Source organism: Rana temporaria, chromosome 4 (assembly GCF_905171775.1).
Source record: "Rana temporaria chromosome 4, aRanTem1.1, whole genome shotgun sequence".
Taxonomy (NCBI): Eukaryota; Metazoa; Chordata; class Amphibia; order Anura; family Ranidae; genus Rana; species Rana temporaria.
In genome coordinates, this window is record NC_053492.1 from 31,653,394 (window position 1) to 31,725,482 (window position 72,089).

The 72,089-nt window shown below is 45.6% G+C and overlaps 1 protein-coding gene across 1 annotated transcript; it reads left to right on the plus strand.

The window, feature by feature from the left end:
- Positions 1-24,960: 24,960 nt before the first annotated feature.
- On the plus strand, positions 24,961-52,137 carry LOC120936085 (alpha-1,4-N-acetylglucosaminyltransferase-like). Its single transcript, XM_040348195.1, has 2 exons — positions 24,961-25,521; positions 51,462-52,137. Exons 1-2 carry the CDS (start codon positions 25,108-25,110, stop codon positions 52,047-52,049), a joined length of 1,002 nt encoding a protein of 333 aa, XP_040204129.1. The 5' UTR covers positions 24,961-25,107; the 3' UTR covers positions 52,050-52,137.
- Positions 52,138-72,089: the final 19,952 nt, after the last annotated feature.

The following is a 72,089-nucleotide window of genomic DNA, read 5'->3' on the forward strand; positions in this document are numbered from 1 at the left end:
CCAAAGGGATGCCAAAGTCTTCACATATCTCAAAAAACAATTTCAGGTTGTCCATACATTCCTCCAATTCTTGAGCTCCTAAAATTAAGAAATCATCTAGATAATGTAAAATGTATGGAGATCCTGAAATCCCTTTCCAAACCCATTCGACGAAGCTGGCAAATGCCTCAAAATATTTACAAGAAAGGGAACACCCCATCGGTAGGCATTTATCGAAATAGTATTTTTGATCAAAATAAATGTCCAGTGAGTTGAAACAGCTCGGGTGAATAGGCAACAATCTAAAAGCTGATTTGACATCTGTTTTGGCTAATAGAGCATTTGGGCCCAATTTTCTCACTAGTATTATTGCCTCTTCAAACGACGCGTACTCCACTGAACAGATTTCATCTGGAATTTGATCGTTGAGGGACTTGCCTTCCGGAAACGATAAATGGTGGATTACTCTGTATTTGTTAGGTTATTTTTTTGGTATAATACCCAATGGGGAGATTCGAAAGTTCAAAAATGGCGGGGCTTCAAACGGTCCCGCTATTCTTTGAGCTTTGATTTCACTGTCAATTTTCTTTTGCACAATATTTTTTAACTCCTTAACCGAATTCATATTTTTTACAATTGTACAACCTTGTCTATTAAAGGCCGGCAATTGAAAACCCTCAATGAAACCACTAAGTAGCATGGCTGCTGTCTGTTGATCTGGATATCTGTGAAGCCAAGGTCGCATGCATTGGATATTCACTGGCGATGGTGCCTTTAAGAAAGGGCTCCTTACCTTGATTCTGATTTGCAGCCATTTTCTTAAAGCATTTTTCCACTGAATGTGGGCCCGAGCAGAAAGCACATTCATGCCTGTACCTACAATTAGCCGCCCACTTGCACTGCGTATCGTTAAATGCAAAGCAAATACCTTTTTTATAAAATGTGACCTTACTATTTGCTAAAGGCAATTGGCGTGCTACCGGAAGCCTCTGTGGCAGCAATAGATTCAACCAAAGGCTGATATCCTTGCTACCCCAGGGCAGATTTTTGTGTACTGCCAATTTTTGTCTGAATTGTTCATCATAGACGAACCACCCATATCCGCTGAAATTTTTGTACGCTTCTAATATAATATCTATGTGATGAAACAATCCCATGCTACGCTCTGGGTGCTTCTCACATACTATGCTTGCATATATGCAAAAGGGCTGGAGCCAATTATTCAAATTCTTAGCAACCGGCCTTTTCCTATCATCCACATCAGCCTTCTTCTTCTCTATTTTGAGGAACTCTTTGCTTGAAGGAAGCAATGAAAGCAAATCGACAAATTCCTCCTTCCAAATTTTTTCTTTCATAGCCATCGTCAAGTGAAAACCTAGCGGAGAAGACTGACATGACATGCTTTCTTTTAAACATATTTCAGGTACATTTCTACTCTCATTTAGCACTCTATTGTCAGTCATTAGTGTATTATCAATAGTACTAATCAAGCCTGAACCATGTTTTTCTTGTACATTCCATACACTAGCCACACTGTCTTTCTTTGTATTCTCTTGAATAACAGATAACCTATTGACTCGAGTATAAGCCTAGGGTGTCCATCTGCATGCCTCACTGTGTCCATGGGAGTCTATGGAAGGGGTGCCCAGCTTTGAAAAATTGGTGCTCCCCAGCCGTAGGTCCCCCAGACAACAAACAAACAGGCTAGCTGTAATATTGATTTATGCAAGGCAGTTAACATGTCTTTCTGATCGAACTCACCTTGCATATTTGCTGTCTGTGAAGGGCTGACACCATTGCCTGCTGTGCTCCAACCCAACTCTGACTGTGACACTCCACTGGGCACCTCACTATTGCAGCTACTGATTGCCCCTTTATTGAGTGCTGTGAGCTGCCTAGGTGACTGTCTTACACCTGATGCAGCTGATCTCTTGCCTGTCTTCGCCATGCTCTGTCCTGCACCAGCTTGTGTCTCCTTCTTTCCGCCTTTGAAGGTGTATTCCCCTTCTTCGCCACCGGAGGGCTAATTGGCAGCCGAGCTTTTCCTTTCCTCTTTCCTCGTCCTGCAGTGATGACACCGTCAGCCTCCGCCTCTTGACCCAGCTGCTCCGGAACATGAAAGGAGAAGAAACCATCTTCACTGCCGCACACAGCGCTGCTATGACGGGCGACGCTGCTCCCGCTGCACTCTCCTCCTTCACCGCTTGCTTCAGGGGCCATTTCTTCCTCCTCCCGTTTGTGTGGTAAGTCGAGACACTTGCACAGCCATTCCACACCTCCTCCTGTCTCTGCTTTCTCTATCAGCTGATGAAGCAGTGTCTTCATGTCACCTCTGGAGTCCTCCTCATAAAAGTTTTGCTCCATATTCAGACAGAGCTCCGCCGCTGATGACCTCCTGAGGTAACTGGCAGGTCTCCTCAGGCAGAACCCCCTCTATATATAGGTTCTCCTCAGGCTTCCAGATGTGTCTGCAGCTGGTTTCAAGGGTCCCCTTCTCTCACCTGTTTCTAGGTACCCTGACCTACTTGCAATGTGTCCCTGACCTCTCTAAAGGGGAGCCTTGAAACTTCTTCCTGCTGCCCCTGTCCCATTAGAAAAGGGGGGCCGGGGAATTTGAAACCCCCTTACCCCTTTTCCCTCACATTCATACCAAACGCAGTGGCTAGAATTGGCGGGAATCCAAGTCGGATTCCCGTCGCTTCTATGATAGCTTTTTCCCATCGCGGCGAGCCGGCTCGGCGCTGGCTCCCGCGAATTTGGCTCGAACGGCCCGTAACGTTTGTATTTCGACAAACAGTCAAACATACGATGTACGAGTCGAACATGGGTTCAACTCGAACACAAAGCTCATCCCTAATCCATCAATTCATAACCACATTAAACGAGGCACAATTTCGGAGAAAACAATGACAGTGTTAGGAGAAGCAGCCTTCAATTCTTTAATTGAAGATCGTATTTTAAACATCAGATCTAATGTCTTTAATTTACCGATATCGTTGCCTCTCAAGTGTATGAGTAGAATATCTGGAAATGACCATTTATAAACCAATTCTCCCAACACCAACATTAACTCCTCCCAGACCATCCCTCTCCTGCCAAACCAATGAATTTAAAACAAATTTAGATTCAAATTCAAATTTTCTCCATAAATCCTGTTCGCAGCTCTCTTATTTGCCCAAAACACAAATGCCCGATTATCCATACCATCTTTCGGGTACCTGAAATTTAAAACTGAACATTAGGTCTCACATAAGACATGTACGCATTCGATTTCCATCTTCCAATTTCCTTTATCTTATTTTTATCTAAGCCCAGTCTGGCTGCCTCAGATGCAGCCCCAATTCTAAACGAATGGCAAGACAATCGCAGATTTTCAAGCTTGAGAGCCCGCAGGCATTTTTCCAGTATCCTACTGAATTGGAATCTTGTCAATGGATTATTATTCTCATGAACAAACAATAAATCATGGCCAACTGGACGAGCGATCAGATAATTATGCAACAAACGAACTGGACAAATTTCTGGATCGCCACTCTGATAGAGACTAATCCATGAACCTTTGCCCAATTGATCGGTTTTCGAACGACGCAGTAAAATGCGAACGCGATTTTCTTCTTGGTTCACCGATTCGAATTGGAGGCCATTGAATGCTTTTTTGTTATTTGGGATTAACTCCGAAATTCTTAAAGCTGCGAAAAAACAAACCGAAAACGCCGCTTTAAACAATTTGGCTTCATATTCCGAGAAGCAAATTCGCTTGGAGACTAAACAAAGTTTTTTTTAAATTTCAGGCGAAATTGACTGTCTGGTATCCACTGAAAGGTTTGTTCTTTTGTAACCTTTCAGTGCCCGACTCACTGAGAAAAAAATAAAAAGTGAAACCAAACCCTTTAGCTTTAGAAAAAATGACACCCCACACAGTATCTTATTAATGTGTGACCAAGAGAATTCTTTCTCCATTAAGTTATTGAGAAACGACAGAGCCATGTCCTTATTCACGGAGGACCAAGAGACTTTTTGTGCGTTAAAATAAGCTATCCATGAAAACCATGCTGAGGAGTAGCTCATCCAAGTTTTTGGAGCCAACGACTGCTTTATATTCTCGTAGATTAAACCAGGCTCCAAAGGCTGTGCGGACATACCATACCTATCTTGTCCGCCTCTGGTAACAGCTTGAAAAATTGCGACATCTGAAATCGAGAAAGAGCATCTGCTACAATGTTATCCTTACCTGCAATATATTTTGCTGTTAGCCAAATATTTAGCAACAGGCATTGTGACACCAAATACCGTAACAATTTATTAACCGGAGGTGATTTTGAAGCCAGGCAATTTACAGCGAAAATCACCCCTCTATTATCAGTGCTGACCAGCAGGCGATGGTCACGAAAATGCTCTCCCCATATTTCTATTGCCACAATAATAGGGAATAGTTCTATAAAGACACTATTTTTCAAAAAACCTGTGGTTTTCCATCTTACCGGCCATTTTTCTGCACACCAATGATGGCCCCAAATTGCAGCAAAGCCTACTGAACCTGCAGAATCCGTTGCCAAATGGAACTCCTCTACTGACACAAAGTCATGCTGCAACATGGTGCGACCGTTAAAGTGAGACAAGAACTGTATCCACACTATCATGTCCTCCTTCATATCTGTAGTCAAGCGAACATGAGAATAAGGACTTTTCAGACCTGCTATAGCAAAGTACAGCCGCCTTGAGAATATTCTCCCTACCGGTAATACTCTGGTTGCAAATGCCAGAAACCCTAGCAATTTCTGCATTTGTTTCAATGTAACCTTTTTACGCAGCAAAATTATTAGCAATTCAGAAATTGCATTTAATTTTTCTCTTGGCAGCCTAAATTCCATCCTGACTGTGTCAATTGTAATGCCTAAAAATTCTAGGCAATTAACTGGAAAAACTGTCTTTTCTTTCACCAAAGGGATGCCAAAGTCTTCACATATCTCAAAAAACAATTTCAGGTTGTCCATACATTCCTCCGATTCTTGAGCTCCTAAAATTAAGAAATCATCTAGATAATGTAAAATGTATGGAGATCCTGAAATCCCTTTCCAAACCCATTCGACGAAGCTGGCAAATGCCTCAAAATATTTACAAGAAAGGGAACACCCCATCGGTAGGCATTTATCGAAATAGTATTTTTGATCAAAATAAATGTCCAGTGAGTTGAAACAGCTCGGGTGAATAGGCAACAATCTAAAAGCTGATTTGACATCTGTTTTGGCTAATAGAGCATTTGGGCCCAATTTTCTCACTAGTATTATTGCCTCTTCAAACGACGCGTACTCCACTGAACAGATTTCATCTGGAATTTGATCGTTGAGGGACTTGCCTTCCGGAAACGATAAATGGTGGATTACTCTGTATTTGTTAGGTTATTTTTTTGGTATAATACCCAATGGGGAGATTCGAAAGTTCAAAAATGGCGGGGCTTCAAACGGTCCCGCTATTCTTTGAGCTTTGATTTCACTGTCAATTTTCTTTTGCACAATATATTTTAACTCCTTAACCGAATTCATATTTTTTACAATTGTACAACCTTGTCTATTAAAGGCCGGCAATTGAAAACCCTCAATGAAACCACTAAGTAGCATGGCTGCTGTCTGTTGATCTGGATATCTGTGAAGCCAAGGTTGCATGCTTTGGATATTCACTGGCGATGGTGCCTTTAAGAAAGGGCTCCTTACCTTGATTCTGATTTGCAGCCATTTTCTTAAAGCATTTTTCCACTGAATGTGGGCCCGAGCAGAAAGCACATTCATGCCTGTACCCACAATTAGCCGCCCACTTGCACTGCGTATCGTTAAACGCAAAGCAAATACCTTTTTTATAAAATGTGACCGTACTATTTGCTAAAGGCAATTGGCGTGCTACCGGAAGCCTCTGTGGCAGCAATAGATTCAACCAAAGGCTGATATCCTTGCTACCCCAGGGCAGATTTTTGTGTACTGCCAATTTTTGTCTGAATTGTTCATCATAGACGAACCACCCATATCCGCTGAAATTTTTGTACGTTTCTAATATAATATCTATGTGATGAAACAATCCCATGCTACGCTCTGGGTGCTTCTCACATACTATGCTTGCATATATGCAAAAGGCCTGGAGCCAATTATTCAAATTCTTAGCAACCGGCCTTTCCTATCATCCACATCAGCCTTCTCCTTCTCTATTTTGAGGAACTCTTTGCTTGAAGGAAGCAATGAAAGCAAATGGACAAATTCCTCCTTCCAAATGTTTTCTTTCATAGCCATCGTCAAGTGAAAACCTAGCGGAGAAGACTGACATGGCATGCTTTCTTTTAAACATATTTCAGGTACATTTCTACTCTCATTTAGCACTCTATTGTCAGTCATTAGTGTATTATGCCAATTGCAGTTTAGGAGTTAACCACTAGGGGGCGCTGTAGGGGTTAAGTGTGGCCTCATATGTGTTTCTAACTGTAGGGGGCAGGGCTGGACGTGTGATGTCATTGATCGTCTTTCCCTATATCAGGGAACAGACGATCAATGACACTGCCACTGTAAAGAACGGGGAAGGTTTGTTTACACTCACCTCTCCCCGTTCTTTAGCTCCGGTGACCGATCGCGGGACACCGGCGGCGATCGGGTCTGCGGGTCCCGCAACCGCGGTCACTGAGCTTTGGACTGGGTCGCGTGCCCGTGCCGACGTATATGTGCAGGAGGCTGTCCTCAAGTGCTTAATAGGTATTTCTCCATAAGTTCACCCCCCACAGTTATTAACTTTTGTATCACTTGACCCTCCCTTTTAGATTGCAAGCTCTAACAAGCAGGGCCCTCTGATTCCTCCTGTATTGAATTGTATTGTAACTGTACTTTCTGCCCTCATGTTGTAAAGTGCTGTGCAAACTGTTGGTGATATATAAATCCTGTATAATATTAATTTTTTTGTAAATAAATGTAGTCACCACATCCATTATAGGGCTGGTAAGCTGCAATACATTTATTTTTTGTTGGGTGTAGATATAACTCAGGAACAAACATACTGCTGTGATGCTCCCGCTTCTTGTTCTGCTGCAATAAGCATTCACCCAAACATTTCTCATGCTTATCTTTAATAAATGTGCACATTGGATTTTATATAATATAATTCTGTTTTTCTTGTAGCTCAACCACAGTATTCCACGGTCATGCAGAAAAAAACTAAAAATATGCACTATGTTCATTATGGCAGTGACTTTAGCCTATGTTAGCAGGTCCTCTTTTAAATATAGAATTGGTCTAATTTCGGATCTCCTCCTTTCCAAGTACTTTGTAATCTGGAACAACGCCAATTCGTTCGGTGCTTCCACCATTCTAAGAGAAGGAAATGGAATCTTATTTATGGAGACCACGGACAGAATGAATCCACCATCCCTGGTACTTTGTGCCATTGAATCAGCCGCACGAGTCTACCCTGACCGACCGGTGGTCTTCTTCATGAAAGGACTGGAGAATATTACCAGCGAGGAAGATGAAAAGAGAGCAAAACAACAATTTCCAACCCTGTCGTCTTATAGCAATGTGTATCTCTTCCCTCTGAGAATGGATCAGTTATTTAATAACACACCACTTAAGCCGTGGTTTGATAAGGTATGTTAGAGACGGTTTGGAGTACCTCTGGGGAAAGCAAACGCAGTAAAAAAATATGGGTACATGCAGATGGGAAGCTCAATAACATGGGGCAACTGTTGCAAATTATGATAAAATTCTCAGCTGTATTAAAGAGGAACTGAACTCTAAAATATGTGACTAAAAGGTCATATGAGGGCAAGTCACCAATACAGGGGGCTAGTCACCAGTATTGTCTGTGGTATCCCAGTAACTGACTTACTATGCTTTGTTCAGCACTATGTGGAGGCAGCCATCTTGGTAGAGGCAAGGCTTTGCTTTCTCAAAGTGAACAGTACAACCGTGACCTTAGTAAATCTCCCTCCAAATCTAGTAAGACTAGAAATCAGATGTAGCAGTGCTTAGATTTCACACATACAGTGACTTGAAAAAGTATTCATACCCCTTAACATTTTCCACATTTTGTCATATCGCAAGCAAAAACGTAAATGTATTTTATTGGGATATTATGTGATAGACCAACACAAAGTGGCTCATCATTGTGGATTGCAAGGAAAATTATAAATGGTTTTCATTATTTTTTTTAAATAAATATGTGAAAAGTGTGGCGTGCATATGTATTCAGCCCCCTTTACTCTGATACCTCTAACTAAAATCTACTAATTAGTGTAGCACTACCCCCGAAGGAGCCGCTGGTTAGTTTTGAGCAGCATGTCACCTCTATCTTCTCGCCGTCCAGGGTAGTAGACGAGAGTTGAAAATGCTCAATCTCCACACTTTACACCTCTTTTTTAAGGCCCCGTACACACGACCAAGTTTCTCGGCAGAATTCAGCCAGAAACTCGATCGGAGCCGTATTCTGCCGAGAAACCCGGTCATGTGTACACCGACGAGGATCTTGTCGGGCCAAATAGAGAACATGTTCTCTATTTCCTCGTTAGTCAATGAGGAAACTTGGCTCGCCGAGATCCTTGTCGGCTTCACAAGGAACTCGACGAGCAAAACTATGTGTTTTGCTCGTCGAGTTTCTAGGACGTGTGTACGGGGCCTAAGATTTATTTGCAGAATTTGGTAAAGAAGGAAGAAGTGGTTGAAGGGGTGGGAGGGTAAACAGGTAGATAGGTTCAGTTGCATTATTTCAATAAGGAAACACTCCTGCTTCCAGCAAACTGTCATGGACGACCTTCCAGTGTCAGGAGAATCCGTTCCCGGCACGTGCGCGTTGGTGCGCGTCTGCCCGCGCATGCGCGCGTCGGTACGCGCTTGCGCGCATGCGCACGTGTCAGTGGCGCATGTACGGGTGCGCGCGCACGTTGACAGTGTTTGGCGCCAAGACTCCCTATATAAACAGTCTGATCCCTCACCAGCTTGCTGTCCTGTCTACAGCGTTTCCCTGGAGAACCTGCATCTGTTGTTTCCTGATTACCTGACCCGGCTTCCACTGACCTCTCTTGTTTGCAACCCGCTTCTGACCCCGGCTACTACATCTGACCTCCGCACCTGCTTAACCATTGGCTCTGTCTTTGCCCGCCTGTTATACCGACCCGGCCTGAACCTTGACTACCCCTTTGGACTTTGCTCTGGCTCTTTGATCTGCTCATCTGTGTTGACCCGGCTTGCCTGACCTGCTTAATTCCTGTTCCACAAGTGCCACTCTGTTGCTCCAGCCTGCTGCAAGCATCCTGCCAGGACCTCAGTGCTTCATCCTGCTTCCGCTTCCAGCGACTACCCAGTCAACTACTAGGCACTTGTGCCCCTCTGTACACTTGACCCCCTGTCTGCTCTACCAGGGGCTCCTGAGTCAGAGGCTTACGAGAGGCCGCTACCTGCACATCGGGCTCCCATCACCAGGTACGTGAGAGTACAGGACAGCCATGTCCGAGCCCACGCAGGGAGCGTCTCCCATGGAGGACTTATGTCGTCACCTGGATGGCCTCACGACCGCTGTAAGAACTCTGCAAGAAGGATATGCCCGCCTGGAAGGGCGCATTCAGACTCTGTCCGCAGCAGCAGCGGCCGCATCTGGAACCTCCACGGGCCCCTCAGTCGTGATGCTACCGCCTGAGCCCAGAGTCCCCACCCCAGAAAGATTTTATGGGGACCGAACCAAGTACAGAGCTTTTCGTAATGCTTGTGAGCTCTTTTTCGCCCTGCAACCCAGGACCTTTTTACTCGAATCCACAAAAGTAGGATTCGTTATCTCAGTGCTATCAGGTGAACCTCAGACTTGGGCCCATCGCCTTTTGGAACGTAAGGAGGATTTCCTCGAGTCACTGACTACCTTCTTCCAAGCAATGGACCTCATTTATGAAGATACCCAGCTGGCGGCAACCGCAGAAGCGGCATTGAGTACACTACAACAGGGGCGCAGGGCAGTAGAAGACTACGTGGCAGAGTTCAGACAGTGGAGCTCCGATACCAATTGGAATGATGCTGCCCTGCGTCACCAGTTCCGTATGGGCCTATCGGAACCTTTAAAGGATGAACTAGCCCGAGTTGGCATCCCTGCCACGCTTGAAGCACTCATTCTTTTGTCCGTACAGATCGATAGGCGATTAAGGGAACGCCGAGCTGAACGCACGTCCAACACGCATCCCAGCGCATCTGCACGCCCAGTTTGGATGATGCCACGTGTACCCCGTTCCCCTTACCCAGCTCCTCCCAACCCTGTACCAGCCTCCACCGATACTTCGGAACCAATGCAGCTAGGCCTGCTCCGCCCATCTCTGACCCCGGAAGAGCGTCAGCGGCGGCGGACTAACAACCTGTGTCTGTATTGCGGAGAATCAGGCCACTATGTGAGGACTTGCTCGGCCAAGATTCGTAAGTGCTCAACCCTCTCATCTGCCTTTTCTCCCACATTACGTAACATTGACACTCATCTGGCTATTTCCATCTCTTTACAGCTCCCAGGAAGGAACGTCCAGGTCCCCGCAATTATTGACTCTGGTGCCTGTAGCGGCTTCATGGACGCTTCTTTTGCCTCCCAACATGGCATTTCGCTGCGACCCAGACGCCAGAAACTTTCCGTCCATTTAGCCGATGGATCTACCATCAGATCCGGCCCTGTTACACAAGAAACTATGCCTCTCTACGCTCTCATCTCCAATAACCACTGGGAGTTACTTTGCCTGGATATCATCGAGTCCCCAATGTTCCCTATCATTCTGGGCATGCCCTGGCTGAGGGCTTATAACCCACAGATTGATTGGGATTCTGGGAAGATCCATTTCCCTTCTTCTTATTGCCGCCAGCATTGCCTTCAAGAACCTGCCGTCAACTCATCCCCCCTATTATGTCTGGAAAACGAAGCCGAAAACCGTCTATTAGTCCCAGAGGCCTACCACAGTTTTTTGGACGTTTTCAGTAAAAAGGGCGCTGAAACCCTACCACCACATAGGTCTTACGACTGCCCAATTGAGCTCCTTCCAGGGGCGGAGATCCCTTTCGGTAGGATCTTCCCTCTGACCGAATTGGAACTGGTTGCCTTAAAGTCTTATATAGACGAAAATTTAGAAAGAGGCTTCATACGTCCTTCCACATCTCCTTCTGGAGCAGGAATATTCTTTGTAGAGAAGAAGGACCATTCCCTACGCCCCTGCGTAGACTACCGGGACTTAAATAAAATTACAATCAAGAATAGGTACCCTCTTCCGCTGGTCCCCGAATTATTTCAGAGACTTGGAGCTGCTACCATCTTCACTAAACTTGATCTCCGCGGGGCCTCTATATATAGGTTCTCCTCAGGCTTCCAGATGTGTCTGCAGCTGGTTTCAAGGGTCCCCTTCTCTCACCTGTTTCTAGGTACCCTGACCTACTTGCAATGTGTCCCTGACCTCTCTAAAGGGGAGCCTTGAAACTTCTTCCTGCTGCCCCTGTCCCATTAGAAAAGGGGGGCCGGGGAATTTGAAACCCCCTTACCCCTTTTCCCTCACATTCATACCAAACGCAGTGGCTAGAATTGGCGGGAATCCAAGTCGGATTCCCGTCGCTTCTATGATAGCTTTTTCCCATCGCGGCGAGCCGGCTCGGCGCTGGCTCCCGCGAATTTGGCTCGAACGGCCCGTAACGTTTGTATTTCGACAAACAGTCAAACATACGATGTACGAGTCGAACATGGGTTCAACTCGAACACAAAGCTCATCCCTAATCCATCAATTCATAACCACATTAAACGAGGCACAATTTCGGAGAAAACAATGACAGTGTTAGGAGAAGCAGCCTTCAATTCTTTAATTGAAGATCGTATTTTAAACATCAGATCTAATGTCTTTAATTTACCGATATCGTTGCCTCTCAAGTGTATGAGTAGAATATCTGGAAATGACCATTTATAAACCAATTCTCCCAACACCAACATTAACTCCTCCCAGACCATCCCTCTCCTGCCAAACCAATGAATTTAAAACAAATTTAGATTCAAATTCAAATTTTCTCCATAAATCCTGTTCGCAGCTCTCTTATTTGCCCAAAACACAAATGCCCGATTATCCATACCATCTTTCGGGTACCTGAAATTTAAAACTGAACATTAGGTCTCACATAAGACATGTACGCATTCGATTTCCATCTTCCAATTTCCTTTATCTTATTTTTATCTAAGCCCAGTCTGGCTGCCTCAGATGCAGCCCCAATTCTAAACGAATGGCAAGACAATCGCAGATTTTCAAGCTTGAGAGCCCGCAGGCATTTTTCCAGTATCCTACTGAATTGGAATCTTGTCAATGGATTATTATTCTCATGAACAAACAATAAATCATGGCCAACTGGACGAGCGATCAGATAATTATGCAACAAACGAACTGGACAAATTTCTGGATCGCCACTCTGATAGAGACTAATCCATGAACCTTTGCCCAATTGATCGGTTTTCGAACGACGCAGTAAAATGCGAACGCGATTTTCTTCTTGGTTCACCGATTCGAATTGGAGGCCATTGAATGCTTTTTTGTTATTTGGGATTAACTCCGAAATTCTTAAAGCTGCGAAAAAACAAACCGAAAACGCCGCTTTAAACAATTTGGCTTCATATTCCGAGAAGCAAATTCGCTTGGAGACTAAACAAAGTTTTTTTTAAATTTCAGGCGAAATTGACTGTCTGGTATCCACTGAAAGGTTTGTTCTTTTGTAACCTTTCAGTGCCCGACTCACTGAGAAAAAAATAAAAAGTGAAACCAAACCCTTTAGCTTTAGAAAAAATGACACCCCACACAGTATCTTATTAATGTGTGACCAAGAGAATTCTTTCTCCATTAAGTTATTGAGAAACGACAGAGCCATGTCCTTATTCACGGAGGACCAAGAGACTTTTTGTGCGTTAAAATAAGCTATCCATGAAAACCATGCTGAGGAGTAGCTCATCCAAGTTTTTGGAGCCAACGACTGCTTTATATTCTCGTAGATTAAACCAGGCTCCAAAGGCTGTGCGGACATACCATACCTATCTTGTCCGCCTCTGGTAACAGCTTGAAAAATTGCGACATCTGAAATCGAGAAAGAGCATCTGCTACAATGTTATCCTTACCTGCAATATATTTTGCTGTTAGCCAAATATTTAGCAACAGGCATTGTGACACCAAATACCGTAACAATTTATTAACCGGAGGTGATTTTGAAGCCAGGCAATTTACAGCGAAAATCACCCCTCTATTATCAGTGCTGACCAGCAGGCGATGGTCACGAAAATGCTCTCCCCATATTTCTATTGCCACAATAATAGGGAATAGTTCTATAAAGACACTATTTTTCAAAAAACCTGTGGTTTTCCATCTTACCGGCCATTTTTCTGCACACCAATGATGGCCCCAAATTGCAGCAAAGCCTACTGAACCTGCAGAATCCGTTGCCAAATGGAACTCCTCTACTGACACAAAGTCATGCTGCAACATGGTGCGACCGTTAAAGTGAGACAAGAACTGTATCCACACTATCATGTCCTCCTTCATATCTGTAGTCAAGCGAACATGAGAATAAGGACTTTTCAGACCTGCTATAGCAAAGTACAGCCGCCTTGAGAATATTCTCCCTACCGGTAATACTCTGGTTGCAAATGCCAGAAACCCTAGCAATTTCTGCATTTGTTTCAATGTAACCTTTTTACGCAGCAAAATTATTAGCAATTCAGAAATTGCATTTAATTTTTCTCTTGGCAGCCTAAATTCCATCCTGACTGTGTCAATTGTAATGCCTAAAAATTCTAGGCAATTAACTGGAAAAACTGTCTTTTCTTTCACCAAAGGGATGCCAAAGTCTTCACATATCTCAAAAAACAATTTCAGGTTGTCCATACATTCCTCCGATTCTTGAGCTCCTAAAATTAAGAAATCATCTAGATAATGTAAAATGTATGGAGATCCTGAAATCCCTTTCCAAACCCATTCGACGAAGCTGGCAAATGCCTCAAAATATTTACAAGAAAGGGAACACCCCATCGGTAGGCATTTATCGAAATAGTATTTTTGATCAAAATAAATGTCCAGTGAGTTGAAACAGCTCGGGTGAATAGGCAACAATCTAAAAGCTGATTTGACATCTGTTTTGGCTAATAGAGCATTTGGGCCCAATTTTCTCACTAGTATTATTGCCTCTTCAAACGACGCGTACTCCACTGAACAGATTTCATCTGGAATTTGATCGTTGAGGGACTTGCCTTCCGGAAACGATAAATGGTGGATTACTCTGTATTTGTTAGGTTATTTTTTTGGTATAATACCCAATGGGGAGATTCGAAAGTTCAAAAATGGCGGGGCTTCAAACGGTCCCGCTATTCTTTGAGCTTTGATTTCACTGTCAATTTTCTTTTGCACAATATATTTTAACTCCTTAACCGAATTCATATTTTTTACAATTGTACAACCTTGTCTATTAAAGGCCGGCAATTGAAAACCCTCAATGAAACCACTAAGTAGCATGGCTGCTGTCTGTTGATCTGGATATCTGTGAAGCCAAGGTTGCATGCTTTGGATATTCACTGGCGATGGTGCCTTTAAGAAAGGGCTCCTTACCTTGATTCTGATTTGCAGCCATTTTCTTAAAGCATTTTTCCACTGAATGTGGGCCCGAGCAGAAAGCACATTCATGCCTGTACCCACAATTAGCCGCCCACTTGCACTGCGTATCGTTAAACGCAAAGCAAATACCTTTTTTATAAAATGTGACCGTACTATTTGCTAAAGGCAATTGGCGTGCTACCGGAAGCCTCTGTGGCAGCAATAGATTCAACCAAAGGCTGATATCCTTGCTACCCCAGGGCAGATTTTTGTGTACTGCCAATTTTTGTCTGAATTGTTCATCATAGACGAACCACCCATATCCGCTGAAATTTTTGTACGTTTCTAATATAATATCTATGTGATGAAACAATCCCATGCTACGCTCTGGGTGCTTCTCACATACTATGCTTGCATATATGCAAAAGGCCTGGAGCCAATTATTCAAATTCTTAGCAACCGGCCTTTTCCTATCATCCACATCAGCCTTCTCCTTCTCTATTTTGAGGAACTCTTTGCTTGAAGGAAGCAATGAAAGCAAATGGACAAATTCCTCCTTCCAAATGTTTTCTTTCATAGCCATCGTCAAGTGAAAACCTAGCGGAGAAGACTGACATGGCATGCTTTCTTTTAAACATATTTCAGGTACATTTCTACTCTCATTTAGCACTCTATTGTCAGTCATTAGTGTATTATGCCAATTGCAGTTTAGGAGTTAACCACTAGGGGGCGCTGTAGGGGTTAAGTGTGGCCTCATATGTGTTTCTAACTGTAGGGGGCAGGGCTGGACGTGTGATGTCATTGATCGTCTTTCCCTATATCAGGGAACAGACGATCAATGACACTGCCACTGTAAAGAACGGGGAAGGTTTGTTTACACTCACCTCTCCCCGTTCTTTAGCTCCGGTGACCGATCGCGGGACACCGGCGGCGATCGGGTCTGCGGGTCCCGCAACCGCGGTCACTGAGCTTTGGACTGGGTCGCGTGCCCGTGCGACCCACGGCTGGGCTCTTAAAGGCGACCTACATACACGTGCCTGTGCCCAGCCGTGCCATTCTGCCGACGTATATGTGCAGGAGGCTGTCCTCAAGTGCTTAATAGGTATTTCTCCATAAGTTCACCCCCCACAGTTATTAACTTTTGTATCACTTGACCCTCCCTTTTAGATTGCAAGCTCTAACAAGCAGGGCCCTCTGATTCCTCCTGTATTGAATTGTATTGTAACTGTACTTTCTGCCCTCATGTTGTAAAGTGCTGTGCAAACTGTTGGTGATATATAAATCCTGTATAATATTAATTTTTTGGTAAATAAATGTAGTCACCACATCCATTATAGGGCTGGTAAGCTGCAATACATTTATTTTTTGTTGGGTGTAGATATAACTCAGGAACAAACATACTGCTGTGATGCTCCCGCTTCTTGTTCTGCTGCAATAAGCATTCACCCAAACATTTCTCATGCTTATCTTTAATAAATGTGCACATTGGATTTTATATAATATAATTCTGTTTTTCTTGTAGCTCAACCACAGTATTCCACGGTCATGCAGAAAAAAACTAAAAATATGCACTATGTTCATTATGGCAGTGACTTTAGCCTATGTTAGCAGGTCCTCTTTTAAATATAGAATTGGTCTAATTTCGGATCTCCTCCTTTCCAAGTACTTTGTAATCTGGAACAACGCCAATTCGTTCGGTGCTTCCACCATTCTAAGAGAAGGAAATGGAATCTTATTTATGGAGACCACGGACAGAATGAATCCACCATCCCTGGTACTTTGTGCCATTGAATCAGCCGCACGAGTCTACCCTGACCGACCGGTGGTCTTCTTCATGAAAGGACTGGAGAATATTACCAGCGAGGAAGATGAAAAGAGAGCAAAACAACAATTTCCAACCCTGTCGTCTTATAGCAATGTGTATCTCTTCCCTCTGAGAATGGATCAGTTATTTAATAACACACCACTTAAGCCGTGGTTTGATAAGGTATGTTAGAGACGGTTTGGAGTACCTCTGGGGAAAGCAAACGCAGTAAAAAAATATGGGTACATGCAGATGGGAAGCTCAATAACATGGGGCAACTGTTGCAAATTATGATAAAATTCTCAGCTGTATTAAAGAGGAACTGAACTCTAAAATATGTGACTAAAAGGTCATATGAGGGCAAGTCACCAATACAGGGGGCTAGTCACCAGTATTGTCTGTGGTATCCCAGTAACTGACTTACTATGCTTTGTTCAGCACTATGTGGAGGCAGCCATCTTGGTAGAGGCAAGGCTTTGCTTTCTCAAAGTGAACAGTACAACCGTGACCTTAGTAAATCTCCCTCCAAATCTAGTAAGACTAGAAATCAGATGTAGCAGTGCTTAGATTTCACACATACAGTGACTTGAAAAAGTATTCATACCCCTTAACATTTTCCACATTTTGTCATATCGCAAGCAAAAACGTAAATGTATTTTATTGGGATATTATGTGATAGACCAACACAAAGTGGCTCATCATTGTGGATTGCAAGGAAAATTATAAATGGTTTTCATTATTTTTTTTAAATAAATATGTGAAAAGTGTGGCGTGCATATGTATTCAGCCCCCTTTACTCTGATACCTCTAACTAAAATCTACTAATTAGTGTAGCACTACCCCCGAAGGAGCCGCTGGTTAGTTTTGAGCAGCATGTCACCTCTATCTTCTCGCCGTCCAGGGTAGTAGACGAGAGTTGAAAATGCTCAATCTCCACACTTTACACCTCTTTTTTAAGGCCCCGTACACACGACCGAGTTTCTCGGCAGAATTCAGCCAGAAACTCGATCGGAGCCGTATTCTGCCGAGAAACCCGGTCATGTGTACACTTTTGGCCGAGGAAACCGACGAGGATCTTGTCGGGCCAAATAGAGAACATGTTCTCTATTTCCTCGTTAGTCAATGAGGAAACTTGGCTCGCCGAGATCCTTGTCGGCTTCACAAGGAACTCGACGAGCAAAACTATGTGTTTTGCTCGTCGAGTTTCTAGGACGTGTGTACGGGGCCTAAGATTTATTTGCAGAATTTGGTAAAGAAGGAAGAAGTGGTTGAAGGGGTGGGAGGGTAAACAGGTAGATAGGTTCAGTTGCATTATTTCAATAAGGAAACACTCCTGCTTCCAGCAAACTGTCATGGACGACCTTCCAGTGTCAGGAGAATCCGTTCCCGGCACGTGCGCGTTGGTGCGCGTCTGCCCGCGCATGCGCGCGTCGGTACGCGCTTGCGCGCATGCGCACGTGTCAGTGGCGCATGTACGGGTGCGCGCGCACGTTGACAGTGTTTGGCGCCAAGACTCCCTATATAAACAGTCTGATCCCTCACCAGCTTGCTGTCCTGTCTACAGCGTTTCCCTGGAGAACCTGCATCTGTTGTTTCCTGATTACCTGACCCGGCTTCCACTGACCTCTCTTGTTTGCAACCCGCTTCTGACCCCGGCTACTACATCTGACCTCCGCACCTGCTTAACCATTGGCTCTGTCTTTGCCCGCCTGTTATACCGACCCGGCCTGAACCTTGACTACCCCTTTGGACTTTGCTCTGGCTCTTTGATCTGCTCATCTGTGTTGACCCGGCTTGCCTGACCTGCTTAATTCCTGTTCCACAAGTGCCACTCTGTTGCTCCAGCCTGCTGCAAGCATCCTGCCAGGACCTCAGTGCTTCATCCTGCTTCCGCTTCCAGCGACTACCCAGTCAACTACTAGGCACTTGTGCCCCTCTGTACACTTGACCCCCTGTCTGCTCTACCAGGGGCTCCTGAGTCAGAGGCTTACGAGAGGCCGCTACCTGCACATCGGGCTCCCATCACCAGGTACGTGAGAGTACAGGACAGCCATGTCCGAGCCCACGCAGGGAGCGTCTCCCATGGAGGACTTATGTCGTCACCTGGATGGCCTCACGACCGCTGTAAGAACTCTGCAAGAAGGATATGCCCGCCTGGAAGGGCGCATTCAGACTCTGTCCGCAGCAGCAGCGGCCGCATCTGGAACCTCCACGGGCCCCTCAGTCGTGATGCTACCGCCTGAGCCCAGAGTCCCCACCCCAGAAAGATTTTATGGGGACCGAACCAAGTACAGAGCTTTTCGTAATGCTTGTGAGCTCTTTTTCGCCCTGCAACCCAGGACCTTTTTACTCGAATCCACAAAAGTAGGATTCGTTATCTCAGTGCTATCAGGTGAACCTCAGACTTGGGCCCATCGCCTTTTGGAACGTAAGGAGGATTTCCTCGAGTCACTGACTACCTTCTTCCAAGCAATGGACCTCATTTATGAAGATACCCAGCTGGCGGCAACCGCAGAAGCGGCATTGAGTACACTACAACAGGGGCGCAGGGCAGTAGAAGACTACGTGGCAGAGTTCAGACAGTGGAGCTCCGATACCAATTGGAATGATGCTGCCCTGCGTCACCAGTTCCGTATGGGCCTATCGGAACCTTTAAAGGATGAACTAGCCCGAGTTGGCATCCCTGCCACGCTTGAAGCACTCATTCTTTTGTCCGTACAGATCGATAGGCGATTAAGGGAACGCCGAGCTGAACGCACGTCCAACACGCATCCCAGCGCATCTGCACGCCCAGTTTGGATGATGCCACGTGTACCCCGTTCCCCTTACCCAGCTCCTCCCAACCCTGTACCAGCCTCCACCGATACTTCGGAACCAATGCAGCTAGGCCTGCTCCGCCCATCTCTGACCCCGGAAGAGCGTCAGCGGCGGCGGACTAACAACCTGTGTCTGTATTGCGGAGAATCAGGCCACTATGTGAGGACTTGCTCGGCCAAGATTCGTAAGTGCTCAACCCTCTCATCTGCCTTTTCTCCCACATTACGTAACATTGACACTCATCTGGCTATTTCCATCTCTTTACAGCTCCCAGGAAGGAACGTCCAGGTCCCCGCAATTATTGACTCTGGTGCCTGTAGCGGCTTCATGGACGCTTCTTTTGCCTCCCAACATGGCATTTCGCTGCGACCCAGACGCCAGAAACTTTCCGTCCATTTAGCCGATGGATCTACCATCAGATCCGGCCCTGTTACACAAGAAACTATGCCTCTCTACGCTCTCATCTCCAATAACCACTGGGAGTTACTTTGCCTGGATATCATCGAGTCCCCAATGTTCCCTATCATTCTGGGCATGCCCTGGCTGAGGGCTTATAACCCACAGATTGATTGGGATTCTGGGAAGATCCATTTCCCTTCTTCTTATTGCCGCCAGCATTGCCTTCAAGAACCTGCCGTCAACTCATCCCCCCTATTATGTCTGGAAAACGAAGCCGAAAACCGTCTATTAGTCCCAGAGGCCTACCACAGTTTTTTGGACGTTTTCAGTAAAAAGGGCGCTGAAACCCTACCACCACATAGGTCTTACGACTGCCCAATTGAGCTCCTTCCAGGGGCGGAGATCCCTTTCGGTAGGATCTTCCCTCTGACCGAATTGGAACTGGTTGCCTTAAAGTCTTATATAGACGAAAATTTAGAAAGAGGCTTCATACGTCCTTCCACATCTCCTTCTGGAGCAGGAATATTCTTTGTAGAGAAGAAGGACCATTCCCTACGCCCCTGCGTAGACTACCGGGACTTAAATAAAATTACAATCAAGAATAGGTACCCTCTTCCGCTGGTCCCCGAATTATTTCAGAGACTTGGAGCTGCTACCATCTTCACTAAACTTGATCTCCGCGGGGCCTCTATATATAGGTTCTCCTCAGGCTTCCAGATGTGTCTGCAGCTGGTTTCAAGGGTCCCCTTCTCTCACCTGTTTCTAGGTACCCTGACCTACTTGCAATGTGTCCCTGACCTCTCTAAAGGGGAGCCTTGAAACTTCTTCCTGCTGCCCCTGTCCCATTAGAAAAGGGGGGCCGGGGAATTTGAAACCCCCTTACCCCTTTTCCCTCACATTCATACCAAACGCAGTGGCTAGAATTGGCGGGAATCCAAGTCGGATTCCCGTCGCTTCTATGATAGCTTTTTCCCATCGCGGCGAGCCGGCTCGGCGCTGGCTCCCGCGAATTTGGCTCGAACGGCCCGTAACGTTTGTATTTCGACAAACAGTCAAACATACGATGTACGAGTCGAACATGGGTTCAACTCGAACACAAAGCTCATCCCTAATCCATCAATTCATAACCACATTAAACGAGGCACAATTTCGGAGAAAACAATGACAGTGTTAGGAGAAGCAGCCTTCAATTCTTTAATTGAAGATCGTATTTTAAACATCAGATCTAATGTCTTTAATTTACCGATATCGTTGCCTCTCAAGTGTATGAGTAGAATATCTGGAAATGACCATTTATAAACCAATTCTCCCAACACCAACATTAACTCCTCCCAGACCATCCCTCTCCTGCCAAACCAATGAATTTAAAACAAATTTAGATTCAAATTCAAATTTTCTCCATAAATCCTGTTCGCAGCTCTCTTATTTGCCCAAAACACAAATGCCCGATTATCCATACCATCTTTCGGGTACCTGAAATTTAAAACTGAACATTAGGTCTCACATAAGACATGTACGCATTCGATTTCCATCTTCCAATTTCCTTTATCTTATTTTTATCTAAGCCCAGTCTGGCTGCCTCAGATGCAGCCCCAATTCTAAACGAATGGCAAGACAATCGCAGATTTTCAAGCTTGAGAGCCCGCAGGCATTTTTCCAGTATCCTACTGAATTGGAATCTTGTCAATGGATTATTATTCTCATGAACAAACAATAAATCATGGCCAACTGGACGAGCGATCAGATAATTATGCAACAAACGAACTGGACAAATTTCTGGATCGCCACTCTGATAGAGACTAATCCATGAACCTTTGCCCAATTGATCGGTTTTCGAACGACGCAGTAAAATGCGAACGCGATTTTCTTCTTGGTTCACCGATTCGAATTGGAGGCCATTGAATGCTTTTTTGTTATTTGGGATTAACTCCGAAATTCTTAAAGCTGCGAAAAAACAAACCGAAAACGCCGCTTTAAACAATTTGGCTTCATATTCCGAGAAGCAAATTCGCTTGGAGACTAAACAAAGTTTTTTTTAAATTTCAGGCGAAATTGACTGTCTGGTATCCACTGAAAGGTTTGTTCTTTTGTAACCTTTCAGTGCCCGACTCACTGAGAAAAAAATAAAAAGTGAAACCAAACCCTTTAGCTTTAGAAAAAATGACACCCCACACAGTATCTTATTAATGTGTGACCAAGAGAATTCTTTCTCCATTAAGTTATTGAGAAACGACAGAGCCATGTCCTTATTCACGGAGGACCAAGAGACTTTTTGTGCGTTAAAATAAGCTATCCATGAAAACCATGCTGAGGAGTAGCTCATCCAAGTTTTTGGAGCCAACGACTGCTTTATATTCTCGTAGATTAAACCAGGCTCCAAAGGCTGTGCGGACATACCATACCTATCTTGTCCGCCTCTGGTAACAGCTTGAAAAATTGCGACATCTGAAATCGAGAAAGAGCATCTGCTACAATGTTATCCTTACCTGCAATATATTTTGCTGTTAGCCAAATATTTAGCAACAGGCATTGTGACACCAAATACCGTAACAATTTATTAACCGGAGGTGATTTTGAAGCCAGGCAATTTACAGCGAAAATCACCCCTCTATTATCAGTGCTGACCAGCAGGCGATGGTCACGAAAATGCTCTCCCCATATTTCTATTGCCACAATAATAGGGAATAGTTCTATAAAGACACTATTTTTCAAAAAACCTGTGGTTTTCCATCTTACCGGCCATTTTTCTGCACACCAATGATGGCCCCAAATTGCAGCAAAGCCTACTGAACCTGCAGAATCCGTTGCCAAATGGAACTCCTCTACTGACACAAAGTCATGCTGCAACATGGTGCGACCGTTAAAGTGAGACAAGAACTGTATCCACACTATCATGTCCTCCTTCATATCTGTAGTCAAGCGAACATGAGAATAAGGACTTTTCAGACCTGCTATAGCAAAGTACAGCCGCCTTGAGAATATTCTCCCTACCGGTAATACTCTGGTTGCAAATGCCAGAAACCCTAGCAATTTCTGCATTTGTTTCAATGTAACCTTTTTACGCAGCAAAATTATTAGCAATTCAGAAATTGCATTTAATTTTTCTCTTGGCAGCCTAAATTCCATCCTGACTGTGTCAATTGTAATGCCTAAAAATTCTAGGCAATTAACTGGAAAAACTGTCTTTTCTTTCACCAAAGGGATGCCAAAGTCTTCACATATCTCAAAAAACAATTTCAGGTTGTCCATACATTCCTCCGATTCTTGAGCTCCTAAAATTAAGAAATCATCTAGATAATGTAAAATGTATGGAGATCCTGAAATCCCTTTCCAAACCCATTCGACGAAGCTGGCAAATGCCTCAAAATATTTACAAGAAAGGGAACACCCCATCGGTAGGCATTTATCGAAATAGTATTTTTGATCAAAATAAATGTCCAGTGAGTTGAAACAGCTCGGGTGAATAGGCAACAATCTAAAAGCTGATTTGACATCTGTTTTGGCTAATAGAGCATTTGGGCCCAATTTTCTCACTAGTATTATTGCCTCTTCAAACGACGCGTACTCCACTGAACAGATTTCATCTGGAATTTGATCGTTGAGGGACTTGCCTTCCGGAAACGATAAATGGTGGATTACTCTGTATTTGTTAGGTTATTTTTTTGGTATAATACCCAATGGGGAGATTCGAAAGTTCAAAAATGGCGGGGCTTCAAACGGTCCCGCTATTCTTTGAGCTTTGATTTCACTGTCAATTTTCTTTTGCACAATATATTTTAACTCCTTAACCGAATTCATATTTTTTACAATTGTACAACCTTGTCTATTAAAGGCCGGCAATTGAAAACCCTCAATGAAACCACTAAGTAGCATGGCTGCTGTCTGTTGATCTGGATATCTGTGAAGCCAAGGTTGCATGCTTTGGATATTCACTGGCGATGGTGCCTTTAAGAAAGGGCTCCTTACCTTGATTCTGATTTGCAGCCATTTTCTTAAAGCATTTTTCCACTGAATGTGGGCCCGAGCAGAAAGCACATTCATGCCTGTACCCACAATTAGCCGCCCACTTGCACTGCGTATCGTTAAACGCAAAGCAAATACCTTTTTTATAAAATGTGACCGTACTATTTGCTAAAGGCAATTGGCGTGCTACCGGAAGCCTCTGTGGCAGCAATAGATTCAACCAAAGGCTGATATCCTTGCTACCCCAGGGCAGATTTTTGTGTACTGCCAATTTTTGTCTGAATTGTTCATCATAGACGAACCACCCATATCCGCTGAAATTTTTGTACGTTTCTAATATAATATCTATGTGATGAAACAATCCCATGCTACGCTCTGGGTGCTTCTCACATACTATGCTTGCATATATGCAAAAGGCCTGGAGCCAATTATTCAAATTCTTAGCAACCGGCCTTTTCCTATCATCCACATCAGCCTTCTCCTTCTCTATTTTGAGGAACTCTTTGCTTGAAGGAAGCAATGAAAGCAAATGGACAAATTCCTCCTTCCAAATGTTTTCTTTCATAGCCATCGTCAAGTGAAAACCTAGCGGAGAAGACTGACATGGCATGCTTTCTTTTAAACATATTTCAGGTACATTTCTACTCTCATTTAGCACTCTATTGTCAGTCATTAGTGTATTATGCCAATTGCAGTTTAGGAGTTAACCACTAGGGGGCGCTGTAGGGGTTAAGTGTGGCCTCATATGTGTTTCTAACTGTAGGGGGCAGGGCTGGACGTGTGATGTCATTGATCGTCTTTCCCTATATCAGGGAACAGACGATCAATGACACTGCCACTGTAAAGAACGGGGAAGGTTTGTTTACACTCACCTCTCCCCGTTCTTTAGCTCCGGTGACCGATCGCGGGACACCGGCGGCGATCGGGTCTGCGGGTCCCGCAACCGCGGTCACTGAGCTTTGGACTGGGTCGCGTGCCCGTGCGACCCACGGCTGGGCTCTTAAAGGCGACCTACATACACGTGCCTGTGCCCAGCCGTGCCATTCTGCCGACGTATATGTGCAGGAGGCTGTCCTCAAGTGCTTAATAGGTATTTCTCCATAAGTTCACCCCCCACAGTTATTAACTTTTGTATCACTTGACCCTCCCTTTTAGATTGCAAGCTCTAACAAGCAGGGCCCTCTGATTCCTCCTGTATTGAATTGTATTGTAACTGTACTTTCTGCCCTCATGTTGTAAAGTGCTGTGCAAACTGTTGGTGATATATAAATCCTGTATAATATTAATTTTTTTGTAAATAAATGTAGTCACCACATCCATTATAGGGCTGGTAAGCTGCAATACATTTATTTTTTGTTGGGTGTAGATATAACTCAGGAACAAACATACTGCTGTGATGCTCCCGCTTCTTGTTCTGCTGCAATAAGCATTCACCCAAACATTTCTCATGCTTATCTTTAATAAATGTGCACATTGGATTTTATATAATATAATTCTGTTTTTCTTGTAGCTCAACCACAGTATTCCACGGTCATGCAGAAAAAAACTAAAAATATGCACTATGTTCATTATGGCAGTGACTTTAGCCTATGTTAGCAGGTCCTCTTTTAAATATAGAATTGGTCTAATTTCGGATCTCCTCCTTTCCAAGTACTTTGTAATCTGGAACAACGCCAATTCGTTCGGTGCTTCCACCATTCTAAGAGAAGGAAATGGAATCTTATTTATGGAGACCACGGACAGAATGAATCCACCATCCCTGGTACTTTGTGCCATTGAATCAGCCGCACGAGTCTACCCTGACCGACCGGTGGTCTTCTTCATGAAAGGACTGGAGAATATTACCAGCGAGGAAGATGAAAAGAGAGCAAAACAACAATTTCCAACCCTGTCGTCTTATAGCAATGTGTATCTCTTCCCTCTGAGAATGGATCAGTTATTTAATAACACACCACTTAAGCCGTGGTTTGATAAGGTATGTTAGAGACGGTTTGGAGTACCTCTGGGGAAAGCAAACGCAGTAAAAAAATATGGGTACATGCAGATGGGAAGCTCAATAACATGGGGCAACTGTTGCAAATTATGATAAAATTCTCAGCTGTATTAAAGAGGAACTGAACTCTAAAATATGTGACTAAAAGGTCATATGAGGGCAAGTCACCAATACAGGGGGCTAGTCACCAGTATTGTCTGTGGTATCCCAGTAACTGACTTACTATGCTTTGTTCAGCACTATGTGGAGGCAGCCATCTTGGTAGAGGCAAGGCTTTGCTTTCTCAAAGTGAACAGTACAACCGTGACCTTAGTAAATCTCCCTCCAAATCTAGTAAGACTAGAAATCAGATGTAGCAGTGCTTAGATTTCACACATACAGTGACTTGAAAAAGTATTCATACCCCTTAACATTTTCCACATTTTGTCATATCGCAAGCAAAAACGTAAATGTATTTTATTGGGATATTATGTGATAGACCAACACAAAGTGGCTCATCATTGTGGATTGCAAGGAAAATTATAAATGGTTTTCATTATTTTTTTTAAATAAATATGTGAAAAGTGTGGCGTGCATATGTATTCAGCCCCCTTTACTCTGATACCTCTAACTAAAATCTACTAATTAGTGTAGCACTACCCCCGAAGGAGCCGCTGGTTAGTTTTGAGCAGCATGTCACCTCTATCTTCTCGCCGTCCAGGGTAGTAGACGAGAGTTGAAAATGCTCAATCTCCACACTTTACACCTCTTTTTTAAGGCCCCGTACACACGACCGAGTTTCTCGGCAGAATTCAGCCAGAAACTCGATCGGAGCCGTATTCTGCCGAGAAACCCGGTCATGTGTACACTTTTGGCCGAGGAAACCGACGAGGATCTTGTCGGGCCAAATAGAGAACATGTTCTCTATTTCCTCGTTAGTCAATGAGGAAACTTGGCTCGCCGAGATCCTTGTCGGCTTCACAAGGAACTCGACGAGCAAAACTATGTGTTTTGCTCGTCGAGTTTCTAGGACGTGTGTACGGGGCCTAAGATTTATTTGCAGAATTTGGTAAAGAAGGAAGAAGTGGTTGAAGGGGTGGGAGGGTAAACAGGTAGATAGGTTCAGTTGCATTATTTCAATAAGGAAACACTCCTGCTTCCAGCAAACTGTCATGGACGACCTTCCAGTGTCAGGAGAATCCGTTCCCGGCACGTGCGCGTTGGTGCGCGTCTGCCCGCGCAGGCGCGCGTCGGTACGCGCTTGCGCGCATGCGCACGTGTCAGTGGCGCATGTACGGGTGCGCGCGCACGTTGACAGTGTTTGGCGCCAAGACTCCCTATATAAACAGTCTGATCCCTCACCAGCTTGCTGTCCTGTCTACAGCGTTTCCCTGGAGAACCTGCATCTGTTGTTTCCTGATTACCTGACCCGGCTTCCACTGACCTCTCTTGTTTGCAACCCGCTTCTGACCCCGGCTACTACATCTGACCTCCGCACCTGCTTAACCATTGGCTCTGTCTTTGCCCGCCTGTTATACCGACCCGGCCTGAACCTTGACTACCCCTTTGGACTTTGCTCTGGCTCTTTGATCTGTGTTGACCCGGCTTGCCTGACCTGCTTAATTCCTGTTCCACAAGTGCCACTCTGTTGCTCCAGCCTGCTGCAAGCATCCTGCCAGGACCTCAGTGCTTCATCCTGCTTCCGCTTCCAGCGACTACCCAGTCAACTACTAGGCACTTGTGCCCCTCTGTACACTTGACCCCCTGTCTGCTCTACCAGGGGCTCCTGAGTCAGAGGCTTACGAGAGGCCGCTACCTGCACATCGGGCTCCCATCACCAGGTACGTGAGAGTACAGGACAGCCATGTCCGAGCCCACGCAGGGAGCGTCTCCCATGGAGGACTTATGTCGTCACCTGGATGGCCTCACGACCGCTGTAAGAACTCTGCAAGAAGGATATGCCCGCCTGGAAGGGCGCATTCAGACTCTGTCCGCAGCAGCAGCGGCCGCATCTGGAACCTCCACGGGCCCCTCAGTCGTGATGCTACCGCCTGAGCCCAGAGTCCCCACCCCAGAAAGATTTTATGGGGACCGAACCAAGTACAGAGCTTTTCGTAATGCTTGTGAGCTCTTTTTCGCCCTGCAACCCAGGACCTTTTTACTCGAATCCACAAAAGTAGGATTCGTTATCTCAGTGCTATCAGGTGAACCTCAGACTTGGGCCCATCGCCTTTTGGAACGTAAGGAGGATTTCCTCGAGTCACTGACTACCTTCTTCCAAGCAATGGACCTCATTTATGAAGATACCCAGCTGGCGGCAACCGCAGAAGCGGCATTGAGTACACTACAACAGGGGCGCAGGGCAGTAGAAGACTACGTGGCAGAGTTCAGACAGTGGAGCTCCGATACCAATTGGAATGATGCTGCCCTGCGTCACCAGTTCCGTATGGGCCTATCGGAACCTTTAAAGGATGAACTAGCCCGAGTTGGCATCCCTGCCACGCTTGAAGCACTCATTCTTTTGTCCGTACAGATCGATAGGCGATTAAGGGAACGCCGAGCTGAACGCACGTCCAACACGCATCCCAGCGCATCTGCACGCCCAGTTTGGATGATGCCACGTGTACCCCGTTCCCCTTACCCAGCTCCTCCCAACCCTGTACCAGCCTCCACCGATACTTCGGAACCAATGCAGCTAGGCCTGCTCCGCCCATCTCTGACCCCGGAAGAGCGTCAGCGGCGGCGGACTAACAACCTGTGTCTGTATTGCGGAGAATCAGGCCACTATGTGAGGACTTGCTCGGCCAAGATTCGTAAGTGCTCAACCCTCTCATCTGCCTTTTCTCCCACATTACGTAACATTGACACTCATCTGGCTATTTCCATCTCTTTACAGCTCCCAGGAAGGAACGTCCAGGTCCCCGCAATTATTGACTCTGGTGCCTGTAGCGGCTTCATGGACGCTTCTTTTGCCTCCCAACATGGCATTTCGCTGCGACCCAGACGCCAGAAACTTTCCGTCCATTTAGCCGATGGATCTACCATCAGATCCGGCCCTGTTACACAAGAAACTATGCCTCTCTACGCTCTCATCTCCAATAACCACTGGGAGTTACTTTGCCTGGATATCATCGAGTCCCCAATGTTCCCTATCATTCTGGGCATGCCCTGGCTGAGGGCTTATAACCCACAGATTGATTGGGATTCTGGGAAGATCCATTTCCCTTCTTCTTATTGCCGCCAGCATTGCCTTCAAGAACCTGCCGTCAACTCATCCCCCCTATTATGTCTGGAAAACGAAGCCGAAAACCGTCTATTAGTCCCAGAGGCCTACCACAGTTTTTTGGACGTTTTCAGTAAAAAGGGCGCTGAAACCCTACCACCACATAGGTCTTACGACTGCCCAATTGAGCTCCTTCCAGGGGCGGAGATCCCTTTCGGTAGGATCTTCCCTCTGACCGAATTGGAACTGGTTGCCTTAAAGTCTTATATAGACGAAAATTTAGAAAGAGGCTTCATACGTCCTTCCACATCTCCTTCTGGAGCAGGAATATTCTTTGTAGAGAAGAAGGACCATTCCCTACGCCCCTGCGTAGACTACCGGGACTTAAATAAAATTACAATCAAGAATAGGTACCCTCTTCCGCTGGTCCCCGAATTATTTCAGAGACTTGGAGCTGCTACCATCTTCACTAAACTTGATCTCCGCGGGGCCTATAACCTAGTTCGCATAAAAGATGGCGACGAATGGAAGACCGCGTTCCGCAACCTGATTCGGGCATTTTGAATACCTTGTCATGCCCTTCGGTCTGTGTAACGCTCCTGCAACTTTTCAACATTTTGTAAATGACATTTACAGAGAGTACCTTGACCTGTTTGTCATAATTTATTTGGATGACATCTTGATCTTCTTCTCCTTCCTGTCAGACCATCAAGAACACGTTGGAAAAGTACTCGCCCGGCTCCGTCAACATAATCTATATGCCAAATCCGAGAAGTGCGAATTTGAGCGAGAGAGCATCCAATTCCTGGGTCTAATCATTTCGGCAGAAGGTATTAAAATGGATCCACAGAAGGTCACCGCCATTATGGACTGGTCCGCTCCCACCGACAAGAAAGCGATCCAGAGCTTCGTGGGATTCGCAAACTTCTACCGAAAATGTATTAAGGGCTTCTCCTCCATCATCACCCCCATTACAGATTTAACCAGGCAAGGCACTCGGTTCCAGTGGTCTCCCGAAGCCCAGGCTGCTTTTTCTACCCTAAAGGGACTGTTCACTTCGGCCTCCATCTTAAAACATCCTGATCCAACCTTACCCTACATCCTGGAAGTCGACGCATCGGAAGTGGCGGTCGAAGTGGTGCTTTCCCAGAGACAGGGGCCCAAGGCCCTGCTGCATCCAGTCGCATTTTTCTCCCGCAAGTTATCGGAAGAGGAGAGAAATTATGATGTCGGAGACAGGGAACTCCTGGCGATTAAAGCCACCCTCGAGGAATGGCGCTACCTTCTGGAGGGTGCAGCACACCCTATCCTGATCTTTACCGATCACAGGAACTTGGAGTACCTGAAGAGTGCAAAGAGGCTGAAGCCACGCCAGGCCAGGTGGGCACTCTTTTTTACCCGATTTCTCTTCCACATTACCTACAGACCCGGGTCAAAAAACACCAAACCTGATGCACTCTCCCGGATGTTTAATGGGCCGGAGGCTCCTTCTTCCCCAGACACCATTCTAACCACCGGCAACTTCCTTGTGCTACAAGGGGACCTCCTGTCCCAAATCAAGCAGGCTTCCTCAGAGATCCTTACACCATAAGTTCCAACCCTACAGTTAAGAGACAACCTATTATGGAACAAGGATAGGATCTTTGTGCCCCAGCAACTACGGGTAGCAGTCCTCAAGTCTTGTCATGATCATGAATTAGCCGGCCATTTCGGAGTCCACAAAACATCTGAACTTCTCCAGCGTACCTTCTGGTGGCCACAGTTATCCCGGGACTGCAGAAGCTACGTAGAATCCTGAACAAGGGCAGCAGAGCCAGAGCTGTATCTGCGCTGCTTTTCAAGTTTTTCTCAGAATGATTGGGCCTCCCTGTTGCCCCTTGTTGCCCCTTGCAGAATGTGCCTACAATAACTCTGTTCATTCCGCTACCAAGCAGTCTCCATTTTTTGCCAATTACGGTTTTCACCCATTGTTTCTTTCCAACAACATTCCGGAATGTTCAGTACCAGCTGCCCAAGAAACCCTGGATTTCTTCACCACCAACAATAAGCTGCTCCAGGAAACAATGGAGAAAACCCAGGAGTACAATAAGGAGGTGTTTGACAGGAGGAGGAGAGGAGAACTTCATCTATCGCCAGGGGACCAAGTCTGGCTGTCTACCCTGAACCTAAAACTGGCCTGCCCATCTAAGAAATTAGGTCCCAAGTTTGTAGGTCCCTACCAGATCCTCAGGAAAATTAATGAAGTAGCCTATGAGTTAAAATTACCTGCCTCCTTCCGGATCCACCCAGTCTTTCACGTGGCTTTACTCAAACCTACAGTCCCGGACCCTTTCACCAACCGGAATGCCGGTCCTCCAAAACCAGTACTTGTCGATGGCGAAGAGGAATTTGAGGTGGAGTCCATCCTGGACTGCAGGAAGAGGCGCAACCAGATTCAATATCTGGTGAAGTGGAAGGGCTATGGCCCGGATGAGAATTCCTGCGAACCAGAGACTAACATCCATGCCAAGAGACTGATTCTGGCCTTTAAGAGGGCACACCCGAATAGGTTGGCCCAGTTGGGCATCCGGAGGCTGCCGGTAGAGGGGGGGCAATGTCATGGACGACCTTCTCGTGTCAGGAGAATCCGTTCCCGGTGCGTGCGCGTTTGCCCGCGCATGCGCACGTACGGGTGCGCGCGCATGTTGACAGTGTTTGGTGCCAAGACTCCCTATATAAACAGTCTGATCCCTCACCAGCTTGCTGTCCTGTCTACAGCGTTTCCCTGGAGAACCTGCATCTGTGTACCTGTTTCCTGATTACCTGACCCGGCTTCCACTGACCTCTCTTGTTTGCAACCCGCCTCTGACCCCGGCTACGTCTGACCTCCGCACCTGCTTAACCCTTGACTCTGTCTTTGCCCGCCTGTTATACCGACCCGGCCTGAACCTTGACTACCCCTTTGGACTTTGCTCTGGCTCTGATCTGCTCATCTGTGTTGACCCGGCTTGCCTGACCTGCTTAATTCCTGTTCCACAAGTGCCACTCCGTTGCTCCAGCCTGCTGCCAGCATCCTGCCAGGACCCCAGTGCTTCATCCTGCTTCCGCTTCCAGTGACTACCCAGTCAACTACTAGGCACTTGTGCCCCTCTGTACACTTGACCCCCTGTCTGCTCTACCAGGGGCTCCTGAGTCAGAGGCTTACGAGAGGCTGCTCCCTGCACATCGGGCTCCCATCACCAGGTACGTGACACAAACAGTTCTTGTCGCCACTCTAGCCAGAGTGGGTTATGCTCACCCAGATAGGTCCCTCTCACTGACCTAGCAGCTTGAATGGCGCATGGAATAAAGTACAGTCTCTGCCCCAGACCTTCCTTTAAGAGGAGACACTTTCTGTCCAGAATCCCCTAACACAGGATTCTGTAACGTTCCTGTCTTGCTATTTTTATATTTGATTACTTGGATCTCAACTGCGGAGGTTTCTCAGTGTAAACCAAAAGTCACTCTATAGTATGGTTAAGAGTTAATGGTTTATATCATCACAACCTCAGATAGAGCACCAGCATAATCAAGAAAGCCTATTAACTCATAAGCCTTTATAATGCAGTTTAAAGTCACAGTCTATGAACAAGTAGGTATAAGGTTTTGGGTAGCAGTATTACTTAATGTTTCTTACTGAAAGCAGTGCAGATAGAGCCAACACATACATGTATATATATATATATATATACATATATATCACGAGCTGAGACCATGCATAAGTATATTCAGGCAGGACTTGGATATTGAGATATGCAATTGATAGACAAGCACAGTTCAGTATAGGCTGGAGATCTTAACAATTTGTGTAGAGATACTTGCGGTACTGCTGGTAGGAACAGAGATGGCTATATTCAGGTCTGCAGAGTGCTGGTACAGATGGGAAGCCTGAGAAGCTGATGGCTGAAGGGTGAGCTGATCCCAATCCTGGATGGACAGACTGTAGGCAGAGGACTGCAGGGAGCGCTGATCCTGAGCTGGAGGGACAAGAGAGTGTCTCCTGATAGCAGGTTCACAGGGCTTGAGGAGCGGTTCCTGGGTGACGGCAGGGGTCCAACAAAATAGCGGAACACCCTGCCGTCATTGCTGTGTGTTTAAATAGCCCGCACAGCGCGGGAAACGAGGAGTCTCGCTGGGGGCGCGCTTCCGCGTTCCAGCGTGGAACGCAAGCCGCGGCGCACAGGAAGTGACACGCCAGAGTCAGGGAGACGAGCGCAGCTCACAGGATTAGGTAAGGCTGCGCTCGTCCTGTTCAATACAACGCCAGTAACGTTACATACTCCCCTCCTCAATGGGGCACCACCAGTGCCAATAATAGGTGAAGGACGAGTGGGGTACCTCTGATGGAATTGTCTAATTAAACGAGGGGCATGAATGTGAGAAGAATTTTCCCAAGAATCTTCAAGTTGGGAGTACCCTTTCCAACGTATTAAATATTGAATGCCAGAACCTCTTTGTCTAGAATCCAGAATCTTTTCTACTTCGTATTCTGTCTCGCCCAGAACTTCAACGGGTGGAGGAGGTTGGGCAGCCCTGTTGGAAAATGGATTGGGTACATACGGTTTTATAAGAGAGACATGAAAAACTGGATGTATCTTCCAATCAAGGGGTAAACGTAGTTTTACTGCATTAGAGTTAATTACTTGAGAAATAGGATATGGACCTATGAATTGACGACCCAACTTTTTCGATGGTAAATTTAGACGTAGATTTCTGGTAGACAGCCAAACTAGGTCACCAACGTCGTAAGAAGGAGGTACTGACCTATGAAGATCATAATTTCGTTTTTGTCGTGTTTGCGCACTTTCTAGGTTTGACCGTATGATTGGAATGGTGTTTTTTAGGGTGGTGAGATAATCGTCTACTGCAGGTACTTCGTTAGAGAGAAATGAAGTCGGTAAACTGTTTGGGTGAAACCCATAGTTAGCAAAAAATGGTGAGAGTAGTGACGAAGAGCTGGTTGAATTATTGTATGCAAATTCTGCATGGGGAAGTAGTTGAAACCAGTCATCTTGGAGATGAGTGCAGTAAAAGCGTAAATACTGTTCCAAGATTTGGTTAATACGTTCTGTCTGTCCGTTCGTTTGAGGATGGTAGGCCGTGGACATTCTATGATCAATTTTCAGTGCCTTACACAAAGCTTTCCAAAACTTGGAGATGAACTGAGATCCTCGATCGGAGATAATTTGAGTGGGTAACCCATGCAACTTAAGAACATTATTTATGAAAGCTGTTGCTGTCTCTAGTGAAGTTGGAAGATTCTTTAAGGGAATAAAATGTGCCATTTTAGTGAATAGGTCTACAGTGACCATAATGGTATTAGCCCCATTCGATCTAGGAAGCTCGACTATAAAGTCCATTGATACAACCTCCCATGGTCTATTGGGTATTGGGAGGGAGGTAAGTAGACCAAATGGCGGTCTCCTAGAAGATTTGTTGCTGGCACAAATCTCGCAGGAAGAAACATATTCTTGCACCATTTTAGCTAATTGAGGCCACCAATAGTGTCTTTTAACAAGATGTATTGTCTTGGTGATTCCGGGATGACCAGCTAATGGAGAATCATGTAATTGTCTAAGTAATAACAACCGTAATTTTGAAGGGACATACAATTTATTTTTATAAGTGTATAATCCGTCTGTTTGTTTTGTAACACCATTAGGAAGCTCAGAAGTATCTGTGGATATGGTTTGAGAGAGTAACTGTTTAAAGGAAGTAGTTATTCCTATGAATCGGTTATCAGGAATGATAGAATGAGGTGGTGACTCGGTAGAACGGTCTTCATTCATGCGGGATAAGGAATCCGCTTTTAAGTTTTGTGTACCCGGTCTATAGGAGATTTGAAAATCAAATCGATCAAAGAACAAGCTCCATCTCACCTGACGGGCAGACAAGGTTTTGCAGGCCTTCAGATGTTGCAAATTTCGGTGATCTGTCAAAATAGTGATCAGATGTGTAGAACCCTCTAGAAGGTGTCTCCAATTGGCTAGAGCATCTCTGATTGCTAGGAGTTCTTTTTCTCCAATTGGGTAATTCCTTTCTGCACTGGTTAAAGTTCTGGAATAGAATGCCACTGGATGTAAAGGTTCAGACCCATTTTGTTGTTGTGAAAGTACTGCGCCTAATGCAAAATGTGATGCATCAACTTCTACAGTGAAGAAGAATGAAGGATCAGGTAGTTGGAGAATAGGGGCAGTAGTATAAGATTGTTTGAGTGTCTCGAAAGCTGCTTGTGCCTCATTAGTCCATTTGAAAGGTGTGTTTTTACTTGTTAGGGCATTCAGGGGCTTCACAATCTGCGAAAAGTTTTTAATGAATTTTCGGTAATAATTAGAAAAACCAAGGAAGCGCTGTAAAGCCTTCCTAGAATGGGGAACTGGCCAGGAGAGAATACAATCAACTTTTGAATTGTCCATCTGTATACCTTCTGGGGTAATTTGGTACCCAAGGAAAGAAACACTGGTCTGGTTAAAAACACATTTTTCGAGTTTGACGTAGAGGCAATGTGTTCTGAGTCTGCCTAAAACCCATCTGACATGCTTGGTATGTTCTTCAAAGGTGTCGGAATAAATCAAGATATCGTCGAGATAGATCACAACACAAACGTCTAGTAAATCACGAAAAATGTCATTAATAAAGCGTTGGAAGGTTGCAGGTGCATTAGATAAACCAAATGGCATCACTAAGCACTCAAATAAACCGTAACGAGTTTTAAAGGCAGTTTTCCACTCGTCGCCTGGACGAATTCTGATCAAATTGTAAGCACCCCTGAGATCTAGCTTTGTGAAAATTTTAGAAGTTTGCAGCCTTTCTATTAGTTCTGGAATTAGTGGCAATGGGTAACGATTTTTTATCGTGATGTTATTCAATGAACGATAATCGATTACAGGTCTGAGAGATCCGTCTTTTTTTTTTACAAAGAACATGGCAGCACTAGCTGGAGAGGTAGAGGGTCTAATGAAACCCTTTCTAAGGTTGTCATCCAGGTATTCCTTGAGATAACCCAGTTCAGGCTGTGATAATGGGTAAATTCTCGCAGTGGGAATGGTAGCCTCTGGGATTAGATCAATAGGACAATCATAAATTCTATGAGGTGGAAGGGTCTCAGCTTTGGTTTTGCTGAAAACGTCCAAGAAGTCCATTAAATAAGATGGAACACCATTGAAGTTTACATTATTTACAAGAGAGTTATGTGAGGGATAGCAAGTATGTTTGCAATAAGGAGAATCTAAACAAAGTGAAGTTTTGGACCAATGAAAGGTTGGTTGATGGATGTGCAACCATGGTAACCCTAGAACGACCGGGAATAAGGGGGATGGGATGATGTCAAATACAAGATTCTCCATATGTACATTATCACATGTAACTAATAATGGGGCGGTTTGAGACAGTACTGGACCAAAGGAGGATTCGGATCCGTCAATGAAAGTGACAGATGAGGGATTTTGCTTTAACTCAGAAGGAATTTTATTTAAATTAACAAAACTCAAATCAATAAAATTGCCATAAGCACCAGTGTCGACCATCGCGTCAATGGTGGTCCTATCTTGGTCCCACTGTAAAGTAAGGGTGAGAAAGATGTATTGGTTAATATTTTGACGAGTTTTGGGTTTTGTCAAGTTTAAACTACTAATATTTAAGTTGTTACCTTCAGTTTTACTCCTTAAAATGGGGCAGGTAGAGACCATGTGGTCAGGGGCGGAACAGTAGAGACATAGATTGTTGCTTCTGCGTCTCTGTCTCTAAGCTGGGGTCAGTGGGCCCCTAACTGTACTAACTTCCATAGGAATCTCTTTGGGAGGTGATCTAGACCTCCTGATTGGTGCCGGTTGGTAGTAGTTCGCTCGTTCAGCCTTTCTTTCTCTGATGCGTCTATCAATTGAGAGGGAGAGATGCATGAGATCTTCCAGGGATGCTGGAATCTCCACACGTGCGAGCTCATCCTTGACGGATTCGGATAACCCAATGCGAAACTGATTCCTGAGAGCTATATCTGTCCATAAGGTTTCACGACACCAGCATTTGAACTCTGAAATATAGTCCTCCACTTGTCTCTTACCCTGTCTCAAATTTCTGATGGTATTTTCAGCTGTGAGCTGTTTGTTAGGGTCCTCATAAAGTAAAGACATCTCATCTATGAAAGTATTGAGGGCGCCTAGTAGATCGCCGTGCTCTTCAACATAGGCATCTGCCCAGACTCTGGGTTCCCCTTTAAGGTATGAAATTAAAGTCAGAATTCTGACTCTGTCAGAATAATAAGTCCGTGGGCGTAAATCAAACATTAACCGACATGAACTGATAAATTGACGAAAATTTTTCCTGTCACCAGAAAAGCATTCTGGGGGGCAGACCTTAGGTTCTGGTCGCTCCCTGGCTTGAGCAAAATTCTGATCCCTGAGGGCCTCATTTTCTAAACGGAGATCAGTCAAATTAGCAGTAAGTGTATCCACACGTTGTGACAAGCCCACTAAATGGTTTGTTAGCTCCGCTGGATCCATAATGTTAAAGGTTCCGCTATTATGTAACGTTCCTGTCTTGCTATTTTTATATTTGATTACTTGGATCTCAACTGCGGAGGTTTCTCAGTGTAAACCAAAAGTCACTCTATAGTATGGTTAAGAGTTAATGGTTTATATCATCACAACCTCAGATAGAGCACCAGCATAATCAAGAAAGCCTATTAACTCATAAGCCTTTATAATGCAGTTTAAAGTCACAGTCTATGAACAAGTAGGTATAAGGTTTTGGGTAGCAGTATTACTTAATGTTTCTTACTGAAAGCAGTGCAGATAGAGCCAACACATACATGTATATATATATATATATACATATATATCACGAGCTGAGACCATGCATAAGTATATTCAGGCAGGACTTGGATATTGAGATATGCAATTGATAGACAAGCACAGTTCAGTATAGGCTGGAGATCTTAACAATTTGTGTAGAGATACTTGCGGTACTGCTGGTAGGAACAGAGATGGCTATATTCAGGTCTGCAGAGTGCTGGTACAGATGGGAAGCCTGAGAAGCTGATGGCTGAAGGGTGAGCTGATCCCAATCCTGGATGGACAGACTGTAGGCAGAGGACTGCAGGGAGCGCTGATCCTGAGCTGGAGGGACAAGAGAGTGTCTCCTGATAGCAGGTTCACAGGGCTTGAGGAGCGGTTCCTGGGTGACGGCAGGGGTCCAACAAAATAGCGGAACACCCTGCCGTCATTGCTGTGTGTTTAAATAGCCCGCACAGCGCGGGAAACGAGGAGTCTCGCTGGGGGCGCGCTTCCGCGTTCCAGCGTGGAACGCAAGCCGCGGCGCACAGGAAGTGACACGCCAGAGTCAGGGAGACGAGTGCAGCTCACAGGATTAGGTAAGGCTGCGCTCGTCCTGTTCAATACAACGCCAGTAACGTTACAGATTCAGCACCCGGATCTCTCCAGATTAACTTCTGTAGAACTGAGGCCTGAGAGGCGATCACCATCAAGCCTCTCAGTGTATGGTGCATCCTTCGATGAAGTTTCCAGGTCTTCCCAAGATACCAGCCTCTTGCATGGTCCTCTCCAGGATAGGTGCTCCCCTGGTTTCCTTCATCAAGCGGCTTCCTCTCTCCAGGATGGACAGCAAGCACAGGATCACCTTGAGAGCGCAGACACTGACTACTGGGCCTACTTTAGACAGATCACAACCCCCGGACCAACATGGTCCCGGAGCCAGGATTTCAGGAGCACGCACTCCCGGCCAGGAGGGCCACGAGGTGGTGGGACAACAGACCGACGACGACCCAGTCCGATGGCGTCTGCTTCTTAAGTACCCCTACCCAGCATGCACAGCGAGACGATCCCTCCCACTGATTGGCTGCCGAGGAGGAACACCCAATACCACCCTGACTTAGCTGCTGCCACCCTTGGCCTCGGGTGGTAACAACACCCCCAGGCGAACAATGGTGGTCACTCCCAGCACATGGCTGGAACAGAGGCCAAATTTAGCCAAAATTATATGTGTCTGCGTCAACTAACACTCAGACTCCCCTCTAAATTTAAAGCAGTGCCAGCCCAACAGGAGCAGGTCGCTACATTAGTAAATAGTATCTACCTGTGTATGTACCATATTACCAATTCACATGGGGGGGGCAGGATATGGGGGTCCCCTTTGTTCCAGATTCCGATAAGCCCCCTGCCCGCAGACCCCCACAACCACAGGGCAAGGGTTGTGGGGATGAGGCCCTTGTCCCCATCAACATGGGGACATGGTGCTTTGAGGGGTCACAGACCCCCAAAGCATCCTCCCAATGTTGAGGGCATGTGGCCTGGTACCGTTCAGGAGGGGTGGCACTCTCTCATCCCCCCTCTTTTCCTGCGGCCTGCCAGGTTACGTGCTCAGATAAGGGGTCTGGTGTGGAATTTTTGGGGAAACTCCACGCCATATTTTTTTTACATTTGGGGTGGAGTTCCCCTTAAAATCCACACCAGACCTGAAGGGTCTGGAATGGATATTTGGGGGGAACCCCATGTCATTTTTTTTTATTTGATGGTGGGGTTCCCCTTAACCGGTTAAGACCCGGGCCATTATGCAGGTTAAGGACCTCACCCCTTTGTGCGATTCATCACTGCGTCGCTTTAACTGACAATTGCGCGGTCGTGCAACATGGCTCCCAAACAAAATTGGCATCCTTTTTTTCCCACAAATAGAGCTTTCTTTTGGTGGTATTTGATCACCTCTGCGGTTTTTATTTTTTGCGCTATAAACAAAAATATAGCGACAATTTTGAAAAAAAAAAAAACAATATTTTTTACTTTTTGCTATAATAAATATCCCCAAAAAAGATACAAAAAAAAAAAATTTTTCCTCAGTTTAGGCCGATACGTATTCTTCTACATTTTGGTAAAAAAAAAATCGCAATAAGCGTTTATCGATTGGTTTGCGCAAAATTTATAGCGTTTACAAAATAGGGGATATATTTATGGCATTTTTATTAATATTTTTTTTTTTACTACCAATGGCGGCGATCAGTGATTTTTTTTGTGACTGCGACATTATGGCAGACACATCGGACAATTTTGACACATTTTTGGGACCATTGTCATTTTCACAGCGAAAAGTGCTATAAAAATTCACTGTTTACTGTGAAAATGACAATGACAGTGAAGGGGTTAACCACTAGGGGGTGCTGTAGGGGTTAAGTGTGACCTCATGTGTGTTTATTACTGTAGGGAGGTGGGGCGGGGCTGGTTGTGTGACGTCAGTGATCGTTGTTCCCTATATCACGGAACAGACAATCACTGACATTGCCACAGTGAAGAACGGGGAAGGTTTGTTTACACTCACCCCTCCCCGTTCTTCAGCTCCTGTGACCCGATCGCAGGACACCCGCGGCGATCGGGTCCGCGGGTCCCACGGGCGCGGTCATGGAGCTAAAGGGGACGTATATATACGTCCATGTGCCCAGCCGTGCCATTCTGCCGACGTATAGTCGTGCGGTGGTCCTTAAGTGGTTAATATCCATACCAGACCTGAAGGGCCTGGTGATTGAATTTGGGGGGACCCCCACGTTTTTATTTTTTATTTTTATGAATGACTTTTCTCTGAATTACCGGGAGCTGACAATTCATTATAGCCGCGAGTGATTTTAAATGACTTTTTCCTTCAGAAATTACACTTTGTGCAGAGATAGTTCTAAGCACGGGAAACATGCGCCACTTCACAGGCATACTATACACCCCACCCCCCCGGTATGAAATTTAAAGGAATATTTCACTTTTATTGTTTCACTTTAAGCATTATTAAAATCACTGCTTCTGAAAAAACGGCTGTTTTTAAAACTTTTTTTTTGCATTGATACATGTCCCCTGGGGCAGGACCCGGGTCCCCAAACACTTTTTAGGACAATAACTTGCATGTTAGCCTTTAAAATTAACACTTTAGATTTCTCCCATAGACTTTAACAAGGTGTTCCGTGGCTTTTCGAATTTGCCTAGAACACCCCAAATTGTTCGCTGTACCCCAAATTGTTCGCTGTTCGCCAAACAGGCGAACAGGCAATGTTCGAGTCGAACAAGAGTTCGACTCGAACTCGAAGCTCATCCCTAATGAATATCTTCATAAATGCCTATAGCCATGGCGGTGAACAAGAGCTTATATAATGGCCCGGATTCACGTAGGAGAGCACATCTTTGTGCGGGCGTAACGTATCCTATTTACATTACGCCGTCGCAACTTTGTCAGGCAAGTGCAGTATTCTCAAAGCAAAGTTGCGGCGGCGTAGCGTAAATAGGCTGGCGTAAGTCCGCCTAATTAAAATGTGGAAGATGTGGGCGTGTATTATGTAAATGTATTGTGACCCCACGTAAATGACGCTTTCTCCGAACGGCGCATGCGCTGTCCGTGAAAGTATCCCCAGTGCGCATGCTCCAAATTAACCCGCAAGAAGCAAATGCTTTCAACGTGAACGTAAATGACGCCCAGCCCTATTCGCGAACAACTTACGCAAACGGCGTAAAACGTGAAAAATTTGACGCTGTTCCGACGTCCATACCTAACATTGGTACGCCTCATAGAGCAGGGGTAACTTTACACCGGAAAAAGCGTTACGTAAACGGCGTATCTGTACTGCGACGGCCGGGCGTACGTTCGTGAATAGGCGTATCTAGCTGATTTACATATTTCTAGGCGTAAATCAGAGTACACGCCCCTAGCGGCCAGCGTAAATATGCAGTTAAGATACGACAGCGTAGGAGACTTACAATGGTCGTATCTTATACAAATTCTGGCGTATCTGATTCTTTGAATCAGGTGCCAAGATACGACGGCTCAGACTCAGAGATACGTTGTATCTCCTACGTGAATCTGGGCCAAAGTGTTTTAACTTGCTTTAACTTTAGCTTTAAGCATAGCCAAAGCTTGTTGGTTCTGCACTCCTGTGACCCATTTTCAGCAGACAGCGGGCTGAAGCCTTCTTTCGAGTGATGTCACAGAGGCGATCCAGGCTCGGAAAAGATTGCGACCATATGGTCGGGATCTGCGCACATGCCTGGATCGGCACTCAATGAGCCCAGAGAGGCTGAGCCCGTCGCTCTTGCCCCTTCTACAGCCCAGCAGTCCAGTGAGCGCAGTGGAGCGCTGATGACTGACAATCACCAGGGAGCCCTGAGAACCGAATGATCAGTGGTTTGATCACTCGGTTGTCAGTGTTAGACCTGGGGGGGGGGGACAGACGCAGCAATGAACCGATTAAAAAAAACAAACATTGCCATACTTCTCTTTTAACTCGGATATGTAAATATATTTGTGTGCATGATCAGGGCACTGTTAAGTGGACCTCCAGACAAATAGATAAATCTATTGTCAAAATACATGTGTGAGAGTTCATTTGAAAGAATTTGTATTTCTGTCGATTGTGTCATGAAAACTTACACACACCCAAAATGCCGCATAGAGTTCTCCGTTAATCAGAAAAGTGTGTCACCTGTTTGGACAGTGTAGATCTCAGTACTGGATGGATAGAAATACAAATTCTTTCAGGAAGAATGGTCAAACATTACCATAGACACACTCCTAAACCTTGTGGACAGCCTCCCCAGAAGAGCTGAAGCTGTTACAGCTGCAAAGGGTGTGCCAACTCAATATTGAACCCTACGGACTAAGACTGGGATGCCATTAAAGTTGGTAACAATAGAAAGTAAACAGTAAACGTACCTTCCCATCATGCATTCATTATTATCAGTTTATATTAACAGTGCAGTCATCCTCGTGGATACAGCCCCACCCTGTGTATGGAGAACATAACAGCAAAAACAAAAAAAGGGAACAAAGGTTAGTGAGGTTGTATTTCCATTCCCCCCCACGATTCCCCCGCCTCCAGACATATGCCTCCCGATGAGCCCCCATAAACCGGCACTGCCCAGGGAAGAAATACAGAGGCGTACCAAATCTGGGGGTTACTCTACACCAGGGGTGCCCAACCTTTTGAAGAGCAAGGGCCACTTAAGCGACTTGGTAACTGGTCACGGGCCACAATGAGCTGAGCAGGTGGATTAGGGTTGCCACCTGTCCAGGATTCACCCGGACAGTTCGGGTTTGGGATCTTGTGTCCGGGTTTCAGTCTGCCTGAAACCCAGACACATTATTTAGACTGGGCTGTGGCTCCCCAAGTAACTGAGGTAGTCACACAAAAATCTGTTGCCATTCGGGAGATGCGGGCTGCTGTCTGGGGGCAGGTTTGGCATCACTGAGGGGGAGCCACAATGTCAGCAAGAGCAGTTTGGCCACACCCACTGTTTGCCGCAGCGCACTGCAATACCACTGTCTTTTATTATCTGATTGTGTATACTACGGCAAAAAACGTGCCCTGTGCCGCTAAAGTGTTCGGGTTTGGCTTGAAGAAGGGTGGCAACCCTAAGGTGGATGGCAGCCCGGCTCTATAGGGCCTACTCTAGTCTCTTTTTTTTTCTTGTGGATTGGATTGGAAATAAGCGTTTGTAAACGGACACAAGTACATTCACATCTTCCACTCCTTAGAGGACTGACTGTGTGAAAGGGGCCTAAGGCTGCTTTCACACTGATGCATGGTTGTTTACCTACATCATGGATGCAGCACAGTTCATCTGTGGCTTTCCTCCAGGATAGCTGCACTTTGCCATGGACTTCTATTATATCCTGTAGGTGTGGTGAACTTTCAGAAAGCACACCAAACTCGCAGGTAATACAAGTCTATGGCTCAGTGCAGGTAACCCACAGATGCACTTCTCTGTATCTGTGGATCAGTTTGAAAGCAGCCCAGTAACCACTGCAGAACAGATATGCCCATATATACACTGTCATTTTAGTAATAAACTTACCTTTAATAATAATATTCTATTCAATTTTATTTCATACTAGAGCAGGAGGTCGTGGATCACATCAGAGGGCTCCGCGGGCCACTGGTTGGGCACCCCTGCTCTACACGATACCGCTCAACTCTCCATGTTCTAGAATAAAAGGATTGTCTTATCAAGATATTCAGCATCGCCTTTAAAGTGGCAATGTCCTTCATGTAGTCAGTGGCGTAGCGTGGGTTGTCAGCGCCCAGGGCAAGGCAAGTCATTTGCGCCCCCTAACTTGCTGATTTTTAGCACTCCCCAAGTCCTGTCACTTCCCTTCCTACAATAGTACTGACCAGCCTGATTCCTACACTGACCACTACACTGACCTATTTGATTCCTATGCTGACCACTACACTACAATGACCACTACACTGTCCACTACACTATACTGTCCACTGCACTACACTGACCACTATAATGACCACTACAATACACTGACCTACCTGATTCCTATACTGACCACTACACTACACTACCCACTATACTGTCCACTACACTACACTTTCCACTATACTGACCACTACACTATCCTACCTACAGTATTCCTATACTGACCACTACACAGCATGACTCTAGCTGCTCTTCTACTCTCTCTCTCTGGCTGGCTGCTCCCTCTCCCCAGACCGTGTCCACTCCCCCGGGGCCAGCAACACGGCTCTCACGATCACGAGGGAGTCCCACCTTCTCTTCCTCCATCGGTCCGGAAGAGAGGAGGAGGAGGAGAAGACATTGGCGGCTCACAATCTCCATTTCTTGTGTCCGCCATGTTCAGACTCCGGCACCCTGTTATTGGGCGTATGAGGTCATGTGTGGTGGCGGGGCTGGCCTGTTAACAATTGCGGTTGCTCCTGGAGTCCTGCCTTCGCACATGACCCCAATCTCCAAATCACAGGGTGCTAGAATCTGTACATGTGCAGAGGCGGGACTCCAGGATATACCGCGATTGTGGACAGGCCAGCCCCGCCACCGCACATGACTCCATACGCTCAATCACAGGGCACCGGAGACTGAACATGGCGGCCAGAGCGCGGGGACACAGGAAAGTAAATACAAGAGGAGGCAGCCAGTAGTGACACACACTGGCACGGAATTTCACCTCCCTAAATGTTGCACCCGGGCCCACGGCCCTCTCCGCACCCCCCACACTACGCTACTGCATGTAGTCGTCTAGCATATAGTTAATATGGAACAGCTTATGAAACTGCCTATGCTTGTTGGGAAAACTTTAAGTGCAGTATCATTTGGCGCCACTAGATGTCCTCTGTGGATAGAATATATCTCCAGAATCAGTTGACTGCATATAAGTCTGAAATCCAGTATGGAATGGGAATATCAGTATCACTGTAGAAAATCAAAAATCAAAAGGGGGGCGAACATCCAGCATGCATATGCCCAACAGCATGTAACATTAACACACGTAAAGTTAATTCCAAAAGTATTATATCCAACGTTCAGTTGAAACAAGTATAACACATTATACTTAGTGCAGCCTTCGACACGGTAGACCACAACATATTGCTCACGCGACTCAAGGAAGTAGCAGGAGTCTCTGATGCGGCCCTACCGTGGTTTGCATCTTTCCTAGAAAATCGCACTCAGACCGTGAAACTTGGAGATTTCACATCAGAAACACGGACCATCACATGCGGAGTCCCTCAAGGATCACCTCTCTCACCCGTACTCTTCAACATCTACATCCGCCCGCTCCTCAAAATCCTCATCAAACAGGACCTGTGCTACCACTCCTATGCGGACGACACGCAGCTGTACCTTCGAAACACCAACAAAAAAGACCAATTTCATGAACTAGGAAAATGCCTTACACTGATCGACAATTGGATGACGGAAAGCTCCCTCAAACTCAACGGATCCAAAACAGAGCTACTCACCCTTCACGCAAATAGGAAATCCATCTCCAGGACCACATGGTGTCAGGACCATTAAGGTAAGTACTCACCGAGGCCGAGATGCTGAGGGCGGCTCACCTTTGCGACCCTGTGCAGACCACTCCCTGGAGTTAGAACAGAGGGGTGGCACAAGGAGGCACCAGTGCCGGGAACTGGTAGGCAGACTTGGTGCAGCTGACGAAAACAGGGCAGGTGCAGAGGACTGGAGACAGTCGTTGATCAGGCAGGAACAGGCAGGTAAGTCCAGAAGGGACCAACAGGAAACAAAGGCAAATCCGGGTCACAGGCCGTGGGTCAGGAGTTGGAGAGATCAGAGGAAGTCCGTGAGAGCAAGCCAAGGTCAAGGGGCAGGAGACAACAGCAAATCCGATAAGCATGCAGGGGTCAAGTGTAGGAGATGGCAGAGAATCGTCAATGTCCAATCCGGGTCAAGCAGGTCTGGGTATACAGGTTTCCAAGGTTCTCTCACAGGGTAAAGCTGACAACGAACCAGCAATTAGCAAAGGGGAAGGGGCTGGCTTAAATAGGCCGCACTGGCCACTGATTGGTCCAAAGTAACATGGGTTCAGAACCAGGCTCCAAGGGACAGCAAGCAGAGTAATACTTGAGCAGTGGCTCAGAGGCAAAGAGCTGGACTCACAATGGACAGGTCCCAGGTTCAATTCCACCCAGAGCCAACTGGGGAAATGTGACCGTAAAGGGCAGTGCCCTGACAGTGCCCCCCCCCCTAGGGGCGGACTCCGGACGCCCAAACTGTCCACTAGTTCCGGATGCTCCTGATGGATCAAACAGGGAGCATGTAGATCTTTACTTTTTCTTTTTGGGCTTTTTTGATCCTGAAGTTCTGGTAGGGGGCGCCCTCATTGCTTGTAAGGCCTGTTCAAATATTACCAGATCCTGTTTACGGACCATAGTACCATCCGAGGCATACGTGCAGTCTGGAGGGAGAACTTCAACTGGGGACATAGGAACTGAAGACACAGAAACTGAGGACATAAGAACTGGAACTGGGGACACTGGAACTGAAGACACTGGAACTGAAGACACTGGAACTGAAGACACTGGAACTGAAGACACTGGAACTGAAGACACTGGGACTGAAGACACTGGGACTGAAGACACTGGGACTGAAGACACTGGAAAGGTAGGCACAGATTCTGAGGCATAGAAAAAACTTCCAATAGTACCCACTTGAAGAAGCTTTGGCCGAGGTGGGCGAGTTGGGCAAAGCGATATAAGGTGCCCGCTAGCACCACAATAAAAGCAAAGTCCATGGGCTCTTCTCCGCTCTCTTTCTGCCATAGATAGGCTGGACCGGATGACCCCGATCTGCATAGGTTCTTCCTCCTCCAAGTTAGGCGTGTGAGCATCCACAGAGATATCAAGACCTTGTGATGGGGAAGCTTCCTGGCTGGGCACATACAGGGTTTCATAATCTGGCACACACTGGGCTGGCTGGGTGTCATAACCGCACTGGGGCTTCCTATCCCTGGGTACCCGTAGGCCCCGTGAATTAAGAGCAGACCTGGGAGCGCTGGTCTTCCTGGAAACAGAAATATATGAGTCCAGCGCAGACATGAACGTCTCCCAGCTGTCCAAGACTGGACTCTGCCCTGTTAGCAAATTGATGGAGGCTCGAACCTTAATATAATCCGTGGCATAGGTCCTAGGTCTGAGGGTGAACAACAGCTCACAATCGGTTTGAAAGCACAGGAAGGATGCACGGTTCCCATGGAATTTTTCTGGCATAAGAACAAATGGCTCATAATATACAGGTTCCGGGGCTGGGCGTGTTGTCTCTTTAAATTTTTGGACCTCCTGTTGTAATTCCTGAATAGTATGGTTCAGGCTGGAGACTTGCAGAGCCAGGGAGGAGAGCATCTTGTATAAGTCTGCGGACTCCATAACATTAGTTAGTCCATTATGCAAGGGTTTACCTTCTTGCAAGTTTTGAACGGCAACTGTCAAAACAGACACCTGTTGACACAGGTTTTCAAGGGGTGAGCATGCCCTGTCGGCCTCAGACATAATGGCTGGTTCGTACTGACAGGACCATTAAGGTAAGTACTCACCGAGGCCGAGATGCTGAGGGCGGCTCACCTTTGCGACCCTGTGCAGACCACTCCCTGGAGTTAGAACAGAGGAGGGGCGGCACAAGGAGGCACCAGTGCCGGGAACTGGTAGGCAGACTTGGTGCAGCTGACGAAAACAGGGCAGGTGCAGAGGACTGGAGACAGTCGTTGATCAGGCAGGAACAGGCAGGTAAGTCCAGAAGGGACCAACAGGAAACAAAGGCAAATCCGGGTCACAGGCCGTGGGTCAGGAGTTGGAGAGATCAGAGGAAGTCCGTGAGAGCAAGCCAAGGTCAAGGGGCAGGAGACAACAGCAAATCCGATAAGCAGGCAGGGGTCAAGTGTAGGAGATGGCAGAGAATCGTCAATGTCCAATCCGGGTCAAGCAGGTCTGGGTATACAGGTTTCCAAGGTTCTCTCACAGGGTAAAGCTGACAACGAACCAGCAATTAGCAAAGGGGAAGGGGCTGGCTTAAATAGGCCGCACTGGCCACTGATTGGTCCAAAGTAACATGGGTTCAGAACCAGGCTCCAAGGGACAGCAAGCAGAGTAATACTTGAGCAGTGGCTCAGAGGCAAAGAGCTGGACTCACAATGGACAGGTCCCAGGTTCAATTCCACCCAGAGCCAACTGGGGAAATGTGACCGTAAAGGGCAGTGCCCTGACACATGGACACCACCCACCATCCTCGGACAAACCATCGCGCCAAGCAATAAAGTCAAAAGTCTCAGAGTCATCTTTGACACAGACATGACAATGGATGCACAAATAGGATCAGTCGTCAGCGGTTCTCATCATCTGCTCCGCATGCTACGTAGACTCATCCCCTTCATCCCGGAAGAGGACACAGCAGTAGTGGTTGGAACAATCATCAACTCACGACTCGACTACGCAAATTCACTCTATTTAGGACTACCGAAATACCAGATTTCACGTCTACAAGTCGTCCAGAACACGGCAGCCAGACTGGTAACTGGTAAAAAGCCGTGGGAACCAATCTCCCCGGCCTTGAGGTCCCTCCACTGGCTGCCCGTACAGGACCGGGTGACATTCAAGACTCTCTGCCTCACCCACAAATGTACACAGGGTAAAGCTCCTCAATACTTAAGCGAGAAAATAAAACCCTACGTCACCAAGCGCGTGCTCCGATCAACCAACCAAAACCTTCTCCAAATCCCCAAATCTCACTACAAATCTAAGGGAGAACGTAGATTCTCGGTCCAAGGACCACGGCTCTGGAATGCTCTACCCACGACCATCCGCATGGAAGAAAACCATTGGGTTTTTAGGAAAAAACTGAAGACCCACCTCTTCTGAAAGTCCTGTACAACTCTGGTCACCAGCGCCTTGAGGCGATTAAGTTCGCATTTGTTGCGCTATATAAGTTTCTCACTCACTCACTCACATTTTGCATCTACCATGTATTGAGAATGAGCTTATACCAGGGTACTTGCTGCTCAAGTATATTCCTAAGACCGGGACCTTTTGGCTGCATACTGTGGTTTGCTGTAATATGTATCAGAAAGTTTGTTAAAGTTAGATTTTTTGGATGAAGGTGGTTTTGATCGTGATGCCTGCGGTGAGTGTGGGGGGGGGGTGTAGAACCTAGCGAGGGAACCCTGAACTCCTGGTACCATTCAGGTAGGCAAATCAGTGGTAAGTTCAGTTGCTCACAAAAAATTGTGATGTCCTCCGACATGCGCAGGTAATGCTGTTTGCCCTTGTACGTGGCAAAGAGGGCGAATGGAAACTTCCATCTGTACGGCATCCCCCTCTTTTTCAGAACCTCCAGTAGGGGACACAGTGCCCGTCTGTTTTTAAGAGTAATGTGGGAAAGGTCTTGGAATAGGGTGACAGGCTGACCATTACAGATGATTTTGTCATTCCTTCTGGATTTACCCAGTATTTCTTCTTTGAGTGTGAAGCTTTGTAAGCAACAACTTATGTCTCTCATGGTGCAGTGTCAGAAGGGCGTGGGTTCAGTGCCCTGTGCGCCCTAATGAATTCTATTTCAGCGTCTCTGGGACGTTCCAAGATCTTATTAAAAATATCTAGCAGTGCCTGTGTAACCTGGGCGGATTATACATTTTCAGGGATCCCCCTGACCCTAATGTTTTGCCATCTGCCCCAGTTGTCAAGGTCCTCCAGGTGTTGAATAAAGTGGGTAGCATAAGGGGAAACAGCAGTCCCCCATAGCTCCCATAATTATGAGATGGGAATGAGGGACATCTACTAGCAAATGTATGTAGCACAGGACACGCCCTCTGCCACACCCGCTTGAAGGAGAATTAGCAAAAAAAAGATTAATCAAATCTACAAGGGACTTTTTTTTTACCACTACTATTCCTTTATAGCAATTTATAATTTGGATGAAAGGTTTAGCACTGGGAAACATATTTTGAAAGATAAAAAGTGCATTCTATATACAACTATATAGATCAGAGCAAAATGAGGGACAAATGAGGGGGGAAGAGGGACAGAGGGACATTTCTCCAAATCAGGGATAGTCCTTCAAAATCAGGGACAGTTGCGAGCTACGGTCCCCAAATGTGCTATTGCTCTGTCTATTTTAGCCTCTTCTCACTCTGTACTGACAATGCGTTCATTGAGGGAGGGGATTTCTGCTTTCAGGTCAGTTATTGCAGATGAGAATGTTTTTTTAATATCTTCAACTATCTGTGTCATCTCCGACAGCTGCAGTGGGTGATCTGTGTAGACTGTGTCCCTTACCAGATCCTTCGAAGCTGACAGAGCATCCTCACTATGTTCTGCCTCGTGCTGCTGCACCGCCATCTTAGCTTCGACGCGGCCTCTCGTCCGTGGGGTTTGTGAGCCAAATAGCTCCGGAATGCTGCGATTTCCGGGCACCGAGAGGGAGCGTTGCTGGCTGGGACCTGTAGTGCATCTGTCCGAATTGCCCATAGCCTAATCGAGTGGGCTGGAAGGGGTTTGCTGGTCACGAGTGTGAAGAGCTCTTCTACTCAGCGTCCATTCCGACTTGAGCGACAAGCTACGCCCAGATGCCATTAAAGTTCATGTGCATGTAAATGCAGGCGTCCCAATTAGGGTTACCACCTGTCCAGTATTCACCCAGACAGTTCGGGTTTTGGATCATGTGTCCGGGTTTCAGTCCACCTGAAACCCGGACACATTATTCAGACAGGAATGTGGCTCAGAGCAGGGCTTGACAGGGGGGTGAGGGGGCACTATGTGCGCCACATTACTATTCACTTTGTAGTACCCAAAGGTGTCCCAGGTCTGTTACAATCCTATAGTGTATACTAAAACATTTAGTGGGCAGCTAAAGTGTTCGGGTTTGGCTTGAAGAAAAAGTGGCAACCCTACTCCCAATACTTATGGCAATATAGTGTGTGTGAACCCGGCCTGAGGTGTAACGTGAGCTGCAAACTGGAGAATGTGAAGTTGATTTATTAAAAATAAATAGATTGTGCACTTTGCACAGTGCAGTTGTTCCAGAGCTTAGCAAATGAGGTCAATCTTCATTTTGAAAAGAGTACCCAATCACATGCAAGGAAGATTTAAAAAACAGAATGTTTGCTTGCAGATGAGTGGATGATAGAAGTCAGCGGAGCTTCTGCTCATTTACTAAGTTCGGGAGCAGATACACTTGCAGAGTGCAACTGAACTTTGCAAAGTGCACAGTTTGCCTTTAGTAAATCAACCCATACGAGTTAAGTTTTAATGAAGTGAACAAGGGCTCTGGTTTGCTATATGATGGCCCATAAAGGATATTAACTGAGAAAGCATTGTTGAAGACATTGTTGTTTTTTTGTAACAGAAAAAAAAAAACGACTTTTTAATTTGTAAGCTAAAATATATTTTAATTGTACTTCTCTGAATTACCAGGTAAACCCTAAAAAAGAAGTCTACTGGAAGCATGTTACATCAGATGCCTGTAGGTTTGCCCTAATGTGGAAATACGGTGGAATTTACATTGATACTGATGTCATCTCACTTCGTCCAATACCCCAGGACCATTTCCTAGCAGCCCAGGATGCCACAGTTATTAGCAGTGGTGTTTTTGGCCTTTCCTCACATTACCAGTTGGCGTGGCAGTTTATGGAGAACTTTGTTAAGAACTACAGGGGAAAAATATGGGGACACCAAGGACCGGGGGTTGTCACTCGTGCTGTGAAGAAATTGTGGGGCATGCCAGTATTCACCTCTACGGATGATGTCATGTGTGGAAACATCAGTTGTTTGCATCCTCAACGTTTCTACCCCATCAATTATCTATCATGGAGAAGGTACTTTGAAGTTTGGGAGAATTTGCCAACGTTTAAGGACTCCTATGCCTTACATCTTTGGAATTTCATGAATAACAAAGGTAAATCTATGGTACCTGGAAGCCACACGTTGGTGGAACACCTCTACCAGAAACAATGCCCTACCACCTATGAATATATCTTGAGAAATAAATCAACTCACCTGTAACAAAATTTGTTGAGCTTATAAAACAGATTGGAGGTTATTCAGGAAAGTCAAATCCACTTTGCACTACAAGTGCACTTTGAAGTGCAGTCACTGTAGATCTGAGGGGAAGCTCTGCTGATTTTATCATCCAATCATGTGCAAGCTAAAATGATGTTTTTATTTTCCTTGCATGCCTTCCTCAGATCTACAGCGACTGCACCTCCAAGTGCACTTGTAGTGCAAAGTGGATTTGCCTTTAGTAAATCAACCCTATTGTGTGATTCATTCAAAGTACATATTGGGAATATTGGAAGCGCCTCAAGGGTAACATAAAAATGTTGCATAAAAACTTACTCAGAGGGCTCAGTGTACAGCTGAACTCCAGCTTTAACATACATTTAGCAGTTGTACAGGTTTAACCCCTTAGTGACTAAAGGGGTTGTAAAGGTTCATTTTTTATTTTCTAAATAGGTTCCTTTAAGCTAGTGCATTGTTGGTTCACTTACCTTTTCCTTCGATTTCCCTTCTAAATGTTTATTTTCTTTGTTTTCTTTGTCTGAATTTCTCACTTCCTGTTCCTCCTCAGTAAGCTGTTCAATAAGCTGTTCTGGCTGACTAACCACAGCTCAGATGATGGTGGCAAGCTTACTGAGGAGAAACAGGAAGTGAGAAATTCAGACAAAGAAAAAAAACATTTAGAAGGGAAATGGAAGGAAAAGGTAAGTGAACCAACAATGCACTAGCTTAAAGAACCTATTTAGAAAATAAAAAACCAAACCTTTACAACCCTTTAAAGCGGGAGTTCACCCCAAAAAATTTTTTTAACATTAGATTGATGTTCATTTTGTCAAGGGGAATCGGGTGTTTTTTTTTTTAAATCGATGCAGTACTTACCGTTTTAGAGATAGATTTTCTCCGCCGCTTCCGGGTATGGGCTGCGGGACTGGGCGTTCCTATTTGATTGACAGGCTTCCAACAGTCGCATACATCGCGTCACGAGTAGCCAAACACCGGTGCGGCTCTATGCGGCGCCTGCGCACCGACGTTCGGCTACATTTTCGGAAAATCGTGACGCGATGTATGCGACCATCGGAAGCCTGTCAATCAAATAGGAACGCCCAGTCCCGCAGCCCATACCCGGAAGCGGCGGAGAAAATCTATCTCTAAAACGGTAAGTACTGCTTCGATTTAAAAAAAAACACCCGATTCCCCTTCACAAAACGAGCCTCAATCTAATGTTAAAAATTTACTTTTTGGGTGAACCTCCACTTTAAAGCGGTAGTTCACCCGCAAAAAACATTTTAAGATTAGATTGATGCTCATTTTGTCTAGGGGAATCGGGTGGTGTTTTTTTAAAAACAAAGCAGTACTTACCGTTTTAGAGAGCGAACTTCTCCGCCGCTTCTGGGTATGGTCTTCGGGACTGGGTGTTCCTTCTTGATTGACAGGCTTCTGACGGTCGCATCTATCGCGTCACAATTTTCCGAAAGTAGCCGAACGTCGGTGCGCAGGCGCCGTATAGAGCCGCACCGACGTTCGGCTTCTTTCGGCTACTCGTGACGTGATGGATGCGACCATCGGAAGCCTGTCGGAAGACTGTCGGAAGACTGTCAATCAAGAAGGAACGCCCAGTCCCGCAGCCCATACCCGGAAGCGGCGAAGAAGATCGCTCTCTAAAACGGTAAGTACTGCTTCGTTTTTAAAAAAAACTAGCCGATTCCCCTAGACAAAATGAGCATGAATCTAATCTTAAAAATTTTTTTGCGGGTGAACCTCCACTTTAAGGATAAAACAAATGTTAATGCCTAAGCACCATTTTGCAACTTAGTAAAACTGTAAATATCAACACAGCTACTTTGTGTAGCCTGGTAGATTATACCTTGGGTTTTTTTTCAGCACAAATTAGGCTTTCTTTTGGTGGTAAATGGTAATGGATATCTCGTTTTTTTTTTTTTTTTTTGGTTTTGCTTTTTATTGTCCAATGAAAACTGGTTCAAAATAGTAAAAAAAAAAATGTTTTTAGAAAAATTTAGCTGTCTACCGTATTTCTTGCTATTACCATAATTTACCACCTAAGAACAACCAAAAATAAATTCTCCTTCTGATGCAGTTTTACCACATATGTATCTGTTAGTTGTTGTTTGTACCCTTAGTACAGCCCAGAAACAATGGTGCACATTTTGCAATTTTTTTTTCCTGCTTAAAGCCGGATTCAGAAAGACATACGACGGCGTATCTCCTGATACGCCGTCGTATCTCTGAGTTCCGCCGGTCGTATCTATGCGACTGAATCAGAGAATCAGTTACGCATAGATATCCCTAAGATCCGACAGGTGTAAGTGTCTTACACAGTCAGATCTTAGGCTGCAATTCCAGGCTGTCTGCTAGGTGGCGCTTCCGTATTTTTATGCAAGGAATATGCAAATGAGGATTTACGCCGAGTCAGAAACGAACGACCGCCGGGTGCTTTTTTTTTACGTCGTTTGCGTTCTTTTTTTTACGGCGTATAGTTACCCCTGCTATATGAGGGGTAGCTAATGTTAAATATGGCCGTCGTTCCCACGCCGTGTTTTGAAATTTTACGTCGTTTGCGTAAGTCGTTCGGGAAAACGGCTGGACGTAATTTACGTTCACGTCGAAACCAATGACGTCCTTGCAACGTCATTTAGAGCAATGCACACTGGGATATTTTACGGACGGCGCATGCGCCGTTCAAACAAAACGTAAAAAACGCGGGGTCAAGACACATTTAAATAAAACACATCCCCATTTGAATTACGCGGCCTTACGCCGCAACACATACGTTACGCGGCCGTAACTAAGGGCGCAAGTTCTTTCTGAATAAAGAACTTGCGCCCAAAGTTAGAGCGGCGTAACGTATCGGAGATACGTTAGAGCGGCGTAACGTATCGGAGATACATTACGCGGGCCGGACAGATACGCCATTTTATCTGAATCGGGCCCACTGATACTAATTTAATATATATATATTTTTTTATTCTACCCAAAAAAGGTAGTTGTGATTTTTGGTTCCAACCTTGACCTTTGATCCTTGAATCTAACATTAGCCCTGGCAAACCTTGATCGATTTTTTTTTTTTATTCTTTCTTTTTGATTAAATTTTTTACATAAAATTTTTTTAAATAAAAATCTGGCATGGGTTCCCCCTCCAGGGGCATACCAGGCCCTTAGGTCTGGTATGGATTTCAAGGGGAAAAAACGGCGTGGGGGACCCCCAAATGCATACCAGACCCTTATCCGAGCATGCAGACCCGCCGGTCAGGAAATGGGTGGGGATGAGCGGGCGCCCCCCCTCCTGAGCCGTACCAGGCGGCATGCCCTCAACATGGAGGGTGGGTGCTTTGGGGCAGGGGGACGCCCTGCGGCCCCCCCACCCCAAAGCACCTTGCCCCCATGTTGATGGGGACAACGGCCTCTTCCCGACAACCCTGGCCGTTGGTTGTCAGGGTCTGCGGGCTGGGGTCTTATCGGAATCTCGGAGCCCCCTTTAATAAGGTGGGCCCCAGATCCCGGCCCCCCACCCTATGTGCATGAGTAGGGGGTACATCGTACCCCCTACTCATTCACCTGGTGGAAGAAAAATGTCAATAAAAAAACACTACACAGGTTTTTAAAGTAGTTTGTTAGGCAGCTCCGGGGGTCTTCTTCCGACTCACAGTCCCAGCATGCTCCGGGTGGTGACGACATACTAGACATGTGCACTGCCAAAAAATTTTTTTTTTTTTTTTTCCGTAAATTCCGGAAATTCGAAAATGTCTTTTTTTCCGTTTTTGTTTCATTCGTTTTTTTTCCCGTAAATTCTGAAATTTCGAAAAATATATATTTTTTCGTTTTTTTGCTTTTTTCGTAAATTCTGGAAATTTTCGGATTTACGAAAAAGCAAAAAACGGAAAAAACGAATGAAACGAAAAAAAAAAACGAATGAAATGAAAAAAACGAATGAAACGAAAAAAAGAATTTTCGGAAATTCGGAAATTTACGAATTTTCTAAATTTTGAATTTTCGAATTTTTAAATTTTCGAAATTTCGCATTTTTGACATTTCAAATTTTTCAAACTTCGAAATTTCTAATTTCGAATTTTTCAAATTTTCTAATTTCGAATTTTTCAAATTTTCTAATTTCGAATTTTTCAAATTTTCTAATTTTTCAAATTTTCTAATTTCGAATTTTTCGAAATTTCGAATTTTTCGGAATTTCTAATTTTTCGAAATGTCGAATTTCGAATTTTTCAAATTTCTAATTTTTCAATTTTCGAATTCGAAAATTCGAAATTCAAAAATTAAAAAATTCGAAAACTGAAAAATTCGAAAATTTCGAATTTTTCGGAATTTAGAATTTAGAAATTTTTTAAAAAATTGGAATTTTTCAATTTTTGAATTTCGAATTTTTCAATTTTCGAAATATCGGATTTTCGAAGTTTCGTATTTCGAATTTTAGAATTTTTAATTTTTCAATTCGAAATTTTGGGTTTTTTATTTTTCAATTTTCGAAATTTCGATTTTTTAAATTTTCGAATTTCGAATTTTTCAATTTTCGAAATTCGGAAATACGAAAATTCGAGAATTGAAAAATTCGAAAATAGAACATTTTCAATTTTCGAAATTTCGAATTTTTCAATTTTCGAATTTCGAATCTTTCAATTTTCGAATTTTTTCCATTTCGAATTTTCGAAATTCGTAAATGCGAAAATTCGTAAATACGAAAATACGAAAATTCGAAATTAGGAAATTGAAAAATTCGAAATTTGAAACATTTTTCAATTTTCGAACTTCGATTTTTCGAAATTCGGAAATACGAAAATTCGAAATTCAAAATTTGAAAAATTCAAAATTTGAAAAATTCAAAATTTGAAAATTTGAAAAATTCCAACCTTGACCTTTGATCCTTACCTTGAATCTAACATTAGCCCTGGTGGAAGAAAAATGTCAATAAAAAAACAGTACACAGGTTTTTAAAGTAGTTTGTTAGGCAGCTCCGGGGGTCTTCTTCCGACTCACAGTCCCAGCATGCTCCGGGTGGTGACGACATAGTGATACAGAGTTCCATCATTGCTGAATAAAATCTATCCGGAAAGGACTAACCTGTGTTGGCGTTGTGGAGAGGCCGAGGGTAATATGTTTCATATTTTTTGTTCATGTCGGAAATTGAAGGAATTCTGATCTAACGTTTAAAGAGGAGTTCCACCCAAATTTGGAACTTCCTCTTAACCCACTCCTCTCCCCCTTACATGCCACATTTGTGAAGCCAAAAGCTGATCACGGCCGGGTGCCCACACTGAGCATGAAGAGGGGGGGCGAGGAGCGGAGCCCCGTCCGGCGTGTCGCTGGAGCCGTGGAGCAGGTAAGTGTCGGTTTATTAAAAGCCAGCAGCTACACTTTTTGTAGCTGCTGACTTTTAATAAACTTACAAAATGGGTGGAAAACCCCTTTAAGATATTATAGGACAGATCACTGATCATGATTTGGGATCTAATCCTATCAGCTACCTCCTCCATCTTTCAGATCTATCAAAGCGCAAATATAGAAATTCAATGATCGTTCATCTTCTGAATGCAGCTAAGGCATTTGTCTCAGCCCTATGGAAGCAGGAATCGCCTCCGTCGATTTCGCTGTGGCTTAAAAAAATAGCCGATATACATGCTATGGAAAAGGGTAGTGCAATTATGCAAGGTAGAGAGGATACATTTAATAAAAAATTGATACAATGGTCCCTTTTTGTCTGCTCTAGGGAATATGTCTGTGCACTAATGGAGGGGGGAATAAAGGAGTTCTTTCTTTTTTGTTTTAATTTTTTCTCTCTGTGTGAATATTTAAGATGGCAGAAGTCAAAGTTTATACCTTTACTAGGACTATAATAGGAATGGTGAGCCTAAATATTTTGTATACATATTCCAAATTAGAACGAAACTGTGGTATGTTATTTTTTGAGATGTGCATATAATTGAATTATGTTTGTATGTCTGTATATATATATATATATATATATATATATATATATATATATATATATATATATATATATATATACTGTTCAAAATAAAATATAGAATTAAAAAAAATAATAAAACAGATTGTGTGATTCATTCGAAGAGGACATATTGGGAATATTGGAAGCACCTCAAGGGTAACCTAAAAATGTTGCATAAAAACTTACTCAGAGGGCTCAGTCAGGGCAGGACTTAGGGTGGTGGGGGCCCCTGGGCTTGAGTGGGCCGAGAATTGGGGGGGGACTGAAGATGTTGAGTGAGGGGGGGATCATAGTTGTTGAGCGGGGGGGTGCGCATTAAAGTTGTTGAGCGGGGGACGAATTGAAGTTGTTGAGCGGGGGGTGCGCATTAAAGTTGTTGAGCGCGGGGGGGTGCCTCTCACCTGTGCACGGAATGTGTCGGCTCTCTTCCCTTCAGCAGACATCCACACACCACTTCAGGGGGGGTTTTGCAGTTGTTTTGTTGAGCGGGAGTGCCCCTCACCTGTGCCGACAGCCGGGGCCACAGACTGTCATTAGCCCGGCTGTCGGCTTTCTTCCCTTCAGCAGCCACAGTCCTCCACCAGGGCCAGATTAAGAACATCATGGGCCTGGTGCTGAGGATTTTGGTGGGTCCTTTTATAAATAATAAATAAATGCGTGGGAATGACATCAACGCCCGGCCAAAGCAAGTGACCAAAGGCACAAAACCCAGAAGGAAGACCGGGTGAAGATGGAAGCGCCCGGGCCCCGCCGGATTCATCACGGTGCAGCACTGGAGGGCTCAGTCTGAAAATGTAAGTGTACCCTAATGTGCTTATATGCTGTGCATACTTGTACGTTGTGGCATAACCTACCCCAGGGCCTCTAAAAATAAGTAATGTCAGGAAAGTTTACTACCACTTTATTATCATAGGATCCCAGGAGCCTCTCATGGGGCCACCTACTGACCCGGTGGGCGGTGGCTCTTGGGCAGTGCCTAAGTGCATAGTTGCCAACATTTAAAAAATATTTCCAGGGACACTTTTTTTATATTTAAATTAAATGAGTACTAATAATGGGGCAGAACAAATATGAGAACTGAGATTTCCTTTAGTTGAACTATCAAAAGTGTGTCCATTCTAGAGCTGGTAACATGGAGGATATTCAGTATAATTTTAAAGAACTGTTTTTGTGGGTAAGTGACATAGGGGAAGAGTATGGACGGTATATAAGTGGGAAGTATGTGCAGGTGAGGAAGTGGAATGTGGAGGGTCTAACAGTGGGCATTATGTACAGGAGAGGAGTACAAAGGGTACAGCAAAAGGCACTATGTACAGGAGAGGAGTGTGAAGGGTATGACAGTGGGCAGTATGTACAGGAGAGGAGTGTGGAGGGGATGACAGTGAGCAGTATGTACAGGAGAGAAGTGTGGAGGGTAAGACAGTGGGCAGTATGTACAGGAGGAGTGTGGGAGTATGACAGAGGGTAGTATGTACCAGAGAGTAGTGTGGAGGGTATGATGGGGCAGTATGTACAGGAGAGGAGTGTTGAGGGTATGACAGTGGGCAGTATGTACAGGAGAGGAATGTGGACGGTATGATAGTGGGCACTATGTATCGGAGAGGAGTGTGGAGGCTATGACAGTGAACAGTATGTACAGGAGAGGAGTGTGGAGGGTATGACAGTGGGCACTATGTATAGGAGAGGAGTGTGGAGGGTATGACAGTGAGCAGTATGTACAGGAGAGGAGTGTGGAGGGTGCAACAGTGGGCACTATGTACAGAAGAGAAGTGTATGACAGCAGGCACTATGTAAAGGAGAGGAGTGTGAAGGGTATGACAGTGGGCGCTCTGTATAGGAGAGGGGTGTGGAGGGTATCACAGTGGGCACTATGTACAGGAGAGGAGTGTGGAGGGTATGACAGTGGGCACTATGTATAGGAGAGAAGTGTGGAGAGTATGACAGTGGGCACTATGTACAGGAGAGGAGTGTGGAGAGTATGACAGTGAGCACTATGTACAGGAGTGGAAGGATGTTTAGGGACTGAGTAGTGGTTAAGCGGGTCATACATGGATTGAAATTACGCAATTATGCAGAGACCAGCCATAGTCAATCTATGTATGGGCTAGCTGGTTTTACACAAGTCAATCTATTAATCAACTTGAGTACAACCAGCCTGTTAGGTTTTTCCCAAAACAATCAGTGCTGCCAGCTATAGTTAGCAACACTGATCATTGTACTCACTGGCAGAACACAATAACACTGCAGGAGTGATTCCCCCATCCACAGGTCAGCAGGTGAGAGGGTGTGTGGGGACAGGCTGGGGAGAGATCCTAGTCAGTGGCTGGGTATGTACAGGAGAGGAGTGTGGAGGGGATGACAGTGAGCAGTATGTACAGGAGAGAAGTGTGGAGGGTAAGACAGTGGGCAGTATGTACAGGAGGAGTGTGGGAGTATGACAGAGGGTAGTATGTACCAGAGAGTAGTGTGGAGGGTATGATGGGGCAGTATGTACAGGAGAGGAGTGTTGAGGGTATGACAGTGGGCAGTATGTACAGGAGAGGAATGTGGACGGTATGATAGTGGGCACTATGTATCGGAGAGGAGTGTGGAGGCTATGACAGTGAACAGTATGTACAGGAGAGGAGTGTGGAGGGTATGACAGTGGGCACTATGTATAGGAGAGGAGTGTGGAGGGTATGACAGTGAGCAGTATGTACAGGAGAGGAGTGTGGAGGGTGCAACAGTGGGCACTATGTACAGAAGAGAAGTGTATGACAGCAGGCACTATGTAAAGGAGAGGAGTGTGAAGGGTATGACAGTGGGCGCTCTGTATAGGAGAGGAGTGTGGAGGGTATCACAGTGGGCACTATGTACAGGAGAGGAGTGTGGAGGGTATGACAGTGGGCACTATGTATAGGAGAGAAGTGTGGAGAGTATGACAGTGGGCACTATGTACAGGAGAGGAGTGTGGAGAGTATGACAGTGAGCACTATGTACAGGAGTGGAAGGATGTTTAGGGACTGAGTAGTGGTTAAGCGGGTCATACATGGATTGAAATTACGCAATTATGCAGAGACCAGCCATAGTCAATCTATGTATGGGCTAGCTGGTTTTACACAAGTCAATCTATTAATCAACTTGAGTACAACCAGCCTGTTAGGTTTTTCCCAAAACAATCAGTGCTGCCAGCTATAGTTAGCAACACTGATCATTGTACTCACTGGCAGAACACAATAACACTGCAGGAGTGATTCCCCCATCCACAGGTCAGCAGGTGAGAGGGTGTGTGGGGACAGGCTGGGGAGAGATCCTAGTCAGTGGCTGGGTAGGCACTGGTAGTATCAGAGCCAGATACACACAGGTTACATACGCCACGATCGTTAGCGCGAGAACAATAATTCTAGTACTAGACCTCCTCTGTAACTCTAAACATGTAACATAAAAAAAAATGAAAGCATCGCTTAGGATACCAAAAAAAATCATGCTAACTTTAGTGTTTTTTTTTAACCACTTAAGCCCCGGACCAATATGCTGTCTAAAGACCCAAGGGGTTTTTACAGTTCGGGACTGCGTCGCTTTAACAGACAATTGCGCGGTCGTGCGACGTGGCTCCCAAACAAAATTGGCGTCCTTTTTTCCCCACAAATAGAGCTTTCTTTTGGTGGTATTTGATCACCTCTGCGGTTTTAATTTTTTGCGCTATAAACAAAAATAGATCGACAATTTTGAAAAAAATTCAATATTTTTTACTTTTTGCTGTAATAAATATCCCCCAAAAACATATATAAAAAAAATGTTTTCCTCAGTTTAGGCCGATACGTATTCTTCTACCTATTTTTGGTAAAAAAAAAATCGCAATAATCGTTTATCGGTTGGTTTGCGCAAAATTTATAGCGTTTACAAAATAGGGGATAGTTTTTTTGCATTTTTATTTTTTTTATTTTTTTACTACTAATGGCGGCAATCAGCGATTTTTTTCGTGACTGCGACATTATGGCGGACACTTCGGACAATTTTGACACATTTTTGGGACCATTGTCATTTTCACAGCAAAAAATGCATTTAAATTGCATTGTTTATTGTGAAAATGACAGTTGCAGTTTGGGAGTTAAACACAGGGGGCGCTGTAACATTTAGGGATCACTGTGTATGTGTTTACTAGTGTAGGGGTGTGTGGCTGTAGGAATGACGTCATCGATCGAGTCTCCCCTATAAAGGGGATCACCCGATCGATGCGCCGCCACAGTGAAGCACGGGGAAGCCGTGTTTACAGACGGCTCTCCCCGTTCTTCAGCTCCAGGGAGCGATCGCGACGGAGCGGCTATAAACAAATAGCCGCGCCGTCGTCCCGGATCGCTCCCCAAGCGGACCCGACCTCCGCATGTACCGGGGGGGTCCCGATCGGACCCCCTACCCACGTCTAGCAGAGGACGTACAGGTACGTGATTGTGCCTGTCCGTGCCATTCTGCCGACGTATGAAATATGGGGGGAACTAATGCGCAAAACCAACCTAACCAAGGTAGGACAAGAACAGAACAAATAAATAAGCAGCAGCCACTACTAATAGTGCTCACACACTGACAACAGATGATAAAATGGGGGGTGTAATGGCGCTTGCAACTAAAATCACTAAATAATGTATATACTATAAAAATAGAATGTGCAAAATAGACTCCACCTCCTGGCAATGATAAAAAAGTGTATCACTCTAAACAGGAATACCATCCAACAAAAATAACATAATGTGGGAGATATTGAGAGTGAGCAAATAATGAAATAAGTGTGACCAACGTGCCAATGACAGCACAATGGTCTTAATAAGTAACAAACTTCAAATCCTGTGCATATAACATTTCCTACAAATTCAAATAAATAATGTGATAGTCCATAAAGTGCTTCATCCACAAATAGTGAAGTGTGCAAATATGCAAATAAATATCCGGTGACTGAATGTCCAAAAAATAATGGCCCAGATTCAGGTAGATTTGCCCATTACTTACACCTGAGCCGCTCAGCTGAATTTCTCTGCGCTGGAGCAATTTTGCCAAATTGCCACCTGATTCAGGAATCGTTTGTTCAGTTAATTTGCTCCTGTTTAAGGCAAAGCTGAGGGCGCAAGGCCGTGCAAGTCAAAGTGGGTGTGCCCCTATGTAAATGAGGAATTTTCGGCTCAGCAGAGGTTTGCGCCGGGCGCGCGCATGCGCAGTTAGAGCGCTGCCGTCTGCGCATGCGTCAAACTGCGCCTAGCATAATTTCAGGGCAAATCCTGCTCAGCTGCTTGCACTGAGCAAATAAATAGGAGCAGACTTGCGCAGGTTCTTTGCTGAATTTCATCCTGCTTTTTCCGAACCCCCCCTGAGCAAGGAAATTCAGCCCATTTGCAAGACATGGCACCTCCCAAAGGGACCAAAAAAAGGAAGGCCAACTTTGTGGCTGCGGAGATGGACATCCTGATTGCTGCACTCCAGCAGCATAAGGAAGTCCTATATGGTGCCCAGCGGGCAAACACCACCATTGCCCAAAGGAGGGCTATATATGAAGCCATTGCCCTGGACATCAATGCCCTGGGTAATGAAGTGCGTACCTGGGATGACATCCAGAAGAAATTAAATGATATGAGGCGCAGGGTCCGGGATAAACTGGCCCTTATCAGGAAACATACTGGTGGCACGGGAGGTGGACCGCGATGTATGATCCGGCTCAATCAGGAGGAGCAGCTTATTGCACAAACGTTCGTGCAGGAGCAGGTGGAGGGACTTGAAGGGTACGACTCCACTGTTGGGAACTTGGGGACTGGTAAGTTATTTTTCTTTCATATCTGCTGTGCATCATGGGAAGGGGTACAAGTGAACATATTTGTGGGTAGAAGTGAAGATGTAAGTATTATTTTTCTTTCATATCTGCTGTGCATCATGGGAGGGGGGTACAAGTGAACATATTTGTGGGTAGAAGTGAAGATGTAAGTATTATTTTTCTTTCATATCTGCTGTGCATCATGGGAGGGGGTACAAGTGAACATGTGAGAAGTGTGTTGCACCAGCCAAATATTTCGTTTTGGTGTCATCCACAGGTGGTGATGAGGAAGAAGAAGCTGGGCCGTCTTCGGCTGCGGCTCGACCCAGCCCATCCAGACCAGACCCAGGGGTCCAGTCAGGCCCCATGGACATTCTGGCTATGCTGGTCCAGGAGGAGATCATACCGGGGCCAAGTATGGAGGAGGAAGTGGTATTGGAGGAGGATACCTTTTTCCTCATCCAGGAGGACTCTGGCTCCCTCCAGGAGGAGACCACCATCCCTGACCAACCCAACACCCCCCCGCCCAGCACGTCATCCCCCTCCAGGGCAAGCCCCTCCAGGGCAAGCCCCTCCCTTGTGGACCCCTCCCCTTCTCCCTCTGTCCGTGGTCGAGCCTCTCCTCCCAGGAAGGCTCTGTCCAAAACGAGGCATATACCCTCCACCCTCCGTGACGGTCTGCTGGAGGAGCAGGCCCTACAGACCCGCCATATAGGGGCCATGGTGGGAGAGGTGCGTCGTCTGGCGGACAGCATGGCATCCACCTCCACCTCTATGCAGCATGCCCTCACCCTGCATGCGGACCGGGACAAACATGTCGCACAGAGCCTGGAGGAAATTAGTGGCAACTCTAAGGCCATAGTCACCTGCTTGGTGGCTCAGGAGACCACACCAGCTTTGTTAAGCAGGATGACAGCTGCGGTAGAGGCCAATACCGCTGCTGTGCAGGCCAACACCGCTGCAGTGCAGGAGGAGGCGAGAGTTACCCGCCGGCATCAGCGGGATACCACCACCCGCCAAATGCGGATGTTGGCCCAGACCAACACCATCCTTGCCCGCCTGGCCAACGCCATGGAGGGTATGCAGCCACCACCTGCAAGGAGTGTGGAAGTAGGGGTTGATGCTCCTCCCTGATGGGTCGGGCTGCTGATGTCATCCTGCAGGATTGTTACCAACTCAAGGATGACCTCAGGGCTAAAGCGAAACATGCGATACACCTCAGTATCAGTCATCTGAAAAAGGTTGTAGCGCCCTCTGTAAATCCTCTCCCGTGCCCTCCTACGAGTCGGCTCAGTCAATATAATATCAAGAACCATAGCTGCCCCTGGCATGTTGGTGCACAGATGTGAGGTCCCGAAAATGTGGGTGCTCTGCTTGTTCAGCTCGTCTTTCTAGGTGCTGCTGAAGTTGCGCGCTCCTTCAGATGACATTTGGCCATCTTTTGCTAACTTGCCCCTGCTTTTAGCAGGAGCAAGTTTGCCCAGGGAAAAAAGCTTGCGCGCTTCCAGCGCAAGATGCGCATCACACGCGCATGTTTCTGAATCATCGGCAGTACCTAATTTGCATATTCGCTGAGGGAATTCCATGAAGGCGCAACTTACACCCCGCGCAAAATTGCACGAAAATTGCGCAGGAGCAGCTAGGCTGCGTGCGCGGGAAAATGGCCGCATTTCAGGCTTAACTGGTTTACAGAATCAGCAGCAAATTTGCATGGGAGCAAATCAGTACTTGCGCGGCGCAAATCACACTTGCTCCCGCGCAAGTGCTTCTTGAATCTGGGCCAATTATAATTCCATGTCCAGTGCACAAAACGTGCAAGAGTGAAAAAAACTAAATTCCAGTGGCTAGTTCAAAATACTGTGTTTCTAAAGTGCATCTGTGCTCTAGTTGCTGTAACATGCAGAGTGCTGTGGTTGCAATCAACCTCAGGGAGGCTAATAAATAGCCTAAATGAATGGTTCCCAATAGTGTCTCCCACAATCAGCCGATAGATCCACTCCAATGAACTCACAGGCTCAGCGCGATGATTCCCAAAATAAAGCACAGGAATGCCTCCATAGTGTACGATTATTAAAGCGGTGGTTCACCCATAAAAACGACTTCCCCCTATTACACTGCCCCCCCGCATTACAATACGATTATGCCTTTAATTTTTTTTTGGCTGCTGTACATACCTGGGTACAGCTATTCACCCGTGTCCTCCGGGTTGCGAGTCCCGCGGGAGTGGGCGTTCCTACCATGGCGGTGATTGACGTTTTGACTAAAAAATGAGCTCCCCCCGTCGCGTAAGCCGCGTCACGACTGGCAAAAGGAGCCGAACTGCGATGCGCAGGCGCAGTATAGCGCCGACTCGCCGTTCGGCTCCTTCCGCCAATCGTGACGCTGCTTACGCGACGGGGGGAGCTCATTTTTTAGTCAAAACGTCAATCACCGCCATGGTAGGAACGCCCACTCCCGCGGGACTCGCAACCCGGAGGACACGGGTGAATAGCTGTACCCAGGTATGTACAGCAGCCAAAAAAAAATTAAAGGCATAATCGTATTGTAATGCGGGGGGGGGCAGTGTAATAGGGGGAAGTCGTTTTTATGGGTGAACCACCGCTTTAACAAAATTTAATGAAAGAAAAATAAACACTTACAAGCAGTGCTGAAAGAACAGCATGTAAAGTGGCGTGTGCGTATTCCTGTGTCCCCGCTTTGCAGCCGCAAGCGGGTGACGTCACCAACAGCCCTCCAACGTCCTCACGCGTATCGCGACAGCCGACGTCACTTAATCATAGGATGGAGGGCGGCTTGTACGTGGGTGACATTTATAGTAACTTGCTAATAACCGCATGAGAGAAAACGGCCAGCGAAACATCACAATAACATAACTGCAATGCCGCCAGGACGATCTCATTCGCAAACACAACAATCCATTGTTAAAACTTGAAATGTATATAAAAATATAAAAACATAGTAGAATGCCCCCTCTGGTGGCTGAGGGAGGACATGCGTGATTGCAAATAATTGGAATACAATAGCAGATAATGGGGGTGCGCCACTACCCCCTGCTGGACATAAACAATATATATCACAGATATCTAGATTCCTAAGCTTGAGGAAACAGGACAATGGGAAAGGAAGATAATTGATCCAGATATGTAACAGACCATAAGAGGACAATAAAACACTAATAAATATAGCAAAGTGCCTGATACTAGCAGATGATCTCAGAGGGAAGGATGATATTTAATATTCCAGAAATTGTCAATAAAGGAGGACTAGTAGATAAATATGGATAACTGTTACTAAAATATTAATAAAAAACCGCAACAAGTATTTAAAATCCATAAAATAGCAAGTAATAAAATACTCACTAAAATCATATGTTAAAATGATAAAAAACGTTAAGAGGAGAGTAAAGGGATAACATCTTAAAAGTTAGAGATAAAACAATTAAGATCAAATTCCACATTATACCCATGTGGCGTTAAGGTGCACAATTCATGTATCCAGCGGGATTCTGCCTGGCTAATTTTCTGCACTTTATTATCCCCTCTCTAATGGGGTTTATATTTTTCTATACCCCACACCATTAGTGAGGATGGATCTCTGTTGTGGACGGTATTGGTCGTAATGGCGGGACAGACTATGCTTAGGGAACCCATTTATTATATTTTGCGTGTGCTCCCGCAGTCTTTTCCTCAATTTTCTCTTTGTTCTACCAACATATTGAATCTTACATGGGCATTCCAGAAGGTAGACTACCCCTTCAGTCTCACAGGAAATACATTCTTTAATTTTATATTCCTTCCCTGTGAAGCACGATTTAAAATGTTCTTTTTTCTTCTTACTCTCTTTAGTACGTTTACAGGTAAAACATCTTTTACAGGGATAGTAGCCTTTCTCATTAAAAAATGAAACTCTTTTTCTCTGGAGGATCAAGTACATTTTTGGCAATCATGTCCCGTAGAGTAGGGGCCCTCCTATATGTGAATAATGGCCTTTCTGGAAGTATTGATGCCAGATGTCGATCGGCCCTCACAATGTGCCAATATTTCCTACAGATCGCCTCTATCTGCTTATGCTGCACGTTATAGTCCATTATTAGGGGTACTCCCCCCATATAGGAGTTTTTTCTTGTAGAGTCCTGGATCAGTGTATTTCTATCTAGGGTGACCACATCTTGTATCTTTTTCTCAATAAAGTCAGATTTGTAACCCTTTTCCACAAATCTCTTGCCAATAAAGTCCGCCTGTTTCAAGAATACATCAGTTTTAGTGCAATTTCTCCTTAATCTCAATAGCTGACCCTTTGGTATATTGTCTAACCAGGGCTTGTGGTGACAGCTATCCAAAGGCAGGTAGCTGTTTCTGTCCACAGTTTTAAAGTGCGTTTGTGTTACCAGTTTTGTTCCTTCTTTGGTAATCTCCAGATCAAGAAAGTGGATTTTTTCATCGCTAATCTCCCAGGTCAGTTTAATATTTTTTTCATTTGTGTTCAAATAAAAGCCAAAGTCAATAAGACTCTCCCTGTCTCCTGCCCAAATAATTAAAATATCATCAATAACGTTGGTCACACTTATTTCATTATTTGCTCACTCTCAATATCTCCCACATTATGTTATTTTTGTTGGATGGTATTCCGGTTTAGAGTGATACACTTTTTTATCATTGCCAGGAGGCGGAGTCTATTTTGCACATTCTATTTTTATAGTATATACATTATTTAGTGATTTTAGTTGCAAGCGCCATTACACCCCCCATTTTATCATTCTGCCGACGTAAATGTACATGAGGAGGTCGGGAAGTGGTTAAATGAATGAAACAGTTTATTTCCAAAAAAACACGTTCGAAAAATTGCTGCACAAATACCGTGCTAGAGCTGCACATTTAATTGTTAAAAAATCTTGATTTTGATTCAACCCCCCCTGACGATCTCCAATGCAGAGTTTGCCGATTCTTTCATATAACAAGTGGAGAGACTTTCAGCTGTCAAAAGAAAATATCTGGGCAGTCTGCCAAGTTTTTAACAGGAAACATTGGGCCAAATTCTCAAAAAGCTGTGCAAATTTAGTATTACCTAACTTATGTCATTTAAGTTACGGCACCCTAAGTTGGTGTCGTAAGTGCCGTATCCTCAGCGCATTTGCGCACAAAATTGCGCCATCCTTAACCTAAGTTCCAAGGCGTAAGGCGTGGTTATGGCAAGTGGGAATGAAGTGGGCGTGCTTCATTGTAATGAGCCGTGACCCCATGCAAATGAAGGGCCGGCTGTACTGCGCATGTGCGCACGAATCTGGACCTCACTGGGCATGTGCAGAACTTTGCTCATCGCAATCAGTGAGATAGGTAAAAGGCCAAGCGTACTTAGTTTGAGGATCGCCCTGTGTCTAAATAGCCCCAGTCAAACACACTTCCCTTGCAAAAGTATTTCCCTGTGTTCCCTTCCTAAAGCAAGTTGCTTCTGCTTTGAACGTTTGTCAGTGTTTGTTGGTAAGATTTGTTTGTGAGAAAAGTTGTTGAGGAGTTGGAGAGTATAGTTGGTGTTTGTTTTTGATAATTTGTTATTTGTTTTGATTGTTTGCCTGTTTGTTTTTGATAAGTGTTTCTTTTTTGGTGTGTGATTGTTTTTTGTTTCCCTTTTTTGCCTGTTTGTTTTTGATAAGTGTTTTTTTTTGGTGTGTGATTGTTTTTTGTTTCCCTTTGTTGCCTGTTTGTTTTTGAATTTATAGTAGCTGTCTGCTTTTTTTTTTGCTTGTTTTTCTTTTCTTTGTTGTGTGTGTATTGTTGATTGTTTTTTGGGTGAGTTTCCTGTTGCTGGGTGTTGTCTGTCATGGCCACCAAGCGCAGGAAGCTAAATTTTACAGTGGCAGAGAAGCATATTCTTGCTCAGGGCGTCATAAAATATGGGCGTTTTCTCCATGGCCCTGAGAGCCACAACACCACCCTGGCCAGGAGGAAGGAGATCCTTAAAAAGATCACCGATCGGATCAATGCGGCGGGGGGGGGGGGGAGACCAGGACCATCGCTGGAGTTAAAAAAAAAATCAATGATTTGAAGAGCGTGTCCCGGAACAAGCTGGCATCAGGGCAGGAGGTGGCAGCCCCATCAGGGCAGGAGGTTGCTGGCCCATCAGTGCAGGCTGCTGCACCACCCCCAAGACAGGCTGATGCAGAGTCCCAAGAAGGACAGGATTCGCCATGGGAGGGGAGTGCCCACAACTCCACTAATTTGGATGTTGAGTGGGAGGAGGATGAGGGGGAGGAAGATGAGAATATTGATATTGGCCAGCAAATCCTGATGGGCCAAGATATGACCTTTGAGTCATCCCCTGAGGGAACCCCAGAGGCGCCCAGCAGTCAGGCCACCATCATGGGTGGCCCCTCCCAACCCTCCTCCAACATGCAGCAGCACCCATGGGTCACTCCAACCCCTCCTCCAAGGCCACAAGCCTCAGGGGCAAGTAGGAGGCCGACCCCAGAAACCAGGGGGGGGTTTGTGCGTCTGCTGGTCAGTCTGTTGAGGGACAATGCCCGGCAGACCCGCAGTCTGGCTGAAATTAAAAAATCTATGAGCAAGGTGGAGCACAGCCTGGGTTTAATGAGGAAGTCACTGGGTGACGTGGCCACCAACTCAGTGGGGGTCACCACGTGTTTGTGGGACCTGAAAAACGCAACAACAGGCGTGGCCCAGGAGGTGACTGCCCTCACCCAGGCTGTGCAGGCCAATACCCGGGCTGTGCAGGCCAATACCCGGGCTGGCCAGGCTAATACGGCTGACATGACTGCCTGTCTGACAAGGATAGCCGTGGCCTTGGAGGGCAGGCCAGCAGGAGGACAGACACCAGGGGAGGCTCCTTCTTCCCCTGCACAGACCCCCCCCGTGAAGATACTCCCTCCCCTGCACAGACCCCCCCCATGAAAATACTCCCTCCCCTGCACAGACCCCCCCCCCCCCCCCCGTGAAGATCCCCCAGTCGGCCGTGCCCGTGCCCGTGGTCAGCCCAGAAGGAGCACTCGGCAACATCATTAAGTTGCAGGGGTACTTTTGATTTTTTTTTATACTGTACTTATGATTTGGTTTATGTGTGTGAATGATGTGTGAATGTGGGGGGGTGGCATTCCTGAAAACATAAGGGTGTCACCCTCAGTTTTGGTGGAGTAGGGACCCCCAGGACCAGGGAGAAGTCATCCCAGGTTCCTGAATGGTGTATGAATGCACAGTGACATAATTGGAGCCGTGGCGGGGCGTTACTGCTCCCAAGTACCAAAGGGGGGGGGGGGTACTTGGATCTAATCCAATTCGATGTGCATGTGATGTGTCTGTGCTAGGGACCACAGTGGCGTGCATTCATGCATTCTCATTGTGAGATAATTAATGTGCGTTTTGTATCAAAAAAGACATTCTCATTGTCATATAAGTAATGTGCATTTTATGTGCAAAGTAAATGTTTAAAGGTCACATAATCTCTGTGATTTTTTCTTGGCAAAGCAAAAAAATAAAGATAATTAGGGTCCATTTACTGGGCAAAGATGCCTTCAGCCAGTTGTCTCCTTATTGCCTGGCCCTCAGCAGACCGGGTAGAGGTGGTTGGGGGGGGGGGGATTGCCTGGGTGGGGGGTTAGGTCAGGACATATCTCAACATGCAGGCCCCTTCTCAGAGCAAAATTATGGAGGATGCAACATGCCCCAATAATTTGACAGACAAAGTCTGGGGAATACAAGAGTGTACCCCCAGTCTTGTCAAGGCATCTGAATCTGGACTTGAGAAGGCCAAATGTCCGCTCTACTATTGACCGGGTCTGGATGTGCACCTCGTTGAATTTGCGTTCTCCGGGTGTTTGGGGGTTCCTAAAGGGGGTCATCAGGTGGGGTCCCAACGCATATCCAGAGTCACCTGTAAGGGAAAAGACAGGAGGATATTAGTCATGCATGTGCCCCTTGTGATGTCTGCATCATGGGGGGGGCATACCTGACACCAATGTCACTCACCAATCAGCCAGCTGTCTCCATACACATTCTGCTCCAAGTCTTGGTAGATCTTGGTCTGCCGTAGGATGTAACTGTCGTGGCACGACCCTGGAAACTTGGCACAAACGTGCCAGATGAGGCCATGGGCATCTACAATCATCTGGACGTTGATGGAATGCCACCCTTTTCTGTTTCTGAACAGGTGTTCAGTTTCATGGGGGGGCTGTAGTGCCACATGGGTGCAGTCTATCGCCCCGATGGTCCTTGGGATACCAGCAATGCTGTAAAAGTCAGTCATGGCTTGCAGACGCTGCTCCTCCTGGGTGGGCTTCACAAATTGA

Coding starts and splice junctions, on each gene's coding strand:
- LOC120936085 (XM_040348195.1), top strand. CDS start 25,108: ATGTTCATTATGGCAGTGACTTTAGCCTATGTTAGCAGGTCCTCTTTT. Junction 25,522..51,461: donor TTAAGCCGTGGTTTGATAAG/GTATGTTAGAGA, acceptor CTGAATTACCAG/GTAAACCCTAAAAAAGAAGT.